The sequence below is a fragment of the Homo sapiens genome, chromosome 5, assembly GCF_000001405.40.
Source record: "Homo sapiens chromosome 5, GRCh38.p14 Primary Assembly".
Lineage (NCBI taxonomy): Eukaryota > Metazoa > Chordata > Mammalia > Primates > Hominidae > Homo > Homo sapiens.
In genome coordinates, this window is record NC_000005.10 from 62,694,249 (window position 1) to 62,766,337 (window position 72,089).

General features: G+C 41.7%; 1 annotated feature.

The window, feature by feature from the left end:
* Window positions 23,906-24,646: an enhancer, noted in NCBI's record as "NANOG-H3K27ac hESC enhancer chr5:62013981-62014721 (GRCh37/hg19 assembly coordinates)". NCBI's record gives its function as "activates a minimal SCP1, AML or CMV promoter by ChIP-STARR-seq in naive H9 embryonic stem cells {active_cell/tissue: H9 hESC(naive)}" and the evidence as "EXISTENCE:reporter gene assay evidence [ECO:0000049][PMID:30033119]".

Below are 72,089 nucleotides of genomic sequence, written 5' to 3' on the forward strand. Positions count from 1 at the left end.
AGGCCATCCATTTTCCCACCCTGTCCCCTGGTCTCCAGAAAGGTGGCCCACCAGGAGCCAACTCTTACTTCATAGCTCCTCTGTGGTCCCACCTCTTCTCTCTTCTAGTCTTCCCTGTCTAGACCTGCTGTCCACACTAACTCACTGATGCTCATGTTCCATTGTTGTGGGTTCTTGGATTACTGTGTCACCATGGATGGTTGTTGTGTTACCACCTCCCAAGCAGAATGGATACATGTTAACCCAGGACTTCTGCAGACACATGAGTGGAAAGGGTCTGCACTGTAGAAGCTGTGGAGAGGGGGTAGATTGAGGACTTCTCCAATTGTTGACCATTGCCCTTGTACTTCACCAGTACTGGCCAGTCTCCCCTGCTCCTTTTGGTCCAGACTATCACTCACACTTCCCAGGCACAGGGATCCATAATAAGTACTGCCTGTCTATACCTATGTATTGGAGAAAGCTGGAAACAATCACCTGTGGGCTCTTGTGCTTTGTCATTTCATAGTAAACCACTGGAGGCGGTTATGCTCATATGTGCTCATGAGAACTTTTTTCATTTTTTTAATTTGAGATAGAGTCTTGCTCTGTCACCCAGACTGGAGTGCAGTGGCATAATCTCTGCTTACTGTAACCTCTGCCTCCCAGGTTCAAGCAATTCTCCTGTTTCAGCCTCTCAAGTAGCTGGGACTACAGGTGCGTGCCACCACACCCAGCTAAGTTTTGAATTTTTGGTAGAGATGGGGTTTTGCCTGTTGACCAGTCTGGTCTTGAACTCCTGGCCTCAAGTGATCTACCCACCTCAGTGATCCTAGCACCTCCTGAGGGAGCATGGCCTTGCTGGTACCTTGCTTTTGTTCCAGTGAAACTGATTTTGGACTTCCAGTCTCCAGAATATCACAATAAATTTTGGTTATTTAAGTTTGAGGCCATTTGTCCAGCAGCTACAGGAAATTAGTGTCTACCCCCACCTACGGCCATCGGATTATTACTACCCTTCACAGGAAACAGGTTCAGTGGAGTCAAGTCACCTACTTCAGTCACTGCTTCAGGATTCATCTGAGGAACTCTGGAAGAAGCTTGTGAAGCAGCTGGTAGCAAGCAGAATATCCCGTCCTTACGCAGGTGTCTGTTTTTCATTTCTGCTGTTTTCCAGGCTTGCGTTAGCTCCATGGGTTCTTTGCTGCAGCTGAAGTTTGTGTACTTGGAGCTGGCACCAAATGCCTATAAAGTCATGATGATGAAGAACTTGGCCTCAAGTTGTGTAATCAGAACACACACATTCTTTCAGTTCCTTGGGTAGACTTAGTTCTTCTCCCATTCCCATAAAAGACTTATGGCAGTCCCTTAACTTTTAAGGCCACTTTTAGGTCATAAAAATTCTGCCATCTGTGATTAATATATGTAGTTCAGGCATAATGGCTGACTTTAAACCATGTGTATATATATATATAGTTTTTTTTTTTTTTCTGAGACAAAGTCTCTCTGTCACCCAGGCTACAGTGCAGTGGCACCATCTAGGCTCACTGCAACCTCTGCCTCCCAGGTTCAAGTGATTCTCCTGTCTGAGCCTCCCAAGTAGCTGGGACTACGGGCATGTACCACCACACCCGGCTTTTTGTATTTTCAGTAGAGATGGGGTTTCACCATGTTGGCCAGGCTGGTCTGGAACTCCTAGCCTCAAGTGACCACCTGCCTCGGGCTCCCAAAGTTCTGGGGTTACAGGCGTGAGCCACCGCACCCTGCCAGAAACTTATATTTCAAGCTGCTCTTTCTCCCTGCGAAGACCCACTGGAGCCTGGTGGCTTGCGTCGGGCTGCTCTTTCACCCTTTCCCAGCCTAGCAGTTTTATTATTTCTCTTCCATCTTGCCGGCCTCATTATGACACTCCAGGGCAGCAGCAGGGAGTAGGAGAAGGGAAAAGGCCAGGAAAGTTCTTCCTTGACTGATACTGTCAGGTGCTGACATTTTGTTTCCAGGTCTGGCAGGTGTTTAAAGCTGGCTCTTTCCTCATTTGCACTTCTGTAGTTTCTTCAGGCCCCCACCCCTTCGCTTCCTACCTCCTTCCACTCATGCCAATGGCTAGCTCTCTCTCACCTGCAGTTTCTCTTAGTGGGGGTCATGCTTCCACTGTGCGCAGTTACTTCCTCATGCTCAGCCCCAGGCCTCTGGTGGTACTCTGGTATCTTTCCTCTTAGGACTAGTTGCCCCTCCAGGCAGCTGTCTTGGAGGAAATCCAAGAAGGCCCCCCATCGGCTCCCTCACAAGAGTGGCCACATCTAGTTCATGAGAATGTACTCAGGCATCCTTGCATCCAGAGCCCAAAGCCATCCTTCATTCTTTGCTCCACCACTGAAGCAGATACCCAGCCAGATTGTTTTATGTGGGCGTCACAGGGTCCCCTACACTCAGAGGACACATGTCAGATTCTGAGTGGTCCTGTTGTGGCTCCTTTTCTTAGGTTTGAGGTGAGAAGCCCCTGTGGGGCCATTTGAACTCAGTATACCAGTAGGTCTCTCATAAATACTCCTAATTCCAACCTCCATCCTCTTATGTGAGAGAAGAGTAGGTGTGAAATGGAAGACGGGATCAAGGGTGGGAGTTCCAAAATGGATTTTGATCACTTCTAATATAAATCCTACACCATGATGTTCTCACATTCACTTTAGAATGTGGCACTATTAGTCCTGATGCCTCCGCTAGAACTTCTTTTTATTTATTTATTTATTTTTTTTTTTGAGATGGAGTCTCACTCTGCCATCCAGGCTGGAGTGCAGTGGCACGATCTCGGCTCACTGCAAGCTCTGCCTCCCGGGTTCACGCTATTCTCCTGCCTCAGCCTTCCAAGTAGCTGGGACTACAGGCACCCGCCACCACGCCTGGCTAATTTTTTTGTATTTTTAGTAGAGACGGAGTTTCACTGTGTTAGCCAGGATGGTCTCGATCTCCTGACCTCGTGATCTGCCTGCCTCAGCCTCCCAAAGTGCTGGGATTACAGGCGTGAGCCACCACGCCCAGCCCTCCGCTAGAACTTCTATTGCACATCTTCTCACATGTCTATTTACCAGAGAAGCCAAACACTAGGGCCATTGCTCACCTGTAAAGGTAGTCTATTGTATTCCTTTTGGAGTCTAGGAAAAATCCCATTCCTTGAAAGCTTGCCTTAGTAATGCCGTAGCCCTCTAGTAAAGGTCTGTGCCCAGACCTTGCTCTGGAAATGTGCCCTCAGCACACGGTTGAAATTCAATAAATGGAAAGTAATATTAACACATAAAATAAGGATCTCATCAAAGAAGAACAAAGAGCTGCTGTGTGCTTTGTGTACCTACCCTTGTGGGGGAGTCTACAGAGTATCCCAGTGAAGAACCCCAAGGATTCTGCTTAGAGCTAGAATGGAGCTGTTGAGTTCTGGAACTGAGAGCTTATGGCTTCTGCTTAGTAGGTAAACTTTCCTCTCTTCACTTGCATATGAGTTGGGCAGAACTGACTGCTTTGCATGTGTTTGAAAAGCACCATGAAAATGCTATTGATGGAGTCTTTGTGCTTGGCCTGGTGGGTTAACTGAAAACTGATCAGAGCACCAAAGTTAATTGAACTCAATTGTTAATAATAGTTAATAGGACAGATGGTTGGTGACAGAACAGACTTGCTGATCATTACTTTGTGCTCACTTGGCAAAATAATGTGAAAAAAAACTCATATCTCAACTGGCAAATAGTGCCTTTATGCATTCATATACAAATGCTTCCTGGGAGAAGATATAAGATACTACTGTTTTTATAAAGATGACTTTTCTCCTGATGTGGAACCAGGAAGATGACCTCCATCACCAAGTTAAGCCATTCTGACCTTAAAGGAACTGGCCCATCTGTGGAGTTAGGGCTTCAACATAATTTTGGAGGGACACAATTCTATCCATAATGAATGCCTCATCATGTTACTACTTACTGAATAGTCTATGTTCCTTTCTCTCCCACCTCGGTCATATATCCGGTTTCCATATATGTGGGGTTCTATATTACACAGTATTTCATTCTGGGTTCTACATTCTATTCCATGGATCTATTTGCTACACTTGTGCCAAGATTATGCCCTGAACTACTAAAGCTTTGCAATAAGTCATGAAAAACAAAAACAAAAAACAGAAAAGAAAAGAAACTGGCCCGTTAGTCATTTGCCTTGTCCCAGTTCACTGTTACTGTATAAAAACTACTCCCAGGCCAGGTGTGGTGGGTCACACCTGTAATCTCAGCACTTTGGGAGGCCAAGGTGGGTGGATCACCTGAGGTCAAAAGTTTGAGACCAGCCTGGCCAACATGGTGAAACCCCTGTCTCTACTGAAAATACAAAAATTAGCTGGGCATGGTGGCAGGTGCCTGTAATCCCAGCTACTCAGGAGGCTGAAGCAGGAGAGTCACTTGAACCCAGGAGGCAGACATTGCAGTGAACTGAGATCACACTATTGCACTCCAGCCTGGGTGACAAGAGTGAAACTCCATCTCAAAAACAAAAACAACCACAAAAATGACTCCCAAATTTAGTTTAAAACAAAAAGCATTTCTTATTGCTTGTGGGCCTGTACATCAACTGAGTGCTTCTTTGTCTTAGCTTGGCTGACTTACGTGACTTCAGGCAGCTGTGGATTGCATGCACACCTCTTCTGATCTTGGCTGGTCTCTCATAAGGTCTATTAGAATATCTGTTGTCTTTCCACATGGTCTTCAGCAGGCTAGCTCAGATTTGTTCACATGGTCATGAGGGGTTCCAAAAGAAAAGAGTAGGGATGTGCAAGGCTTCCTGAGGCCTAGCCTTGGAGCAGGACCACCATCACTTCTGTTGCACTCTATTAGTTAAGGTCCAGATTAAAAATGTAAGGAGGAGACTCTACTACCCCTTAAATAGAGGAGCTGTAAAATCACACTGCAAAGGGCTTGGAAACCCAGAGGGCATTATTGGACTATCAATGGAATCAACCTATCATAGTCCACAAGCAAAAATTTCCAGAAGCTGCCATCCTGTTGTACAAGGCCACAACTGCCTTGGGGAACACAGAGGCTTTCAAACCACAAATGCAGCTCTGATCAGAATCCAGCCCGAGAGTTCCCATCCTGGTTTCTCCTGTCTGCTGCAGTTCCTGCTGCCAGGTAGTCACTGTCATGAGCTGCTTGTAAGCAGGATGCCTGGCAGTCCATATTTGCTAATTTAGATGTACAATATTTGAGTAAGAGACAAGAGGATTACTTTTATGATTAAATCAGGGAGAGTAAAATTTCAGTTGGATAAATAAATAATTTGAATGAAAGCTCTGGATTGTCAGTGAGGTTAAATGTCACTCTAAGTAAATAAGATTTCAAATATAATTGATTGATGGATTCAACAAGCACTTATTGAGCATCTACTGTGCACAGGACACTATAATTAATAGGTTAGGCTCTCAACCCTATTGCACACCAGAATTTGATTCAATTGTACTTGGGTACAACTTGGACATCAGTATTTTCTAAATTTACCCCAGTGATTCTCATGTGCATCCAGGGTTTAGAATACTGGATTAAATTATTGACTCAATTTGTGGAAACCAATCTACTCAAGTACACCATGGTTAGATTGTGGCTCTGAGCTTGGTTGTTAAGTATTCATTCTGCCAATCATATTTAGGGAAATCTAACCATAGGCATGGCACCATGTACTGTACTCATACTAGTAGGCAAGGGTGAAATCATGGAAATCCTACCTGTGGGAAGATTGGAGTGTAGGTAAGGGGATGAGATGGTAAGATAACATAGGGATAATTGTGGGAAATGCTATAAAGGTTTAAAAAGGCTAGGGCAGTGCTTCTCAAACTAGAATGCACATCTGAATCATCTGATATTAGTAAGATGCAGCTTCTGATTCAGTAGGGCTGGAACTGGGATTCTGTAATTTTGAAAACCTCCCAGGTGATGGTGATGCTGCTGCTCTCTGGACCATCCATAGCTCTAGCAGTCACAGCTGTTATACTACACAGTTTCTACCTTGGTCTTCCAGGGGATTTTTTTCCTATGGAAACATTTTTCTGATTTTATAGTGCAGATTGAATGGATATATGAATTTCCCTTATGGACATTTGCTTTGAAATGTAATTTTGCCAAATGAGCCAGTCCATGCACACTTACTTGGACTTTGGAGAATTCACGCAAGAGCTGGAGCCCTTGGTTAGCCCAGTTGTCCCCCTTGGAGGGACTGTGGCAAGTGGAAAGGGCAGAGGCTTGAAGTCACAGGACTGAGCTCAAATTTCTGCTGACTCTCAATAGGTAACTTTGAGAAAATCGATTAAACCTTCTGAGTTTCAGTTTTCTGTATGTAGAATAGAATGGGGTTGTTGAGTAAGTTAAGTAGTCATCTTTTTGAAGCAGCTGGCACAGTGTCCAGCGTGGAGTAGGCTCTCGTTTAATAATTGTTGTCCTTATGACTGTGTGCCAACCACAGTGCTAGGCCAATGGAGATAAGTGAGACTCAGACTCCACTTGAGAGGTGGAAGGGAAGCCAGACAAGAAACCCATACATGACAGAGGGCCTGATGGCTCCAGGGAAGAGCCAGTCTTTAGCCCAGGGTGCCTCTGTGCTAGGAGACAAGGGGACACTCGACTCTCTTGTGTGTGACCTCATTGTTGGAGAGTCTAAAGGAGATCTTCTCTTGTTTTTCAGACTGAAAAGGAAGCTCAGTAGGCAGTCCTTTCCCCCAAAAGGCTTGATTCTGACTCACTTTTTTTTTTTTCTACAAGAGTTGAACTGAAAATCCAAATGGGTCTAGAGGCTTTACAGGGAGATGCCATTTAAAATAGGAGAGGGTTCAAAATTCCTTTGGAGCAGTGAGTCTTTCCTTAGGGTGTAAGGAGAAACTACAGAACAATTCAGCCATTCTTCCTGGAAGAAGAAAGAAGAAAAAAGAAGAGGAAGCAGTTTCTCAGCTCTGTAAGGGAATGGAGAGTAGAGTTCTACATTGTCTGAAAGTCATTTTAAGGGAAGCAGTTTTGGTCACTGTACTTCCTCATACTCCAATGTGGACTTAGTAATCAGAGCTTCAAAAATTGAACCCTGACTCTGTTGCCACACTTTACATGATAAGAAAAAAATGCCTTTAGATTTTTTGGTGTGTATGATTGGAAGAGGTTAACAAATTCGTACCTTGTCTGATAATATGAAAACTGTTGCTACAGAAATTGTCACTTTAAAACAATCAAGGAATGATGTTAGAAATGTCAGGATTTTGAGAAACTGGAGAACTCAATATAGAATATTTGCTGATAGAGGCCAGGCGTGGTGGCTCACGCCTATAATCCCAGAACTTTGGGAGGCTGAGGCTGGCAGATCATGAGGTTAGGAGATGGAGACCATCCTGGCCAACATGGTGAAACCCCGTCTCTACTAAAAATACAAAAATTAGCCGAGCATGGTGGCATGTGCCTGTAGTCTCAGCTACTTAGGAGGCTGAGGCAGGAGAATCACTTGAAGTAGGGAGGTGAGGGTTGCAGTGAGCAGAGATGGCGCCACTGCACCCCAGCCTGGGCAAAAGAGTGAGACTCTGCCTCAAAAAAAAAAAAAAAAAAAAAAGAATATTTGCCGATAGAACCTTTGCATCTTGTTCTACAGCATTTGATGCACAAGTAATGGCCGTGATGGAAACAGGACACTTGCCTCTGGAGTATCAATTGTCCTAAATAGAGGTCCATGCAGTGGGTATTGAAATGCAGACTTTACAGGTAGGGTCTGATTCCCCAGAATCCATCAGGGCTACTTCCTGGTGGCAGCATGACACTTGCATGTCTTCTGAAGGAAGGAGAAAGAGCGTTGTCCCTGTCCCTTTTCCTTTCCAGTTTCTTTCCTCTTGATTTCAATTTCCACACTTCTGCTGGATATATCTTTTTAGATAACAAATCTTGTTATGTGACATCTTGTTTTACAACCTCCACAAGCTTCCTCCCTATTGTTTATAGGATGCATTCCAAACGTCAGAAGACCTCAGGCCTTACCAAGCTTCTCCCCCAGCTGCTCAGAGCATCTCCTGTTTCTGGAAGAGCCCCCACTTGCAACTCCAGAGTGAGCTGTCTCCTCTGATTGACATTTATCGCCTTCCCCCAGCATCCTGCCTGGGAAGTGCGGATGCATCCCAGCACTCTCTCAGATGGTGCTTTTGCCACCAAGCCATCCTCAGCTCTTTGAGAATCCATGAATCTCCCTCTTTTGGCCTCCCCTAGCTCTTGCTCACACCTCTTTGGTAGCACTTTCCACGTGGTTTTAGCATTACTTTTTTGTCTCCCACTCTGGACCTTGGGCTGTGTACTGGCTTCTAATAGGACTCAGTGAGGGATTACTGAGCAGCAATGTAACTAGCGGGAGTGGACCTCATTCCACTTTTCCTGCTCCACTTTATAAAGATTTTGTATGATTTGCCAGTGGTAAACTTGGTTTTACCATATCTGTGTCATAGAGATGTTTTGATGATACGTGCCGTTATCTATGGTAGGCTATTGATTCATATTGTCTGACTTTGCTACTTTGTGGGTAAATTATCAATCAGGAAATTGGTAATCTTTTATTTTTAAAGGTTTGGAGAGGACTCAAAGAATTTATTGACATGCCCATATGATTCTTCAGGGCTAGCCTTGTGCTTTGAAAAACCAGAAAGAACTCAAGTTTTCTAAAGGAGTTTAATTTTGTCTGGGAGGATAGTATGAGATAAGTGTGGACTTGTGGGTGATGGGGTTCAGGGCACGCTACCTCAGAATATAGCCTGCTGTCACACTGAATGTTTTAAGCTGAAGGCATATGAGAAACAGCAGGTGCGGGAAGGACTCCCTGACTTCCCTGAAGCGGGTCATTGGCCCTCATGTGGGAGGCACTCTCCCTGTACCTGGAGGAAAGGAGAATCCTTATCTCTGAGGATGCAGGGCTGCTGAGAGGAATCTGAACAGATTTTGCTGTCTCCCTGTTTCCTACTCTTGCTCACGCCCTTTTGCCCTCTCATGTTTTTCCATGGCTTTCCACTCCATCAAACCTAGAATGGAAACACTCAGGTTTCATTGTTTCTTCAGCCCTTCATTTCCTTACAAAAGCTCCATGTCATGTAAAACTTATATTGAGTAAATTTGCGTGCTTTTTTTTCTTGTTAATCTTTCTTTTGTTGCAAGGACCCAGCTGAGAACCTAAGGTGGATAGAGGAAATATTTTTCCTCCCCTACATGGGTAAAGAGAAAAGCCACAGGTACACAGTAGGCATTCAATAAAGATTGGCTCCCTGATGCCGGCGTGAACACAGGAAGAAGACAGCTGATAAAAGACAGTAATTTATTTCTACTTTGGAAATGGCTCCACCCCTTCTGATGATTCCTACAAAGAAAACATGAGGTTCTACTGATTTCAAAGCTCATAGAAAAACTTCAGAAAAATTTCAGAGAATTGCTGTAGTATCTCTCAGAGTCAGCTATCATGGAGAGGTACTTCTCACTTCTTTGAAGGAGACTGTTGTCAAATTTTTATAGAATTACTTCTCTGAAGAGCTCAAAGTACTGAACTGTATGTCTAAGAGCATGATTTTATTTATTTATTTATTATTTATTTATTTTAGAGAAAGAGTCTTGCTTTGTCACCCAGGCTGAAGTGCAGTGGTGTGATCTCGGCTCACCACAACCTTCGCCTCCTGGTTTCAAGCGATTCTCACCTCAGCTAAGGACATGACTATTAACATATTTTTTATTTGTATTTCTTCTGAAAACAGGTGAAGGATCAATATTTTCTATAACTTTACTGATTAGGATCAGGAGAAAATTTCCCTAAAGGGCTTTCATTAATATCTGAGGGCTACCCCGTAAGGCCAAGGTCTCGCTGGGTCACAGTGAAAAGTTTCCAAAGTAGGTCCTAGAATGAAATGTCAAAAGCGTTGGGATTAGTAAGGCTGGAGAAAGATTAAACTCACAAGTACTGAAGGCTGTGGTTCATGAGGAAGTGGGCGAGTCTGGTAAGTCTGGAACTTAGGACACTAATGAGAAAGGAATTAATTTATTTTTGTATTCAACGTTATTAAGCTCTTTTTACATGTTAGGTTCTACACGCTAGGCAGTAGGTATACAAAAGAAAAACAAGGAAAACTACCCTGCTCCTAAAGACATTTGCAGCTCAGTTAGAGACAGACGTAGAAACAAATTGTTGGAGGCTTTGGACAGCCATAGGCTAATTTGAAAATCCCATGTGGGAAATTATTGCCTAAGGTTATTTCACATATAAGGTGCTAAGAACAAAGTGCTTATCACCTCCAAATAGAAAAACTACCCCAAAGAGGAGCTGCAGAAAGTGCTCTGAAGAGCCTACAGAAAAGCCTGGGAACCCAATAGTAGTTTGCCCCTAGGGACAAAGCATGGGTTATTCAAGTTCTTAGCCTCTTATAGAGACCTCAGCCTTGGGTCTGCCTGACATCCCAGGCCTCAGTCCCCTACCCTTGAAGGAGCATTGTGAAGTGGGCGGCAAAGTCCCAGGTCGTTTCTTGGGTCATGGTTTCAAGGGTGGAGCTTTCCTTTATTTATTTATTTTAAGGCAGTCTCATTCTGTCACCCAGGCTGGAGTGCAGTGGCACCATCAATCTTGGCTCACTGCAACCTCTGCCTCCTGGGCTCAAACGAATCTCATGCTTCAGCCCCCTGAGTTAGTTGGGATTACAGGCATGCACCACCATGCCTAGGTAATTTTTGTATTTTTAGTAGAGATGGGGTTTCACCATGTTGGCCAGGCTGGTCTTGAACTCCTGGCCTCAAGGGACCCACCCACCTCAGCCTCCCAAAGTGCTGGGATTACAGGCATGAGACAAAAGCCCGTCCGGAGCTTTCCTTTAGATGCAGAGACTGAACTGCTCTTGCTCCCCAGGGCAGGACCTCTTTCATTCCTTCTCCCTCAGGATATTCAGTTTCTCCTATTTTGCATGGCTATGTTGGGGCTAAAATAGGCCTGGAGGTACTCTTGGGCTGGGAAGGCTGTGAGTGGGTGACTTGGTCAGCTCCACCCTAGGCCTTCAGGAGAAATCTTCTCTTCTCTCTCTTCTCTTTTCTTAGGAAAGCATTCCCTGGAGTTTATCATCAGAGTGACACAATCTAGAAGGCTGAGATGAGGATAGGGGAAGAGGCCCAGGGGCTGTTAGGCCTGCTTTGGTCCAGGCCTTGGTGGGCTCCTCCTTGGCTTGCAATGCTCCAACACTGGACACTTCAGCCTAGCTCTCCAGGAGACTCTGTTGTGCTTTGGGGCAAAAGCCACAGGAGAAGCCACTTAGGATTCAAGAATACTGAGTTTCAATAAAAAACTGAACCAATATACTTAACGAATTTGAACAAAAAGGTGAGGAAGAGGGTGGGAACATGCCTTCAAACCCATTGTGATTTGAACAATTTAGGGATAGCTGCCATAGCTGCTACCTAGCAACGTCTTAAAAGAATGATCAAAAGGATGTATTTTGGAACAAATATGTCACAATTGTCTCTTGAGTCAGTTTATAACAACTCCAAATGAGAAGTCTCAGGGCTGCCACAAGGCCCATGCTCTCAGACCAGGTGTGGATCTTTTCTACTCAGAAAACACATTGACTTCCCACAGCATGCACCTCTGAACTCCCATGGCTGAGACATGCACAGCCCATTTCCTCCTTCTGGACACCCTCAGAGCTGCTTTTCCCCAGTTTCTCCCACATGCCTTACAACAGCTCTCCTGTAATTTAAATTCCACCTTTTCAGAGCTACCCTAACCAATTTAGCGCCCTCTTGAAGCAGCAAGGCAGTGGCACCCTCTTAAGAGTGAATAACAGGTTCAACTTATTTTGGTTGCAATTTCACATTAGAAACAACTGGTATTTTTTAAAAAGTAGTAATAACTGGGTCCCGTCCTGGACAAATTGCATCAGTATGTCTGGGGGTGGTGATTCTGATGCATGGTGAGGATGCAGAACTATTGGTCTCACCCATCCCTCCTACCCTGTTTGATTATAGACTCCTGGAGGTGACGGTGGTGGTGTGATAGCATCTTCTGCTTCCTTGACTGTCCCTATCAACCTTGTTCCATGGTGGTGAATGCTTGCTGCTCACAACTGACTTTGCAACTTCTTTGAAGGCATCTTTTACCCAAGTGGCCCCATCAGACCCTCTCATCTTTCAGTTTAACATCTGAGAGAGGATTAGGAGAGAGGTGGGCTCACTTCCCACTTCTTTCAGGATGAGAGGGCATTGCCAGGGTCCTGCCCTGCTATCTTTAGAGGCAGAGAGCTGTTGCAAGCCAGCTGAGGGAGAACTCAGGAAAAGAAGGACAAACTTGTGACTAGGTGCCTAGATGCTGTCAGATCCAGCTGAGGGTAAGAGATTTGAGCTGGGCCTGAAGGAGGAAGGAGCCCATGTGGCAAGCCTCTATTGACTGTGTCTCAGAGCAAACAATGCAAAGTTTCTGCTTCGGTAGGGAGCAGTCAGAATAGACAGGCCCTGGAAATCTGCCGAGGGATGATGGGCCAGCCTCATACTGTGATTTCAGGGCTGCCATTTAAGTTTATTTTTATTGTCAATGAGGTTTGTGCCTTCAAGAAAAAAGCATCATCTTCATTAGGTGCAGGGTCATGGAAAAGACACAACTTGGAAGGCATGGATTTGAGATTGACCTTGGCTGAGATTGAGTGACTAGCCCCTCAGAGGCTGTTTTCCCATCTGTGAATTGGGTTGTGGTACAAGCTCTACTGAGGAGTTACATGGGATGAAATAAATGCCTTCCCTAGAAGGTGACAGCACACACTAGAAGTCACAGCCACCAGTTATTTTTCATATAACAAGGATCCCTTGAGGAAAGCCTGGAAGAAGCCTGGACATTCCCCAGACTGGAGTGTCCTCACTTCTTGATCAGATGTTGGTATTCCAGCCAGGGCTTTAGTAGCATAAACTAGAGAATGTGGCCGTCTGAAAACTCCTCCCCTAAGGGACTCATTTCTTCAGCTGTACCTGTCCTTCCTCCAACTCCTCCTCCCCTCGACTCTGCTTAGATCTCTGAACATGAATCTGAAGAATAAAACTGGAAATTCTTTGTGGTTTCTTATGCAATCTAATTCTCACTTGAGGAAAGAGTAGTGTATAAGATGCTTTCTTCTTTGCTTGAATGTTTTAGAGTTTGACCAACTATGGTTAGACAGTCTGGAATCAGTAATAATAAGTATCACTGAAATAAATTATAGATAAAAGTAGGACCACAAATTGGAAGCACAAGATGTCCAAGACAAGCATAACAGAAAGAATGAGAGCCAGATGCATAACTTCCTCAGCCCACCATTGACAGTGGAGGCTGCATTTTCTTGACACAAGATCAGAAGGTGGTTGAGGCTTTTGGACTGAATTTAAAATTCAACATGTGAATAACTGAATACATCAAGGTTCCCTCTAATTATCTCTGGCTAAGCTTGCTTGCCAGCCCCAAGGAAACAAACATATCAGTGTTATAAATCAACCTCTGACAGGGGCATCCATGGAGAAGTGAATGTGAAAGTCAAAGTTTTCGTGGAGTAACCCATGTGCTTTTCAATGAGAACTCAGTGGTTCTTTGCCCTTTGCACATTTGAATCATGTGTGGGGCTGTTAAAAATACAGATGCTCAGGCTTCAGCCCAGACCAATTAAATCAGAATCTCTGAGGGTAGAAAACCCACCTTGGTATTTTTCTATAGCTCTCCAGGTGATTCCAAGCTACAGATAAAATAAAAATCATTTGTTTAACCTGTGGCTGGGAGCGCTAACATTTCCAGACTCTTGTCAATATCCTCCTCCTTACCAAGGAAAGGGGTGTATCTGGGCTAGAAGTCTTAATTATTAGGAGCCCATGTGTAATAACTACTGCTGGATAAGTGAATGTAATGGGGCTAGTCCATAGCAAAAGGGGAAGAGACAGGATGAGGGAGAGCTGTTGCTCTTCTGTGTTGACTGACTTGACTTTCTCCCCTTTTACTTTTGATAATAATATGGAACACAAAGGAACTGTTATACGCACTGTGCAGTAACAGACCAATACACCAAGACAGCAGAGTTTGCAGCAGAGAAAGAGTGAGTGAGGAGACAGGAGGAACTATAAAATCCATCTCTCCAAGGAGGTCTAGGCTGGAGTTTTTAAGGGAATTGTGAAGGGCAAAAGCCTGGAAAATTAAGGCCATTGATCAGTCAGGGAAAAGGGGATGAAATTATCAGGATGTGGAAAGTGCTTTCTTTGGTGAGTCAGTGCCTTGTAAGGTCCTTCAGACAAGCTGAGAGCAGAAATTGTATCAATATGCAGGACCTAAGAGAAGATCTCAAATGGAAAACTTAACATTTCACAGTGTTCAAGTTGTTATCTATAGAACATTTAAGGGGAGTTGTAATCTAGGGCCTACATGATTCTGAGGCAATAGGCAGCAAACAGCTATGAGGAAGCGGGCCAGTGAGCAAGCTGACCTCATGATAATGCTGAATGTGCTGCAAGCTTGGTTTATTTTTTCTTCTTCCCCTCCCTTTTTCCCTGATTGATTTTATCAAGTTTACAGAAATGATTTCAGAACTACATTTATGTACCAGACTTGGTTCTGGGAACTTTACATAAAATGTCTCTTTTAATCTTTACAAATGAGTCTTACTCCAATTACAACAAGAAAACCAAGACTCAGAGGAGTTAAGCAGCTTGCTCAAGGGCTAGATAAGAGGTACTGTTGGGATTTGAAACTAGGACTGTTTGATCCCAAAAGCCAAGTGTCAGAATACCTCAGTCATGCTTTGGTAGAGTTCAGCACCAAAAACATGTAAATGGCACTGGGAAGAGTTCCAGAGGCATTGCCCTGGCAGGCCTCTGCTTCCAACAGCTGTGTTGGGAAATGTGCTGGAATCAATGGCATAATTAGGGTGTGACCTTCCCAGGCCTATCTCATCTTCCCAGAGACAGTATTCAGCAACAGGATAACCCAGGGGCTGTGTGTATCTTGGCTTCATTGAAGGCTCTTGTCCAATGGACCAGAGGCATTGGCAGAAAGGAAAACTGAGACCAGGAGAAAGAAAGAAAGATTGAGGAGTAGAAGGTATCTTTCCATTGACCAGAAGGTATCTTTCCATTGACCACTGCAAACTCTGATCACCTTGATATTTAAAGAAATAGCCCTGCCTCCAGTCCAGCATTTGTTGTTTTTATTAATGTTCATGAAATCCAGGAAACACAAATCTTAGAGGAGCTTGTAGGAGAGCAAAATCTTCTTCTACTCATCTTAGTTTCATTGGCTGGGGCCCTGCAATTTAGACTGACAAAATACAGATTAACGAGAGAAATACAGGAGTTTATTAATGTGTGCCCTGTAGACACACATGAGAGCGCTCAGATTAGTAACTCAAACAGGTGGTAAGAACTAGGACCTATGTATCATCTTAACAGAAGAATAATAACTTTTTAGAGAAATCACAAGGCAAAAGAAAAGGACTTTAAGCTTTCAAAGACAGCAAATTGTGGAAAGGTAAATCTATGGGGGAAACTAACAGAAGGTAGGAACTAGTTAGTAAAGTTTGTTTGTGTAGACTCCTCTGGCACCATTTCTGGGCTGATAAGCATCTAGAGTTGTTTCTCATGATTAACTTCTGTCCTTCCTGGTAGAGAGGGGAAGGGGTCAGTTTTACCAATTTGTGTCCTGCTTTTAGGCAAATAGGAAGAGGCAGACAGCTTGCTCTTTCCCTCCCTCCCTTCCTTCCTTCCTCCCTCTCTTCCTCACTTCCCCCTCCCTTCCTCCCTCCCTTCCTCCCTTCCTTCCTTCCTCCCTTCCTTCCTCCCTTCCTTTCTCCCTTCCTCCCTTCCTCCCTCTCTCCCTCCTCCCTTCCTCCTTCCCTCCCTCTCTCCCTTCCTCCCTTCCTCCCTCTTTCTTTTCTTTCTTTCTGACAGAGTCATGAAAGAAAGAGCCCAGGCTGGAGTGCAGTGGTATGATGATAGCTCACTGTAGTCTCGACCTGCTGGGCTCAAGCGATCCTCCCACCTCAGCCTCCCGAGTAGCTGGTACTGTAGGCACATGCCACTATGCCTGGCTAATTTTTGTATTTTTTTGTAGAGACAGGGTTTTGCCATGTTGCTTAGGCTGGTCTTGAACTCCCGGGCTTGTGATCCACCAATCTTGGCCTCCCAAAGTGCCGGAATTACAGGTATGGGAGAGATATTCTTACATCTACTTTTTCTCATTTGCTTCAGCTCAAAATCTTATGCTAAACTGGCAAATTTGAGGGTTGCTTATTTTGCTTCCCTCTAAACTTAAGCTGGAGCAAACCTCTCCTGGATGCACATCTCTGGAAGCCCCAGGTTCTGAATGGCAGCTGGATCTCAGGTGAGGACACTCTACCTGTTCTGGTATCTGTGGTTTGACATGGGTAGAGGTGGGGAGATTCCTAGTGAAACCAGTTATAACTTGTGGACCATGACAGTGGCCTATCAGATCTGAGTACAAATCTGCCCTACTTGGAATGCCTATGATGTCTTTGAAAATATCCATCTAGACTATTTCCAATCTCTCTCTCTTTTTTTTTCTTTTTTTTTTTTGAGATGGAGTTTTGCTCTTGTTGCCCATGCTAGAGTGCAATGGTGCAATCTCAGTTCACTGACTCACTGCAACCTCTGCCTTCCAGGTTCAAGCGATTCTCCTGCCTCAGCCTCCAAGTAGCTGAGATTACAGGTGCACGCCACCATGCCCGGCTAATTTTTTGTATTTTTAGTAGAAATGGGGTTTCACCATGTTGGCCAGGCTGGTCTCAAACTCCTGACCTCAGGTGATCCGCCCACCTTGGCCTCCCAAAGTGCTGGGATTACAGGTGTGTGCCACCGTGCCTGGCCGACTATTTCCAATCTCTTAAAAGACATGCTTTGTGGTTACAACCTGGGGACAAAAACAAGTTGTGCCTGTGTATAACCACCATCTTACTCATAGAACCTTAGATGGAGTTCCACCCATGGATTGTACTAGTAGTATTCTAGCCTCAAAGTTATTATTCTAGACACCTGTGACAATAATATAAAGCAAGTTCTGAAATTTTTGATATTTGGTTTCTAGCTCCTATATCTTTTCTAACACCAAAGTATTTTTGGAAAGTGCTCTCCAGACTTGATCTGTATCTAACCAACCATATGGAAAAAAGGGGAACATGTACTGCCAGAATATATATGTCTCTATCTGAAACAACTTCAGCACTTTGACACATATTACTAGCCAAGAGATCAGAGAGATGGCAGGTAATTACTATACCACAGGGCGATGTTTTCTTGTTTCTGAAGAAGCTGTATTGACTTGTGATTTGTGGGGGTAACAATAAGGAATCTCATAGACATATCTGACATATTTTTAAGATGAAAATATTCCAGGCCAGGATGAAATTTATTTAAAAATCAGTTGCTCTTATTTCTGAATCAAGGAATTAGAGTGGAGCCTCTGAGAAACAGGAGTGAAGGAGCAAAGATAGTTGCTGTCTTTCTCTTTGCCCCTTCAATATCAAAATGGCAACAGGAGTCAGAGTGTCCACAGGGAAGTGGGAAGAGCACTGGGCTGGTGGTCAGGAGACCTGGCTTAGCTGTTGAATGGGCACTGATGGGTGATTTCATCTCTCCTTGCCTCACTTTGCTCATTGGCTAATGGGAAGTTATAATGACTGCCCCATCTCACAGGGGTGTTCTGAGAATCCAGTGAGGTGTAAAATTTGGAAAGCATAAAGTGCTATACAAATATAAGATTATTAAACTCAGCTGCCTCCTCCCTATTTGCTATGCGTATGTTAATTAGTTTAATTATGCTTCCAGCTGAAAAATGATTGGCTGAAGTGTGGGGGAATCAGGTTACAATGTCAGATTGAGAAAGTCAAAATGGGTTGGTCTGGCTGACCAGATAGAAGTCTCTTTCTTTCTTATGCCCCTTTTGGTTGAAGAGAATGACCTTCCAGAAAGAGGCAGTGTGTACTTTATCCCAGGCCATGTAAATGCTGCTACAACAACAAATGGACTGAGTCCCTCTGCAGGAGAACATAGCCCCTTAGGAGATACATTTTCTTGATGAAAATCAATTCATAATAGAAAGTATTTACCACGTGTAGGTACTTAGCAGAGATGAAAGATCAGAAGTCATGGACTTTTGTTCGTTTGTCTTTTGAGACAGGGTCTCACTCTGTTGCCCAGGCTGAGTGCAGGAGTGTGATCATGGCTCACTGCGGCCTTGACCTCCTGGGCTCAAGTGATCCTCCCACCTCAGCCTCCTGAGTAGCTGGGACTACAGGTGAATGCCCCCACGCTGGCTAATTTTTTGTTTTTTGTAGAGATAGGGTTTCACTATGTTGCCCAGGTTGGTCTCAAACTCCTAGACTCAAGCCGTTGGCCCACCTCAGCCTCCTAAAGTGCTGGGATTACAGGCATGAGCTGCTGCACCTGGCCAGAAGTCATGGTTCTTATCCACAAGATGCTTATGCTTCAGCATAGAGAAGGACATAGTGCAGGCATAGAAAGACATGATGTTGGCTGGGCATGGTGGTTCACGCCTGTAGTCCCAGCACTTTGGGAGGCTGAGGCAGGCAGATCATCTGAGGTCGGGAGTTCAAGACCAGCCTGACCAACATGAAGAAACCCCGTCTCTACTAAAAATACAAAATTAGCCAGATGTGGTGGCACATGCCTGTAGTCCCAGCTACTCGGGAGGCTGAGGCAGAAGAATCACTTGTACCCGGGAGGAGGAGGGTGCGGTGAGCCGAGATCGCGCCATTAGCACTCCAGCCTGGGCAACAAGAGGGAAACTCCATCTGAAAAAGAAAAGAAAAGAAAAGAAAGACATTGTGTTAGGGTGGTTTCTAATACAAATGGGAGTTATTCTTACTCCTCACTTAGGGACAGGGTCTAGGGATAGGCAGGCTCCAAGATAAGCCAATATCACAGTTCTCTAAACTGCATCAGCACTTCCTTACATATTAAAGCCATCTGTTGGTAGTCGAAACTCTCTACTTAGAGAGTAGTTCTCATGCTTTTGGGTCTCAGTCCCCTTTACACTATTAAATCTTATTGAAGATCCTAAAGACGTTTTATTTGATTTATACATATTTATATTAGTTATCAAAATGGACACTTAAAATATTTAAGAATAACTATAATAAACCCATTACTTTTGAGCATACATAACAGATGCTTTATGACAAATAACTACATTATCCAAAACAAAAATTTAGTGAGAAGAGTGACATTGTTTCACTTTTTTTTTTTTTTTTTTTTTTTTTTGAGACGGAGTCTTGCTTTGTCGCCCAGGCTGGAGTGCAGTGGCGCAATCTCGGCTCACTGCAAGCTCCGCCTCCCTGGAAGCTCCGCCTCCCGGGTTCACGCCATTCATCTGCCTCAACCTCCCGAGTAGCTGGGACTACAGGCACCCACCACCACGCCCGGCTAATTTTTTTGTATTTTTAGTAGAGACGGGGTTTCACCATGTTAGCTAGGATGGTCTCCATCTCCTGACCTCGTGATCCACCCGCCTCAGCCTCCCAGGCATGAGCCACCATGCCCGGCCTGTTTGACATTTTAACAAATCTCTGTAATGTCTGGCTTACAGGAAAACAACTAGATTTTCGTATTTGTTTTTGCATTCAATCTGTCACAATCTGTTCTGTGGGAAGAAAATCTGGACTTAACCAGATATTCAGTTGGAAAAGGGAGAAGTATTTCATTAGTCTTTTCAGATAATTGAGAATATTCTTCTTTGATACTAAACTGCAGCTCAACAAGAGGTAATCTCTTAAAGGTTAGTTGCAGTGCAGAATCTGAGAACATACCAATGACTCTTTTGTCCTCTGTACATTAAAATCCGTTTGGTCTATCTTGCCCTTTAAATGGGCAAAATCCAGTATGTGGATTTTGTAGTATTGTGCATTGGCCATTTGGAAAATATTGGATTGCTGAGTTATGCAGCTGTTCCAAATATTGACACATTTTGTTACATGATATCAAAAAATTACCATTGTTAATATTACCCATCTCCTCAGAAAAGTCTGTAAGTATGTAGAAGCTGTCACAGTCATAGTGGTGGATATAAGTTTTCCAAAATTCTAATTTTTGCTTAACAGCTCAAATTTTTATTGTTGCCAGTAAATACTGCCAGTTTTCCTTGAAGTGACAGGCTTGCTCGTTTTGGTATTGAGAAAATGTCCACCAACCAGTTTGTCTGTCAGTCATGCTTTCAAGAATAAAGATGGTGCTCCATGAAGAAAGCAGCTGGTTCAGCTCGCAACTCAGTTACACAAATGCTTTTCCTTGAGACAACCTCAAGATAGCAGAAATGCTTTCTGTGCACTTTTTGTTTTGACACAAAGCTTATTAAAATAATGTGTGAGGGCTGAGATTTAATGAAATTGCTGTTTTTTACTGACTCAACAAGGAGATTTTTATTGAAACTGGCCTTTTCTTCTTACTGTGAGTGCATGGTGGGGAACAAGATGACCATCAGTACATCTCAGTGCCACTGCCTTGGTTTGTTGTTAACATGGCAGCAGTTTTACCCACCAGTGCTTCTGCAAATGTCGAAAACAGTGAAAAAGGCAAATGATGTGTTAGTATTATTATGACAACAATTTCAACCTCATGGACCACCCAAAAGGGTCTCAGGGACCTGCAAGGGTCTGTGGGCCACACTTTGAGGACTCCTGACTTAGAGGATATGACCTCCCTTAGGTGATTTGCCGCAGTCTTGTAGTCATTTTTCTCTCTCAGGTCTTTCGATGCTGAACACGGGAGAGACTGAGGTCTCAGGATGGCTGGAAAAGTTGGGATCCTTCACCACAAGGCACCAGATGCTGAACAATCTGTAAGAGAAGTTAGAATGGGCCTTGCAAACGTATGTCTCTAGGTTAAAGGTGAAGGTTACTGGGGCTACCTGATTTCTCTATCTCTTTTGGAATGTTCAGCGGTTATCACTATGTTCTGCATGTGGGAAAGGGATTATTTTATCTTTCCTTCTCCCTTTCCTTTGTATATGCCTGGTTCAGAATAATCAGTTTTTGATCCTTGAGTGAAGAGTTTTTATCTGAGAACTGTGACATAAAGAAACTCTCCAGATATCTCCTTGTCTTCCCTTAAGTTACCTGCAGTCCCCAGTGGGGTGGGGTGTTTCAAGGGGAATCCTGGTATAATAACTATCAGTGTGCAATCAGTCTATTTAATTTCTTAAAGACTAGTGCCAGAGTTCAGAGGAAGGAGCCTCCCTGGCAGCCAGGGCCCTCCCTGGAGGTGGTGTTCTGGAGCTGAGCATGAAAGAGGACTGGGTGAAGGGACAGCTTGGCTGGGAGAATGGCTGGGCTTATGCTTGGCTGGCAATGAGTTGTTAACTGCCATATTGTCTTCAGGCAGCTGAGGTCATAAAAAGGAAGAGAAAGGCTTTTGCCAAGTAGGAGACACGTAGGTCGCTTGCCTTCTTTGAAGAGTTTGTATACCAGCTGTCACATTTACTAGCTCTGTAACCTTGGGTAACTTTCTCCAACATTTTATGCCACAGTTTTCTTGTCTATACGATGGGAATTATGTTTACCTTATAGAGTTGTAAGGATTAAATTAGCACATATAACAAGAATGTTTAGGAGCAGTGCTGGCATGGAGTAAGTAGTCAATAAAATATAAACATCATTATTATTGTTATTTTTATTATTATATCACTTTATTGAATCCTTTCATAAACCAAAGTAACAGAGATGATTACCTCTATTAAGGCATAATTTTCAGAAAGATAAAATCATGAGTCTTATGCAAATATAAAGTGAATACACATCAAAGATTTTATTTACCTCATTAATGAAAGAACCATGAAGATGTTAATGATACATCAGAGAGCATTTGAAAGGGGAGGGAGCTTGTAGGCAATGTTGAGATGAGATTGCTGGGTAAGACACAAAACTGAGTAATGTTCAATGAAGCCCTAAACCATCATCTTTATGGTTATATCTGTCACCAAATAAAAATTATTTGCATTTCTACTGGACAAAAACATGCGATTTAAACTCTGCGCCTACAGAGTTGAAAGATATCCCAGACAATAGAAAAACAAACTCAGTACCATAATGAAAGAACTCCTGGTAATCCCTTCTGCTTATTTTGAAATTTTGGATAAATTTTCTGATAATGCCAAACTATGTATGGGGAAACTGAGTCTCAAAAAGGTGAAATAACTTGTGCAAACTTATACGGCTAGAAATGCCAGAGCCAGAATTCCAACGCCCATATATCCATGTTTTTTCACTAAATTAGTTACCTCCACTCAAGTAAAACTCACTCTTTAAGGAGATCACTAGAAAGTGGAGACCTGAAATTTCAAGTCTTCTCTGAGGGAGGTGGGAGGGCACAGGGAAGAGTTCAAACAAAACAAAATAGCAAAACTTCAGGATTCCCAGGACACAACAGTGTTGTCAATCTGCCCACCGTTAGCAAAATCGTGTTTTCTCTTCCCTCTCCTGCTTTTTAAAATTTACCATGAGATGAAATAAATTTTAGGGCAGTGCGATAGCCAAGTATGTGTGATATCACTTATAGGTTCAATTGTTATTCCTGGATTGGCAGAAAGTAAGTTTGTTACTAATTTAATAACTCAATATAAACTTCTGCTTACACTCAGTACAATTACTTTCAAATGGTAGTGAAATATTTTATTGTATTTAGATAAAAGATTTTCTAATATTTATGAGTGCCCCTTTCCTGGGTTATTCTTAGCAAGAATAAAATTAAACTTTTTAACATAAGTTTGAAGTAGAGGCAGTTGGTTGCTTTGAATTCTTTTTTAACTTTGTCAGAATTTGTCAAAACATGATCTAAAGCAAAAATGCATGGAGTAGGTGAACCGGAGTATGTTTATTTATAAACAGAAACTTGAGCCAAATGCAGCAGTAAATGAAAAACTGCAACAAATCACATTAATTTGTTTTTAAAAATAAAGCAAAACAAGTAGGATTTTTAAAACTCCCCAAAGTAACGAACCAGTTTAAACCAGATCTGAGTAATATTGGGATGAAAAACTTTTCATCTTAGTAATTGGTGCCAGAAAATATCTTAAAAAGAGCATTGTCTTAATTTAGGGAAACCTTTGTAATCCACTTAGGGGAGAAAGATGAGGCCCCGGTAGTGTGTACTGGAGGAATGTGATCCTCACATGACCTTGAAGGGAAGGAAAAATAACTCTCTCTCTACCCTTCTGAGTTCTTAGCTGGGACAGACCCCTGCAGCAAAAGACAGATTAACAAGAGAAAGACAAACAGAAGTGCATTAACATGTATATTTCATATACACATGGGAGATACCTGAGGAATGAGTAATTCTCAAGGATGTGGCTTAGACCTCTGGCTTATATGGCACCTTCAACAAAAAACAGTATGTTTTTAGAGAAGTGTTAAGACAAAGGAAAAAGACTTTGAGTCTCTAGGGGCAGCAAATTGTGGGAAGGCGCATATGTGGGAGTTAGCCAAGTTTGTTATGCAGATTCCTCTGGTGCTGTGCACAGGCTGAAAAGGGTCTAATGTTGAATCAGTGGTCAACTTTTCTCCTTCCTGGTAGTGAGGGAGGAGGACACCTTTCCTTTGTAAATTTGTGTCCTCCTTGTAGGCAAATGGAAGAGGGCAGAGAGCTTTTCTTATATCTACTTCTTCCCAATTGCCTTCAGGTCAAAATAATCCTTATGCCAAAGAGGCATATTTTGGGATGGCATATTCTTGTCTCCTACAGTAGATGTCTGTGTGATGGAGTGGGTGAGGCTGGACCGTGTCAGAGGAGGTTGGAGCCTGTGGGACAGGGTGGAGCAAGAGGCCTTGCTAGTGGAAGAGGGGGCAAGCCCTTTCATTTTATTAAAAAAAATTTTTTTTATTTCATTAGCTTTAGGGGTACAAGTGGTTTTTGGTTACATGGATGAATCATACAGTGGTGAAGTCTGGGATTTTTGTGTATTGTCACCTGCGTAGTGTACCTTTTACTTCAATAGGTAGTTTTTCGTCTCTTACTCCTCTCCCACCCTCCCAGCAAGCCCTCTGAGAACAGGGATCTTTCATAGCCATTCTAAAATTGTTTATTGTTTACTTTGCCACATTGCAAACCCTTCTGATTCCTTATGCTGCTAATGACTTGGGAGAGTATTGTTTTTTATTTTGTTTTGGTTGGTGGTGGCAAAGTTGCTGGAGAAATTCAAGGGAAAATGATTAACTCCACGAGTCATTCCAAGAGAACAACTTGAGAGGGAGGACCATGAGAGGCAGAGAGTCTCCAAGGAACATACCTTTAGAGCTGGTAGTGACCTTGGCAGTGCTGACCCCTGGAGGGTAGGATGTGTGGGACAAGGACCTCAACTTAAAGTTTTTAAATAACAAACAACAGGATAATGTTCCTTGGCATGTGACTTATGCAATGAATAAAACAAAGACAGGACATTTAAAGATTCTCTGGACCAGACTCCATTTCCCCGATTTCCATCACCTGCTGGCCCATCAAGGACTGGGTTGATGAAGCTTTTGCTAAGAGGCTTCAACCCTGATCTGAGTTGTCTGTAATTAGGTGTTCCTTGAATTTGATTTCCTAGAATATGGTAGCTCTGGACTAATGACTACAAATCTGTTATGGCTTAGTGCTTCTCTTTCTGTTATTAAGTAATGATGGAACAGCTGTGCACATATAGAGACTGTTCTAGATGCAGGAGAAGATGCCTCCTGCCCTGTGAGCCGGCAAAAAGGAGGCCACAGCCATAAGGCTCGGACTGATGGGCCACTCAATAGTCCACAACCACTGGAAGGAACATCAGGAGAAAATCTGTAGTGCGGAGGGGGTTAAATTCACTGAAGATCTGTTTTCCCTCAAGGAACCTTAAGGTTCTGGTTGAGAAGTCAGCTTTCTTTCTGGTCAGATAGCACTCTTTTCTAATTCTCAATATAAATTGCTCTTTTCCCCTTCTTGTAGCTTGTGGTTGAAAACCTGTAATTAATTTACAGAAGCATGTTTCCTGCAATTATAAGAGCAATTGCTCAGTGGAGGTGGGCAAAAAACGTGGCTGTGCTGTGCTTGGAAGTGAGGTATATTTTGCGAGTAAGTTATTAATCAAGTGCGGAAGTGAATAATTTCCTCGTAATATCCACTATCCCAGCTTCTCTGAGTGTCTTCATCTTCAAGATCCTAAGGCATTCTCAGCAATTGCCCCTGTGCCCAGAGAAATGGAAGGAGAAAAGCAGACCCCACCACCACTCCACTCGCTCTGGCTTTGCAATTCCTTGGATCATTGAGCTGCTTTGTGCCGGAGTTGTTTCAGCTGGAGAATCACCCTGACATTCCTGAACTGAAGCTGAGCCTGGTACTCCCCAAACTTGTGCCTCAGGGGTTTAGTGAACACCCCACTGACCTCCAAATTTCCCTTTACTTAGCTTCTGATTCTTTCCAGCCTCGGGGGCCTGGCGTGCCTTCAGGCAGCAGAAACACTGCTCTTTGCCTGTCTGTGCAGCAGCAGAGGGGCTGAAGGGCTGCATTTTCCTCTCTGCCCTCCCTCTGAAGCGGGCCTAGCTGAATTTTAACATTTTCACCCGCTTCTTTCTTTGGGTCTGGCCTTTTTTTTACTGTACGTCAGGCCAAAACTGTCTATTGTCTCTTTAGGATCTATCTAAAGGTTTTTTTCTAACATACATCATTTGATTTGGTCCCGTGGGGTCCCTGATGTGAAAGATATGTCAACAGTCCATTCGTTCTGGGGGCATTGAAAGTGTCCATTTCTCTGACAAATTGTGCTTGCTTTTCCCTCTGAGCAGCCGCTTCCTGGAAGAAAGCACCTTCTGCCAGAGCCACATTCACTCAGGCCCAGCTGATGCATGGCTGTCCTCAGGCTGGCCTCTAGAGGCACACCTCGGCACCAGGGCTGAGCCCCAGTGGCTAAACCCACACGTGTTCCCTCATGCACGGCACAGGCTGAATCTGTCACCTGGAAATGCTCCAGCAGCACTTGAGGTTTTCTATACTATGTGCGTGTGTTAGTTTCCTCTTACTGACATAACAAATGACCACAGACTTGCTGGTTTCAAACAATAGAAATTTATTGTTCTGCGGTTCATTAGCTCAAAAGTCCAAAGTCAATTTTACTCGGCTAAGGTCAAGGTATTGGCAGGGCTAGTTCCTCCCTTTCTGGGTTCTGGAGGTTGCCTTGATAGTTCTTGGTTCATGACCCCTTCTTTACATTGTTCCAATCTCTTGCTTCTGTTGCACCTGCTCCTACTTCAATGTCAAATCTCCCTCTGACAGTCTATTGGGGTGACATCTGGGGCCCACAGAATAATCCAGGATATTCTCCCTACCGCAATATCCTTAATAACACCTGCACATTCCCTTTGAGGATGTGGACATCTTTGGGGGCTGTTATTCAGCCTAGTGTATCATGTTTGAAAGTAAGGACAGTGACACTTCTCTTTTGAGCTTGCCCAGTCTGGCTGTTAAGAACCTCACTTTCTTTCAAAAGAATTCCTCTCTTCAGCTTCCTCCCCACATCTTTGTTAATTTGTTCTTGCTTCACACTGCTCTATTGTGACTACAAAATCCTAGTTCCGTGAGTCTGTGGACAAACTTTATCCCCTAGATGGGTTAGGCTGGGCAATGGCCATTTACATTTTTCTATAACATAACTGTTGCTACAGTTTGAACTCAAGAAAAAAAAAATCCGTTTGTTTTCTGACTAGTGTTCAGTTCTCCCAACATTTCTCACTGGAGATTTGCTTGTGCTTGCCCTGGCTTCATAGGCTTCAGTTCCAACTGGGGAAAAGCCTGTTAGGTGTGGAGAATGGTACAAGAAAACTGCTCATCCAGTAATGCTGACATTGGTGACAGCATTTGTGGTAGTGCCAGTTTGCATCACACTGCAATTTTCTCCAGTAGGGCTTAGTTGCTTGGGTGTAGATAACAAGAAGGTAGATAGCAGCACTGATCAGGGTTGAGGTTTTGCCAAGCGGGTGGGGTAGAAGGACAAAGAAAAAGGACAACTGATTTGCTAGGGAGAGTATTGTTTTACCCTGGCTGGGTGGAAACATTTATTTAATAAATTTATATAATGACTGCATGATAATAAAAGCTTTGTATTTGATTTCTCACAGAAGCTACCTGATAGGGTTGCTATCCTCATTTTAGACAGGGGGAAAGTGAGACGCACAGAGGTTAAATAACTTGCTCCAAGCCACATAGCTAGTAAGTGGCAGAGCTTAGATGCAACCCCAGGGAGTTTGGTTACAAGAAATTTCTTCCTTACTCTTCCACTGTGCTGTAAGTGCAAGAATTAGGTCAATGGACTGGAAGGAAAGAGAAGTCTCCAGGGACAAGCGTCTGTAAAGTCTAGGACATTTTAGGGAGCATGGACATGGAGTGGGCTGAAGATTTGATATGAGGCTTGGAGTATTTTGGGATTATGACAAATTCTAGAAGGCAGTTGTGGATGTGGGTAGCTGAAATGAAAGGAATTAAAGGTCATTGAAATTCAGGGGTCTGGAAAGTCTGAGGCCAGGTGTTGGCTGTGACACAGAGCACTGAGGTCATCTATAATAGAAGAGTGGAAGGACTTAGGGTAGAGAGGAAGAGAGGAAACCAGATGCCAGAGTCTGGCAAATGAAGGGGAAGAACTAGGAGGTCAGTAGGCAATGATGAGCAGGAGAAGATGGCGCTTCAAAGAAGGTGGGCATGTTATAAGCGTAATTGGAAATATCATTGATGAACAAGAACAATGCAATACCTCCATTTGATTCTGAAGTTACCTGGGCCATAGGAGAAGGAGCAGCCTCTCAGGGGGATGCTGTAAGTAGAACTGAATTTTAAATTTTAATTAATTTAAATTTTAAAATGGATACTGATTTGGTTATTGGAAAACGTTTAAGCATATTTGGAACAACTTGTGTATTGGAATTTACTTTTCGATTGTAAAGTTTATGAAACCTAGATACCACCCAAGGACTTCTAATGAAAATATAAGCATTCAAATTGAGATGTCCCAGCAGTGTAAAATATACACCGGATTCCAAAGAGGTAGTAGAAGAAAAGAAGGTAAAATATTTCATTCATAATTTTCTTGTCTTGATTACATATTGATGTTTGGGTATATTGAGTTAGAGAAGACGTTATTAAAGTTACTCCCACCCATTTCTTTTTACTTTTTAAATGTGGCTACTAGAAAATTTAAACTTACAGATGGGGCTTACGTCGTATTTCTATTGGGCAGTGCTATTGAGACCAAGGAAGACAGTGATGGGCACTGTACTGGAACTGGCCGCCTTGAGGTCTGAAGTGGAACTTCGTGTCATCATGAGGAAGAGAGAGCCCATGCACGCTGCAGCAGTGTCTATGATGGCAGTGTTTCAGGTGTCATGAAGTCTAGACATAGCGGCAGATGCGTGATGGAGTAGCTGGAATCAGGAGAAGTTATGGACATTTTGTTTACGGGAGTCATTCATATATGCTAATTGCCCATCTTCTAAGTAGAGAAGTATTTGAGAAAACTACTGGAAACAAAACTAAAGGAGTGACTTAGATAATTGGGGAGAGGAAGGATCCAACTCATGAAGGAAGAGGAAGGAGAGAGTAGCAGAGTGAGTGAGGGTTTTAGGTGTGCTCAGGTGTGTCAAAGTCCCTTGTACCAATCTTGGAAGATGCCAAAGTTTGAAAAGACAGACAATACTGTCAAAGATTAGAGAAAGTCATTAGTAGGCTAGACAGTCACACAAAGGGTAAGAACATAGGTTATTAAAGATGAGAGCTACAGGCATCCTTTCAGCTCTGGAAAAAGTATTACTCTTAAAAATGAGAATAGAAATTCTTGGCTTCCGCTAAGTGAAACAATTCTTATCATGGATAGCCTCTAGAGGTAGCATAGACCTCACCTTTTCTAACAGTATTTCCCTCTGGATAGATAGCAGTGTTAGTAAGAACTTTGAAGGTCAGCTTGTGTATATGAATCTCAAGATAAATTGCTCTGATGAATACTTGGGTATATATGTATGCATCTCACTCTCACCTATCTTCCATCGCCTGCCATCTTCCACTTCATGGCATAACATGATTGACATAATGAAGGCTTGTCAGTTTATTGCCCTCCCTGTGCAGCCAAATGCCTAATACGAGGCCACCAAAAGACGGTGGCTATCATGGAGGCTCAAAAGTGGCTAATTTTATATTGTCATTCGCAAGGAATGATGCAAGGATGCCCTGAGGTGAACTGTGTTAGCTTTGGGACTTTTCTGGCCTTAAGTTCCCTGTTCTGCTCCCCAATCAAACTTTATCTTTCTCTGGAGGAATGCTTTTAGGTAATGAAACAAAATAATTTGCTTTATGTGGCCGTGCTATTTGTCAACATCTTCTAGTAGCATTAAACACAATGCTCTATCATTCCTGCTTTCAAAAAGAGGACTTCTAGGACTCACCTCAATCAGGTGCTCAAAAGAGAGGGTTTCCATCTTGTTGGTGGTTGGAGTCAGGTGAAGATGTTTCTGGTCAGGCCATCTCTTAGCCATGCCTATCAACTCAGAATGACATGAGAACTCCCTCCCAGCTGCTCCTGCAGATCCAAATGCCCCCTAAGATAGCCCTGATTAGGAACAAGAGAAGCAGAAGGAGCAAAGGCCATGAGATCGGAGTCCCAAACCTTTTCCATTTATAAGCATCTCTGTGGACTGCATCAGCTGTCTGGCTGCCCCATTCTTTGGCACCTCATTATGTGGAATCAGAAGACACAGAACCCCAGTGGATAATTGCTTTGAGATAACATCTGTTGGCAATGACTTTGGTTCAGGCAGAGCTTAGCTTCTACATTATTAGTCTTTCTTCTTAGTACATTTTTAGGCTACAAACAAATTTCCCTTGACAGTCAAACAAAATTGAGGAACAGAGACTTTCTAAAGCCCTATTGATTAGCATATATTGCTTTTTAAAAATTTTCAGCCCTTTAGTGTATATTAAAGTGATTCATCCTAGTGAAGGTTGAGAGGGAACCAAGCTTTCTATGTTTACTCTATGTCCTGGGAACTTGTCTGTAATAGATCTGCACAGGGAAAAGGAACAGGACCAAGCACAGTGCTGGCAAACTGGCAGGCTTGAGATGCAGCCACCACTTAAAGTTGACTGCCATGTAAGTGCTCTTTCCAACCCAGTGACAACACACATGGAAGAGGGTTGAGAAAGATTTGTTCTGGCTCATCTGCTGACTCCCAAGGAGATTCACTAGATAGTTCCAAAGGAATTTATCCTGTTCTAAAAATTCTCCTGAAACGAAACCTCAAGACTTCCTTGATTAATCCATATTCAGCCTGTCAGGGAATTCTCTATGTGCTACTTTGCCTGAATTGTGTATGTGCTATTTTCTGTCTGTTTCCTCCAGCTTCGGCTTCAGTGATGTAAGTTTCCTGAGGGTAGCACTTGGTAAAGGAAAATGAGTTTTAAATGACTTATGTTTTCAAAAAGCCAAGGATGAGATTTTTTCTGTGATGTGGGAGGCAACTTCATTCTCCCCCATCATCTACATATTCTGTATCTTTTACATTTATGTTGAGGTAAAGCCTATGTTAAAAGTCTTGAACTGAAGATGTATTGCTCTGATACATATGGGGATATGTATGTGCCATGGATATGTATGTATGCATCTCTCTGTCACCTGTCTCCCATCTCCCACCATCTTCTACCTTCATGTCTTCTTCTCCCAAGAGCCTTTGCTAAATTTTATACAAAGTAATAGAAGAGTGAGCTAACTGCATCAGTATCTTGGCATTGTTGGGTTAGAACTACCATAAAGCTTGATACAGAATATTTAACTCCAAAGATATCTTACCAATAGCCCTATAATCACTCTTTAAATAAACATGAGCAGTGTAATTTTTTAAAGTATTGCTTAGAAAGATAAGTGATTTTATCTTTCAGATTTGAAACTTTGATGGAACTGTATTCTATTTTAAGAAACTTGAAACTATCCTCTTCAGCTGAAGTTTATGGTCTCGCCTGACACAGAGGATGTATTAAAACCCCAAAGCCCTCTGGGTATGTCCTGACTTTATGGCCTTGTGAGGTGGCATGTTTGGCAGATAATAATGTCCTACACTAGGGGCTTGGTTGAGAGAATAAAAGATAAATAGAATTTAGAGATTTCCACAGTCAAGGACTATTTAGTGGAGAGGATAAAACAAAAATAAATGAAGTCATATGGGGATAGTTTCGAAGTGGTTCAAAAATTGTCACTAGAACTTTGTATTCTTCCCTTTCAATATTTTGTCTCCAAAATAGCCATTCTACTGCATTAGTCTTTTATGTGACAAGTTGTCCGTGTTCTTTATAATTTGTTTCTACTAGAACATATCTGTCTTCTGTCTCATTCCATTATGGCCGGTTCTCTGCCATGGAGTTGATGAATTGAGTGGAACAAAGGCATTCTTCACGGATAATGTCTCTCATGCATATCATCTCATACATAACATGTTTTCATTTAAATAATTGCCTTCAGGGACATAATCTGAAGAAGTTAATAATGGTGAGAAAATGAGGGCACTATGCCTGTGCAAGGGTTTTACCTGTATGAGAACCTGCTCCAGAACTCTCCAGATGAACTGAAAAGACAGCTTCCTCCTCTACCAAAGCTCAACATAAACCCTAGTTATAAACAGCCCTTGCAAACTGACAGGCCACAATATTGGAGAAAACCAGGGCTTTACCTGAACTGTGGAGGACCCATATTTGGGAAGAAGAGAAAAAAGGCACGATGACAACGAAAAGTGTCTAGAAGTGCCTGATTCAAAGCCACTAGCCACATTTTCATCATTGCATAGTTTTATTGAAAGTGCCCCTCTAGAAAGTGAGGAGGGCCTTGGTGAAAGGAAGTGATCCTTTGTAAGAAGCTGGTTCTGTGTGTGCCAAGATCGCCCTCATTTGCTAGTAGACATAATGATTGTGGTCCTTAATGTGAGTGGTAAAAAGGTACATACATCATTATGATAGATCTTTATTCTAGGGAACTAGTTCTCATGAAGGGAGACTGTGGCTTATGCAGATTTAGTAATAATAATGGATAATAATAATGGATAGCTTTTATTACACATCTAAGGACTTAACATACCTTCTGTCTAATGCAATGACTCTTCAAAGTAAGTATATTAATTGTAGTCTACATTTTATAGACAAGGAAACTGAGTTTGATGGACTATAAGGTGTCTTGCTTATTCATGAACAGGGCAGAGGCTGCTCAGTGAGTCATTGGAAACAACTGCCCAGCCAGGGCCCTCTTTTGTGCACTTGGTTGTATCAAAGTTGGTTCAAATCAAGACATTTGGATGAGCTAACCTGGTCTCTTTAACGATTGTCTTTTAACATCATTTCCCAAATTGTGGTCCAGGAATATAGTGTTAGATGAGAAAGGATTCTAAGATCAAACGGTTTGCCAAATGTTAGGTTAAGAAAAATTAAACAAGCTTATTTATTGTGGAACTTCTCAGAGCCTTCAATATATTATTACTCATAGTGAATCTCCAAGAAGGAATATGTTAGGTAGATATTTCAAGGCTTACTTGACCACAGAAGCCTTTTGCAGCAGTTTCTTGAGTATAAGTGTTCTATAGGATACTCTCTGAGAAGTGAGACTCCATGCAAATGGCCACTCAGAGTGTAGAACTCTAACTGGAGGAAGTGCTTTTCTGTTGCTGGCAATCTCAGAATTTCTTGGTATACATTATGTGCTCAATAATTATTTTAGAATAAATCTTCACTGAATGAAATAATGTAGAGTTTAGGCCTCTTCCGTGCTAGACTGAGGAATCAGGACTGGTTTCTCATCTTATGAGAGGGTACTGGGCCCCATTTGTGGTGGGGGAGGTGCTCTGTGTGTGTGTGTATGTATGTGTATGTGTATGTGTATGTGTATGTGTATGTGTATGTGTATGTGTGAGTGCATGTATGCACATGCATTCTCTTAGCTTATTGATAAATGGAAATTCTTTTTTTAACCTTGATATTTATTACTAATAATCATATCAATAACATATTTCCATATCTCAAAATCATTAATTTTATTTAAGGAATAATACTTAGAAGAATTCATGGCCAGATACAATATTGAATTTGATGTTTGTAACAGGAGCTGAGTCAGCAATCCTCCCACAGTCAAGTTGGTCAGTCCTCTGCCTAAGGGCCTGTGAAATAAGTGGGCACCAGGACATTCCTCTTTGTCAAAAATGGAGGCACGATGAAGCAGAATGTCCCACGGAATAATATTTAGTGGGAGAGAAGACCTCTGTTGTTATGTCTCCTGCAAATTCTCTGTGTCGCTGTGGCCTTCCACCAACACCCATCACAGAGGCCTCTGTTGTGACGGTCTGTTCAAGCCAGTTTTCTGGGCAGGGAGGCCTCTCTGTCACTAAGCAGGCAGCCCTGACACAGTGGGGCCCTGCTGGGCTCTTGGCACCATTTGAGGTAGCTTTCCTCTTCCCCACTGGCTTGTTGGAGCAGAGAGGCAGTAAAACAACCCAAACCACACACAGCAGAGTGTGGCCAGTGTCTCTGTCTTATATAAGCTGATGGTCTCTCACACTGGTCCTTAGGCTGGGAAGATAGCAGGTGGGACCCAAGCTTTCATGCTCAAGGCATCCCCTAGAAAAGTCTGGTTCCTTCCATCAAATCTAGCCTCATCACACGGCTCATTTCTATTCATGGAAGGTGCTGTTCTCTTCTACAAAATCCCATTGAGTGTAATGAGCCCAGTGGGCTGGCCATGTAATTCTTTCTCCAGCTGAGCACAGTGATGATCGAGTTCTCTGTGGGTAGTAATGTTTCCTCATTCTACTCTGGAACCAGTCAACAGGAACTGAAGATGCTGTAGTGTATCATTCAGTGGATATGAGCTGAACAAATAGACCTCTGGCAGGGAACTCCATTGATTCATCTTTATCAGGAGTCAAAATGCAATCAGGTAAATTGGCCAATGGAAATTTGTGTATGTGTGCACCAAAAACATGTACATGCATGTTCGCAGTAGCATTATTTGTTACAGCCCCAAACTCAAAATATCTCAAATCTGTCTTAACAGTCTGATGGATAAGTTGTGGTATATTTACCCAATGGAATATTACACAGCAGAGACTAAGCAAACTGAAACCACAGCAACAACATGGATCGTCTCACAGACATAATGTGGAGCACAAGTAGCTGGACACGAAAGGAGTGAAATACTCTAGGATTTCATTTATATTTAACCTCAAAAACAGGCAAAGCTAATCTCTGGTGTTCAAAGCCACTTCTGGAGGATGACTGAGAAGACGACACAGGGAACTGTTCTGGGATGTTGGTGTTATTTCATTTCTTGATCTGATGGTGGTTTCATGAGTAAGTTTACTCAAAACAAACTCATTAGGCTAGGTGCAATGGCTCACGCCAGTAATCCCAGCAATTTGGGAGGCTGAGACAGGACGATGACTTGAGACCAGGGGTTTGAGACCAGCCTGGCCAACATAATGAGACCTTGTGTTTACAAAAAGTAAAAAAAAAAAAAAAAAAAAAAAAAATAGCTGGACGTGGTGGTGCGTACCTATAGTCCCAGCTACATGGGAGGCTAAGGTGGGAGGATTAGTGAGCCTGGGAGGTTGACGCCGCAGTGAGCTGAGATCGTGTCACTATGCTCTAGCCCAGGTGACAGAGTGAGACCCTGTCTCTAAAATAATAAATAAATAATAAAATTTATTGAACTGTAGACTTGTGTACTTTTATGTATGTGTGTTATACTCCAATAAAAAGTTTAACTAAATAATGTAAAAAATATAATGAAGGCTCATAAGTGGTCTGTTTCTGTCTTTTAGAGGATTTGTTTCTGAAATACAGGAAGAGAAGGTTGGCAGAGTATGATGAGGCCAGTTCCTTCTTCCAAACTCTTCCACTGGGAGGAGTGAATGAGAGTATGGGGTGTATCATTCTGGGGAGATCCCTCTATATGAGGATTAGGGGCATACATTTTTCCCAACGGTGTAGATTCCAACTTTATCTGATTCTGAAACACTTACTTTAACCAAAGGAATGGTTCAAAAGTCACATTTCAGACCAGTGTAGTGTGTATTTTAAGATCTTGGCTTTTGGGGGAATTCTTAGGTCTTCCAGATAGGTCCCTACTGCTTGGAGACATGCGGTCAGGGATCATAGAGATTCAAGAGTTTGTTGTTAATGGTTTGTTGCTGCACATCCATCAACAGATGAATTGTATGTTGATTTCATGGGAAATGGGAAAACCTAAGTAATTTTTGGTTAATGAGGATTTAAGCTGGGTAGTTGGCTTCTACTCTTTGTATACTGATGAATACTTTCATTAAACTGATCCTTTTATGGAAAGGATATATTAGGTAATGGAAAATTTCCACAAATGAGTATTTTTTATTTTTGCTAGAAACACTAATGAGAGAATAAAAAAAACTCTGAGTTTCTTTCATTACAGTGCCATCAAAGAGACAGGAATAGCTTAAAATAACCAGAACTTACATTTAAAATCACAAATTCAGCACTCAGCCTTGTCAAAACCCTCAAATGCACAGGCTCGACTGTCTAAGGCAACTCAGCATTAGCTTTATCAAGAGTGGATTCCTAGGACATGCCTAATTTGCGAGAAATCTTTGAGTTCAGAGAACTTGCTTAGTTGAAGTTTCATTATGCATGAAGTTGTTCATGTCTGGTTCCAGTGTTGAAATTCTGCAATTTGCCAGCTGTGGATTGAGAAAAAAATGCCTGAGAATTTTAAATGGGAAGACCAAGGCTAGGTCACCTTTTAAGGACTTTTTAAACTTTGGAGTATCAAGCAAAGAGACTGTAGACATGTATTAATTATGAAGGGATGACATAAGTACTTAAATAGTTATTATTAGTATGGTTCTAGCAAAATTAGATGCAAATTTTGTTTTTAGATCTATACCTCCTATAATGTCTCTCTACTTTTTTTTACTTCTCTAGATCCCACCCCCAACACAGCATTGCTCTAGGCTTGCCCTGTCTTGAACATGTGTGTTCTTTGTTCATTTGCTTGTTCTTCAATTCATTCACACACCCATTTATGCATATACCAAATATTAATATATAGATTTAGCACATACTATATTAATGGAATAGAATCAGTCTTAAGCAAAATATATGGTTTATTTTGGGCCTTCTAGAGATGATGTCTACCCTTTTGTACTTTCATTTGTTAGTGATTATAAAAAGAATTCTATATTAGTTGATTGAAAAGAATACATTGCAGGCTGATGGGGCACCTCTCAGTCAACATCTGGTGCTTTGGATTTGATTGTGCCAAGAGATTTTTCTTTTCCTCTTCTTTTGTTGTCTGATATATTGTGCAAAAAAAGAACTTTTCTGCCATCAATTAAGCCATCAGCTATGTACTTGCCAAAATGGCCTACTCGGGACAACTCAATTGACTACTTAGAACCATTCCTCTTTATTGAGGGAGCTGCGTGGTGACCTAGTCTTTGTAGCTGCGTGTAGGTCTCTGTGACTTTGCCTTCATCTCTCATCCATGGATAAGGCATCAGCAGAAGATGAGTCAGAAAGAGAGTCACATATGATGACAGGAAAGCAAGGTTGGATAACAGGAGGCCCCAACAACCCACAGCCATGGAGTGGTCTACTCCAAGTGGACTTTAAGCCAGTGGTCCCCAGCCTTTTTCACACCAAGGACCAGTTTTGTGGAAGACAGTTTTTCCACAGACCTGGGGTGGGGTATGGTTTTGGGATGAAACTGTTCCATCTCAAATCATCAGGCATTAGTTAGATTCTCATAAGGAGCTTGCACCCTAGATCCCTCCCATGTACAGTTCACAATAAGGTTCGTGCTCCTATGAGAATCTAATGCCATTGCTGATCTGACAGGAGGCAGAGCTCAGGCAGTAATGCTCACTGACACACCACTCACTTCCTGCTTTGTGGCCTGGTTCCTAACGGGCCATGGGTGTGGCCCGGGCACTGGGGATCCCTGCCTTAAGCTCTCCACTACCTTCAGGTTTCAGAATGTCTAACATCACTCTGGTGACTGTGCCTCCAGTCACTCTAGCAGTTCCAGTAGGTAAGTATTCAGGGGCCCAGTGACTTCCAGATGCTGCTTCTGATCAGAACATTTCAGAAAAAAGGATAAAATGACCTGAAGGGGACCATCCTAGCTTTCTGGACCCCATCTTATCCAGCTGCAAATGGAACAGCTTTTCTTTTTGATTAGCTCTAGAAAATGAAGGAGAATATCTTCCCTTTTGAAATTTCCTTCTTTTTTCCATTCCAAAATTTAAAAAACATTTCACAAAGATTGAATATATTCAAGGTGTATGGCATGATGATTTGACACATGTGTACATTGTGTAATGATTTGTGCCATCAAATTAATACATCCATTGCCACCCATCCTATAGAACCATTCTATACCCAGAACTTGTCATCTTATAACTTAACATTTTTTTCTGTTTTGAATTATCTGGTATCTTACCTATGATAGGATTACTGAAGAAGGGACAATGGGAGGTTAAGTAATTCATTCCTTTCTCATGTCCTCAAATCATGATGTAATTAATCCATGCAGGAGGTACAGCTACCAAATGCAAGTGATTTCTTTCTTTTTTGCTTTTTCTTAAAATTGAGATGGAGTCTCACTCTGTTGCCCAGACTGGAATGCAGTGACATGATCTCGGCTCACTGCAACCTCCACCTCCCAGGTTCAAGTGGTTCTCCTGCCTCAGTCTTCTGAATAGCTGGGATTACAGGTGCCCGCCACCATGGCTGGCTAATTTTTGTATTTTTTTTTAGGAGAGATGGGGTTTCACCATGTTGGCCAAGCTGGTCTTGAACTCCTGAACTCAAGTGTTTCGCCTGCCTCGGCCTCCCAAAGTGCTGGGATTATAGGTGTGAGCCACTGCATCTGGCCACAAGTGATTTCTTGAATATCTCAACTCAGTGGGATTCAAATATGAAGTGGTTGGTTTTTCTCCTATGACTTCCTTCAAACATGCTCCTTTAGGTTACCTTTTTGTTTGTTTGTTTGTTTTTAGGCAGAGTCTTGCTCTGCTGCCCAGGCTGGAGTGTAGTGGCACAATCTCAGCTGACTGCAACCTCTGCCTCCCGGGTTCAAGCGATTCTTGTGCTTCAGCCTTCCAAGTAGCTGAGACTAGAGGCATGCACAACCATGCCTGGCTAATTTTTGTATTGTTAGTAGAGACGGGGTTTCACCATGTTGGCCAGGCTGGTCTCGAACTTCTGCCCTCAGGTGATCCACCTTGGCCTCCCAGAGTGCTGGGATCTGCCCGACAGGGTTGACTTTCTTTCTGTATCATTTCAGAACTTCTTAGATCCTTTAAGTCTTCAATTATTTTCAGATATGGAAAAGTCTAGTTTTGCCTGGTTTATGTTGAAACTTCAATCTCACTTCCAGTTTAGTGCTGACCTCATTGCTGACCCCACAGCAAGCAAGGCCCCAGCTTGAGGGATTTGTATAGAAGGGGAGTGGCCACAGTCTGTTCTTTCTTCCTCCCTTTTCTGCTTTTAGCTCCTTCTGTGTTGAAGCAGATGAGAGAGAACTTGGAAAAGAGCCAAAATCTTCTGACTTTATTGCTGTATTGTGGTCAATGACTGCCTGTCCATGGCTGCTGTGTGGCTGGCATTCAAGTGTTAGCAATGTATCTCTGTCGGGTACATGAGTGGTTCCTTTGTTGGACACAGTCAGAGTCATCTTCAGTGCAGAGTTCCTTGACTTGGCCCAAGAAAAGAGAGAAGTCAGAGCACTTATCATAGCCAGCATTGTGTAACTCCAAAGATCCTAAGACTTCTGTTCTTGTGGACCAGTGGGCCTCCACATTGGCTGAGTGACTAGAATCATCTAGGGAGCCTTTAAAAGAAAACCAGTGGCTGGATTCAACCACATAAATTCTGACTTGATTAGTTGGGCTCAGGCATGAGTATTTTTGAAAAGCTCTCCAGCTTCTAATGTTTTTCTACGTCAGGTTTGAGAACTACTGACGTAGTTTGGTGAGATGGAAGGTGATGGTAGCAGCATTTGTTAGTGATTGCTACAGGGTTATGGCTGGTCGTTCCTTGGTGGCTCTCTTTAGAAAATGGGATACACAAAGCACCTATTGCTTTCTACCATGTGGCCTTTTCTGAAATGCACAATCAATGGGAAAATTTCATTCGACATTCTATTTTGCTGCAATTTTTGTGACTCTCCCTGGCCCTCTTGCCTATCTTGGCATCTCTTCCTATAAAGAGAAGGTTCACAGAAAAAGCTACAGTTGCTTTTTACCAACACAGGCCAAGAGGCTCAGACAGTTGGATAAATTCTGTAAAATTTTACTTCATTCTAGCAATTTCTGGAGCACTCTGGAGGGATCATGAACACATAGCACACTTCTTTTCCAACTAAGATTAACAAGAGTTTTCTTCAAGGAACCAGACACATCCAAGTGACATTTTATTTCCTCTCATTCCTATCTCCCCTTTCTCCAACACATTTTACTAGCAACTCCAGTATAAAAATAGTATCTTTGTTACTGAGATTTTTGTCTGCTCCTGCTACTTAGGCTACCATGGAGTTATTATCCTTCAGTCTCTTGACACAACCAAAATTGTTTCCATACTAACAGATTTTAATGTCAGAAACTGAGATGATGGCTTCAGGTGAAGAATAAATAACAAGAGCCAATGAACTTGAGGACCAGGCATACCACCCCAAATACAATGAAAGCCACTCAGAAAAAAACATGATTCAATACTAAAGCAGATTCATCCTGAAATAGAGATTCAAAAATTTCCCACAAATCATCAATGACTCTTTAAGTACAGTTCCTGTTGGCAGTAAATTTATACCATTTTTGGTATGAATGCCACCAAAAAGGAAACAGATTGCTTGACAAATTTTATATGGTTCAAGCTGGGAATATTTTGGCCATTTAAAGGAATTCACTTGTAAGTTCTTGCTGATAATTAGTGGCCTTGGGGATGTGACATTATACCCTAGTCATAGGTAATATGGAGTCCAATAAGTGCTTTTAGGTATACTTTGGTAAGAATGTGAAAATTCTCTTCCTCTCCATCTTTCCTTCTTCTGAAGGAGGTCAGGATATGCCACCTCAAAGTATGCTACTTTGACATATTAGTTATTTTGAGCTGGAGACACTTGAGAAACAGCAGTTGCAAGAAGAGCTCTCTGCCCTCCTCCCGCTTTTTGCCCAAAATAAGGGCAAAAATTCACGCCATCTCTTGTAGCAGGATGAGAAGAGCAACCCTTAGTACTGGAGACAGAGAGCTGGCATTGAGAAGAGTCTGCATAAACAGACCTTATGAAAATAACCGTTGTCTTCCATGAATTTCCCATATATATTTGCTGGTCACTTTCTCTTAATTTATTGGCCCTAGAAACTCCAACCTCTTTTCTTCATCTAGTCTGTACAATTTATTACCCTTTGTTAAAATGGTATATGAGCCTTCATGTTGAATTGCTTCTTTGGGTTTTCAATTTTCTCTGAAGCCCCTGTGCATGTTACATTAAAATTATGAATAAAATGTTTATGCCTTTTTTTCCTGTTAATCTGACCTTTGTCAGTTTAATTTGCAGGCCCCAGTCACTAAACATAAGAGAGTGGAGGAAAAGTTTGTCTCCTTACATCTCCCAAGGCACAATTTGGAGTCTTAAAATTCTAACTCGAAAGAGTTAGATCTGTGTCTTTTGCTAATAAACAAAAATGGGTAACATTAAATTTTTGTGGAAAAACACCTGATAAAGGCTCAAGGGATCTTAGTTCTTTTTTCCCCCCTGTCATTAACTAGTTCTGTGATTTAGAGAAAGTAACTTAACCTCTTTGGGCTCCAATTTTTTTGTTTGTAAATTAAGGAGGTGAGTCAAGCAATCTCTACTTATGTCCTTCACAGCTTTATTGTTCTATTTCTGACTTGTGACTTGTTCATTCATCACTTGATATACAAGGAGAATCAACTCTTCTCAACTATTGGCCCCTAAGAGAGTCTCATTAACAAATAAGGAGTGCATCGAGCAGATAAATTTTAATTTGGGATTACCTATGATTTAGTAGGAGAGATGGCTAATTATTAATCAAAATATGTACTTCCTTTTCATGAGTGTTGAATTTATCAGTAATCTTACACTTAAGTGAGGCCACAAGACTAGAATCTGCCACTAGAATATGAGAAAACCTAATGGATGCCACTGTTGAGTCAAGGTGGATAAGAAGCAGCTTGCCTTCTCTGTGTTGTCTTACCCCTTTTGTTTGCTGGACGTCAATGCCCAGAACAACCTTGGAAGCATAAGTTGAAAATGGTTCAGCTTCTGTCAGCCTGGGTGGAGCAGGGAACTATGCCCACTAGGAAAATCTATATTTTTTTCTACTGTGTTGACCCCTAATATTAAGGGGTTTACTTCTACCATAGCTAGTGTTATCTGACCAAAATTGTTTGAGATCTTATTTCCTCTGATTTTTCATCCTTCCTTCAAAGAAAGAAGCCTTATTTCAAAGGTGGAACACCCACAAGTAGATTTGACTCAATTCTCGAACAGCATTTGTTTTTTGTTTTTTTTTGTTTTTTTTTTAGGTGGAGTCTCACTTTGTTGCCTAGGCTGGAGTGCAGTGGCATGATCTCGGCTCACTGCAACCTCCACCCCCTGGGTTCAAGTGATTCTTCTGCCTCAGCCTTCAGAGTAGCTGGGATTACAGGTGTACACAACCACACCAGGCTAGTATTTTCTATTTTCAGTAGAGACAGGGTTTCACCATGTTGCCCAGGCTGGTCTTGAACTCCTGGCCTCAGGTGATCCAACTGCCTTGGCCTCCCAAAGCGCTGGGATTACAGGCGTGAGCCACTGCGCCTGGCCAAGCATTTGTTGATTAGTAATTTTATGTTTGAAGGTTGGAGAGCGGTGGTCTGTTTTCTGGAGGCGTGTAGTTAGGTTCCCTGAGAATGGTGTAGAAATGAGTGGTAGTTCGGGAAGTTGAGGAGATCTAATTCTACCAGCATTCAGCCCCTGGAGGAGGCAGAACCTGGATGGCTACATGGGCAAACATGAATACTAGAAACTGGAAGTCTTTGCAAGGATCACATAAACCTGGGGACTTTTCTGGACTGTGTAAGCCCTAGCATTTCATCTTTGATTATGATCACTTCTTGTAAGTTATCTCTGACATCTGAATGACCTTGTTCTTCTTGTCAACCTTGGCTAGTTGGAACATGAATTGAACTGAATTTGATTTAGAAAATAAAGAAATATAACATTTCTTGCATTTCTTGTTGTGGAACAATTGGTACAAGTTATAAATGAACTGGTTGATAATTCCTGTAGATGCTGTAAAGGTATATGAATAATGCATAGAATTCAGTTGTGGAAAGCTGTTCTTCACTCTGCTGGGTAGCTTAAGTGTCTCACAGGCTACACAAACACTGCCACCTTTGCTTTGTGAATGAGCTCAGGATATGTTAAATTCCATATATGCTTCTATCACTTTACCTCCAAATTTCCACCCCATTTAGTATGTGCTGTGGATTGCAAACACATTTTAACATCAGTTCAAGAAAAGGAGAGTTAGTAAAATAAATTGGCTGAGGCTACATCAAAACAAAGATTGAACAATGTTCACTAAATCAGACAGAAATAACTTTTAAGATTATTTTATCCTATTACCATCTTAGCTTGCCTAATTAGGCATCAGCTGTATCTAGAAAGTATCATGTGCAAAAAAAGTTAAAAAATGTGTGTCTGAGGTGTTAAATAGGGGATTAGATATTCTGAGATTCAAATATCTTTTTCTTTTAAGCAGACAATATCCGTGAGAAAGACAAGGTATTGTATTGGAAGAGAGGAGGGAAGGTATCAGGGCTAATTAGTAGAAATAGTGGTTAAGTCAGCAGTTTTAGGATTTATACAGAGTAAAAATAAGCAAGGAGAGAAAGCAGATGCGGTGGTTCACATTCTTTTAACCAGAATAGTGAAGTAAACAAGAACAGAGTTTGTCCACATGGATTAGAGGGCATAGCCGGATGTGTCTTAGTTCTGCTGACTTAGAAATGATTCTCCTACTTTGTAGTAATGGATTTTATAATTGAGGGGGAAAAAACTACATTAAAAGACAGTCAAAAGTAAGGCCAGGCATGGAGGCTAACTCCTGTAATCCCAGCACTTTGGGAGGCCAAGACAGATGATCACCTGAGCTCAGGAGTTTGAGATCAGCCTGGGCAACATGGTGTAATGCCATCTTTACCAAAAATACAAAAAATTAGCTGGGCATGGTGTTGCACGCCTATGTTCCCAGCTAGTTGGGAAGCTGTGATGGGAGGACTACTGGAGCCTGGGAGTCTGAGGTTGCAGTGAACTGCGATTGTGCCACTGCTCTCCAGCCTGGGTGAAAGAGTGAAACTGTCCCCCCAACCAGCCCCCTCCCCAAAAAAAGGACAGTCAAAAGTACTTAGAAATGGTGTTGCATATAGTCTAGCTAGGTCCATCTTGGGAAAAGATCTAGAGAGAAGGGTTGGCTGGGTTTGTGGCCAAGATGAAGAAGGAAGTCATGAAGGGAAAGGATTTGGAGTTGTGTATTAAAGGGTTAACTTTTGCTCAACACACTTAGAAGGGCTGCTGAGAATTGTGACCTGCTGTGTCTTCCTCTGATTCTTGTGGCATCAGAGCAGGTAATAAATCATGTAGCTGTATATCCTCATTCACTCTTCTGCCTTGGCCTGGAAGGAACAATGGCTGCAAAAGAGACAGAAGCTCCCTCTTTTCATTGTCTGTGGAAGTTCCCTATGTTCCTAGCAATCACCCTGGAGGCAGGGCATGTTAAAACAGGCAATGCACAACTTGTATTGATTTCCAATGTGGTATGATGCCACCTTCTCACTAAGACAAGGACTTAATCTTTATATCCTAATAGCACCTTGTACAGTACCAGGCATATACTGTGCATTCAATAACTTGAAGTGAATAAATATAGAACTGAGTGAACAAATGAAATATCTGGGAGAAAAATGGGATCTGGCCAGGTGTAGTGGCTCACGCCTGTAATCTCAACTCTTTGGGAGGCTGAGGCGGGAGGATCACTTGAGGCCAGGAGTTTGAGCACAGCCTGGGTAACATATTGAGACTCTGTCTATATAAAAATTTAAAAATGAGTCAGTCATGATGGTGCATACCTGTAGTCCCAGCTACTCAGGAGGCTGAGGTGAGAGGATTGCTTGTGCCCAGGAGTTTGAGGCTGCAGTGAGCTATAATCATACCACTGTACTCCAGCCTGGGTGACAGAGAGAGAGAGAGAGAGAGAGAGAGAGAGAGAGAGAGAGACTCTGTCTTTCTAAAAATAGATAAATAAATGAAAAGAAAAATGGGATCTGTTTTTTATCTACTTCTAGTGGTAGCGGCACACATACCTCTCTATGTCTAGATGTAAATTTAACATTGAAAAATGCATATTTTTTTGAGACAGGTTCTTGCTCTGTTACCAAGGCTGAGGTGCACTGGCATGATCATGGCTCACTGCAACCTCCAATTCCTGGACTCATGCAATCCTCCCACCTGAGCCTTCCAAGTAGCTGGGATTCAGGTGTGCTCCATCATGCCTGGCTAAATTTTTTTTTTTTTTAAATAGAGTCTTGCTGTTGCTCTGTTGCCCAGGCTGGAGTGCAATGGCGTGATCTCAGCTCAGTGCAACCTCTGTCTCCTGGCTCCAAGCAATTCTCCTGCCTCAGCCTCCTGAGTAGCTGGGATTACAGGTGTGCACCACCACACCTGGCTAATTTTTGTGTTGTTAGTAGAGACGGGGTTTCATCATATTGGTCAGGCTGGTCTCGAACTCCTGACCTCATGATCCACCCACCTCAGCCTCCCAAAGTGCTGGGATTACAGCCGTGAGCCACCGTGCCCAGCAAATTTTTTAACCTATTATTTGTAGAGATAGGGTCTCAAGTGTCCAGGCTGGTCTTGAATTCCTGGTCTCAAGTGGTCCTCCTGTCTCAGCCTTCTAAAGTGCTGGGATTACAGGCATGAACCACCACCACACCTGGCCCCAAAAATAAATTTTTAAGGTAAAATTATAAAATCAGCTTTGTTTTCTCACAATAACCTCTACATAAGCATTCTGTGAAGCTAATTTTTTTGTCCATTGAATAAAATTTTTAGATTGATTCCATAGCCTATTTGCTCACTCATTAATAAAGTCTGGCCTCATGAGCATTCAAAAAAGCCTGTTCAGTTCAGTATCACTGTTCCAGTGTTATAATCAAAATTCCTCTTTGCAGTCTAGCAATGGGGAAGGTGGGAATGGCTAATTATACTACATTTCTCCATCTGCTCTCCGTGACTTCCTCTCCCAGCCCACTAGCTACGCTTTCAGCTGGTGTTGGAAGCTGGGGATGGGAAGCTGGGGATGGGATGAAGGTAAGGGGGCAGGAAATGTCTTATTGGTAATTCTGCGAACTGTTACTGATACTTGCTGGGTTCAGAGGGTGTTCAAAGCTGACTGTCTTTCAGAGCAATATTTTTGGGCTCTTTGGAGACTTGCCCCATGTGGGAGTTCTCCCACAGTTCTGTTGAGGTGAGTGAATGTACCTGCTCTGACTGGTTGCTTAGGGTTTGCTTAGGATTTCTTTCCCTGGGAATCTAACTGTTTATCTTCAACCTCTTTCTACGGAGGGCTTCACACCTTCCAGGATGACCTTTTGATCAAGATCTAAGATAACCTCATACTAGCCCCCTCCCTCCCCTTGTCCCTCCCCATATCTGATCCACATAAAATATGCATCTTTCATCCATGATCAGTGGGAGTTTAGTTACTTTCCAACTATAGTACTCCTGTTATTAACTTCCTGGTAAGCAACTTCATCCACAGCCACTTCTCAGATGTGTCAGGCCTAACTAAGTCCACTGTGTCCCAAGCTCCAAGGGATCCCTATGACCCTCGCTGAGGGTTTCCGTGAAGACCCTGTCTCTAGGCTTGAACTGAAGACCAAGCATCCTACCCATCTCTTATGGAGGATGTAGGAGGTAGAGCTTGTACAGCTGTTCCAGAGAAATCTTCCTTCTGATCTCCTGCCTTATTTTAACCTGTAGCCTCAGTGCCAGTATGTTCAAGGGGCACAAACCCTTCTTTTGCTAGTCCTGCATGGTGGTGTACGTCACTCATTTTGAGATGTGAGAGTGGTTGGCTCCTATCATGGGGCCTCAAATGAAAGTGAGCCTGAAGTAGTTCCATATGTTCACTCTGATATGTAGATATGAAAAAAAATTCTTCATAGTTGGCTTTTTAAAGTTAACAAAAATGGGTCAAAGATGAAATGCACAAATAAATTTTGAATATTTCAATCTCTAGAGTTAAGAGACAGATGATTATTTTTAAAAAGTATTTCTACATAGAGTCAAAGATAATAATTTAGCCAGAAATCAGTTCTTCTGTCTTCTTGGCTTGGGGTGGAAGTGCTCTTTGTGCTTATGGAAGATTCAGTCAGTCTCTCTTTTTTTGTTTGTTTGTTTTGAGATGGGATCTGTTTTTTATCTACTTCTAGTGGTAGTGGTACACATACCTCTCTATGTCTAGATGTAAATTTAACTGTCCCCTTAGTTCTGCTGACTAAGTTTTGAGCCTGTCGCCCAGGCTGGAGTGCAGTGCCGCGATCTCAGCTCACTGCAAGCTCCGCCTCCCGGGTTCACGCCATTCTCCCGCCTCAGCCTCCTGAGTAGCTGGGACTACAGGCGCCCGCCACCACGCCCAGCTAATTTTTTGTACTTTTAGTAGAGACAGGGTTTCACCGTGTTAGCCAGGATGGTCTCGATCTCCTGACCTTGTGATCCACCCGCCTCGGCCTCCCAAAGTGCTGGGATAACAGGCGTGAGCCACCGCACCCGGCCTCAGTCAGTCTCTTTTACTTCTGTTTTACTCTGTGTTTTCTTTTCTTCTGGATCTATTTCAGTGACATTTATATTATTTATTTTTAATAAGTAATTTTTGGTATCTAAACACATTTGAGGATCAAGTCTCTGATTCATTCCTACTTTAAGTACCTAATGATTTTCTGCCCCGATTTCACTGACAAAATTTTGTTTTTAGTCTTTGAGAGAGGCTGACATGAATTCATAGCTCAATACTTCTTTGCGTTCAGGACCCACATTCTGTAGTGTTATTGGAGAATTCTGAACTTAAGTAGGAAGCTATTCTATCTTGACATACCTTTTGTAGTTGGGGGAAAATCTTTTAATATTCTTAAGGGAAAGAAACTTTAAAACTTCCCATTCTAAACAAACAAGTGTGTAATTTATGGTTTTGGGTTAATTTGATTACATACTTGTACATGAGAGGAATAGCTTTTTTGATGGATATTTAATTGGATTAATTTAAAGAGTATTTACTGAATATCTAGCATATGCCAGGCAGGGCTGTGGGCACAACAATGAACAGACCACAGTCCCTTTTCTATTCTGGTATATTTATTTATGTGCCTTTACAATTTTAGTTGTAAATAAGACACTTTACACTTCAAGTTTAACATTCTTGGGGGCATGTATTTGAAAGGAATATGAAAATAATATACATATTTTCCCTAAGTGAGGAAGTTGAAACAGGGGGATAGAGACTGAGATTTAAGAGTTCCATCCATATCCACCCCTGGCTTGCGAGGTCACCTTGCATAGACAGGCTTTATTTTCTCAAAGCCTCTTTTCCCTTGACAGCTCAGTACTATGGAGATCATAATTGTTTGCACAGTGTTTTGAAATCTTTAGAAGCAAGCTGCTGTATGTGTGAAATGTTATTCAAAAGACAAAATATTTGAGACGGGTGTTGGTTTTACTTTTCCTAAGGCAAGTACCTGTTATTTTTCTCAGTGAGCACAACCAGACAATACAGACTGTCAAATATTTATCATACAAATTTCTTGTGCTGTGATTTGGATCCTGAGAGAGGATTTTTGATTATTTATAATTGCTTACTTTTAGCAGGTGACCTGATTTTTTTCTTTTTCTTTTATAATTGTCTGATAAGTACTGCTTAAAAAGGAAACTTTAGAGTCAGAGAAATGCTATGTTCATTGAATTTGAAATTCTACAATGATGATGAACAGCTTTTGACCTTTGTCCTGTGCTTTCTCATCAAGATCTTTGAGCCATTCTTGTTGTTACATATTCACCAGACATAAAGGTGCCCGGCCCATGTCAAACAGTGTAGTTTGAATCTGCCGAGTTGCATGGCTGTGTCTTCCCAGGGAACTGATGTCATCTTCTCTGCTTACCAAAACTGCACATCCTCTTTTTTTCCTCCCCATGCTATCTTGGAAGCAGATTGGATTAACCTGACAGGATTTATTCTTAATGAAGTCTTTTTGGTTATTATCTAGTATCTTTTTTTCTTCAAAGAGCTGAAAATGTGATTTTTCGATGAGTGAAACCCAGATCTCTTGATAAAAGAGAAGATTCTCCTAACCAAATCTTGCCTTTTACTAGTCCTGGATGGTCCTCTCTTTGATGTTGATGTTGTATGTCTCACAGTAGAGGGAGTGTGGTCACTATGGGAACCATGAAGCACGTGTCCTTAAGAGTTTTCAGTTGTCTAATTTCTAGTACCATGTCTTTTGCAAAATAACCACAAAATAATTGCACCAATTTCAATAATTGCACCATTTAAGATGGGCTCAGCATGCTTCATGAGATGAACAACAAAACATAACACACACACATACAGGCAAGATAAGTGTGTGTGTAGTGTGTAATGAACATTTTAGCAATTACCTTGCAAAATCTGTCTCTTATGGATTGACTGCAGAATGTATTTTGTAACTTTATATGTTATACTCTTGGATTAATTATACCTCTGTACCAATGATCTTGGCAGCCAAACACTTCCTTTGCCATTGTTAAAAATGGGATCATAAGCTTATTATCTGTACTATTATGAACAAGTTAAGTTGTCTAGGCTAAGCAACTGAAAGTTGGTTAATCTTAAACAGATTCTCAAGTTGGAAGTATCTTTGGGCCATAGGCTACAAATTACTAATAAAGGAGAGGCCAGTCAGTTAAAGTAAATGAGTATAATCAATGTCATGAGTGTAGGGTAAAATAACTCATGTAAATGGTGCAAATCACCAGGCCTTCTCAAGCAAGGATCTTTTTCTCATTTTGGGTAGAGATGTGGGTTCACAGAAATATTTTTGGCAAGATAAAACAATAGTGAAAATGTGACATAACACATCAACTGTGACCTAAGAAATTCCAGTTTTGCAAATAAAAGGAGGATGTGTCAGGAACATATTTTTGTCTCTTTCCTGGCAAGTGCAACCTGGGCAACATGGCTTGGGTGGGTGCTGGCCTGAGTTTGTAAGCCTGGGTTTCTGGTTACCTGGTCTGGTAGTGCTGGGAGTTACCAAGCAGAGGGTCATTTCTGGTGTTTGTGGGTTCTTTCCTGCCAGGGCTCCTCTTTCTTTCCCATGTCTCTTCCATCTGCCATTCCTTCTCTCTCATATTTATACAGTGGCAGCAGGGAGGGAGGATTGGCATTCTGAGTGCTTTGAGATTCCCTTGTCCTACTTCAGTTGGCCGGGTTTTCATGCTCTAAGTTCTAAGGAGAGTTATCCAGTAGCTTTTATCTTTATCATGTATGTCATCTGCTCCAGACAATCATATCAACAAATGGCTGTTCTGTGTCAGAAGGATTTGAACCACATTCTTTGGAGGAAGAGAGTGATTAGCCTGCCTCCTCTTGCCCACTGCATTGGAAAATCCAGGAAGCACTGTCTGCTCACAGCCCTTTTCAGAAAAATGGCCCCCAGTAGTTATTTCTATAGAAACTGGCTTTGTTTTGTGCTGAATGACCTTGCCTTCTAATCTCAGCTGACAGGCTGGGAGGGCATATTCAAGGCCCCTGGGATCTATTACCATCCAAATATTGATGCTTCTCAAAACTGTATTTCTGGGTAGACTGTGCTGATGAGCTCCAACTCTAGATTGCCAACTCTTTCTCTGTATCTGTGTCTGCATATATCGGCTGCCTGCTAGACTTCTTCACATGGGTGTCTTACAAGCATCTTAAGTTCATTATATTCAAACTTGAACTCACCATCTTCTTCATCAAACCTGCTCTTTCTTCTTGATTCTCAATCTGTATAAATGGCACAACCAATCACCAGTAACCTGTGGCCAAATACCAGAGTAACTGACCACATTTTTCTCCCTCACCTCTATACTCAATGAATTGCCAAGTGTTACTGATACTACCTCCTAAAAATCTTCCACAATTACCTGCTTTCTCCTTCTATGCAGTTCCACCCAACTCGGCATCTCTATCCACCTACCGACCATCATTTGGATTTCCTACTAGGCAGCCTTGCTTTCACTCTTACTCTTCTCTAGTCTTCCTCTTCTCTCATCATCCTCACAACAACTTGTGAGAATGATCTTTATTAAATCTAAGTGTGGCTGGGCATGGTGGCTCACGCCTGTAATCCCAGCACTTTGGGAGGCTGAGGCGGGTGGATCACCTGAGGTCAGGAGTTCAAGACCAGCCTGGGCAACATGGTAAAACCCTGTCTTTGCTAAAAATACAAAAATTAGCTGGGTGTGGTGGTGGGCACTTGTAATCCCAGCTACTTGTGAGGCTGAGGAAGGAGAATCGCTTGAACCCAGAAGGCAGAGGTTGTAGTGAGCTGAGATCATGCCATTGCACTCCAGCCTGGGTGACAGAGTGAGACATCGTCTCAAAAAAAAAAAAAAAAAAAGTAAATGTGATTATGTCACTTTTCTGCCTAAAACTTGGTAGTGGCTTCCATTTCTGCTTACTGATTCCTGCTTTTGGCTACAGTCTTAGCTCTCCCCACACCCTAATTATACTGCATGCTCCAGTCCCCCCAAATTTACTTCATGTACCTTTTTGCCATGAAGGTCAGGTATCTTATTGTCCCTGGAGCTTTGTGTATTCTATTCTTCCTGAATTAGGATCATTCCTCCTCCCCAAACATACACACCTACGTGCATGTGCATATACATGTACATTTGGCCAACACCTTCATTGTAGATGTTACTACCTCTGGGAGATATTTTTGACCTACGGGTCTGGGTTGGGTATCTTCTAATGTGCTTTAGAGAATCATGCCCTTCTCAGACTGTTGTTATATTTATTATCTTATACTTTCCATATTTGCCCACCTCCCCAGCCCTACCCTTTAAGCTCGGTGAGGGCAGGGATCTTGTTTATCCTATTCAGTATTCTGGTTCTATTTTAAGTACACAAACCAATGACTAATCCATAGTATGTGCTCAATTAATATTTGTTTAAATTATTGATTAAAAGCCCACAATATATAGGTTGGATTTACAGGAAATCAAGGCACATATAGTGACTTGAAACATGTATGGGTGTTCTGTATCTGAACTGATTAAACCCATTTTTTTAAAAATGCAAATTTATAAAGAAATAAAGCAGTTGGAAGCTTATAGACTCTAGTTTCTGATGGGATGATAAAATTCTCTGGGCTCCCAGAGCTGCTGCTGGACCTGAAAAATGAAAAGTTTTGGTTCCAGTTCTTGGTGAGGCCTCTCCTTTCTCTTAATATTGGACATTTGGCCTCAGAGTGACTCTTTGGCAGTTGAGATGTTTTCTTGTGTCTCCTCATCTTCACATATGCTTATACTATGCCTACAAAATAGTTATTTATTTTTACATAAAGAACCTGCATAAAGAGACCTGTGGTGAGACCCTGCACCCAAAGCATAGTCTCCCTGTGATGAGACCCTGCACCCAACACAATCTCCCCACAATGAGACCCTGCACCAAACACACAGTCTCCCCGTGGTGAGACCCAGCAACCAACACACAGTCTATTTATTATCTTATACTTCCTATTTATTTTTACTATTTAGTAAGCCTATTTTCTTCCAAAGTTTAAGTTCAGTTTATAGGGCTTTAAGAAAAGCACAGCTTAACTTTTAGTGATTTCACATCAGAAAAAATGGGGAGGAAAAAGGGCCCATTTATTTTTACTGTCGCCAAAAAGTCTAAGTAAACACACATCTACACTTGTTTTCTTTTACTGTCATTTAAATATATCCATTTTTACATAGTCTGACACCATAAAGGACTAATTATCGATGGCTAAAATCTCGATGTCTTCATATCTCTATCTCCAGGTATCTGCTATCAGTGCTCAACAATGGACTAGATTTCTTAAATTATTTCAAACAGTGTTATTTTAAAAATATATTATTCTAGGACTAGCCTTCTCCCCACCCTACCTTTTTGGTTTGTTCAATGCTTTGACAAATCTTTATTCTTTGCTTGGCTCTGTTGTATCTTCAGCTGGTCCTTGACTTTACTCTGGATGAGATTAATTTTCCTCACCACCACCTTTATGTGCTTCAGATAAAGTCCCTCCCCCCATTCATTCAGTTTGGAGATCAACACTCCTCTCCTCAGTAGCTTTCTCTTCCTCTAATCTGCCTCTTTTTGAGTCAGGAATGTTCTTAGGAGTCGTGTGTGTGCATCAACACATGCTGGTGTTGTGACTGATGGAAAAATGCCAACAGATACCATTTAATTGCAAAGTATATAAAAATTCACCTGCCTTACCATGACTGCACAAAATAGACACACAGGATGTTCCCAGACTGATAAATGCTCTCCCTGATCTCTCAAGCTTTCTAACCTGCTAATGACTCCACCTGCCCAGAGTGAAGACGCTGCCAGCTACAAGAAGCTTCCCTACCACTTTGCAGGAATGCTTATATTCTCTGGGCCCTCTTAGCTGTTCTAGACACCCAGACTCTATGCCTGCCTGCTTACCAGGTGCAGGTATCCAGTGTAAACAATCTCAGACTCTTCCTGGATGTTAACTACAACGGTAAATTCTCCAGGTTACCTGTTCTACAGCAGAAACAGAGCTTCAGACCAGCCTGTGATCTATTTCTGCAAGCCAGTTTGATTTTTCTCTTTTATGTTCTACCTACAAAGTCAATAAAAAAGCAAAATATTTCACCAGAGGAAATATCATAGGCTGGCAGGAGTTAGCCCCCGAGAAAGCTCAAGGCATTATTCTCTGGAACTTTTATTCTCTGGATGCCCTTTCTGCAGAATATCTTTATTGTTTTCAACTAGATCTATAGCATCCACTGCTGGTAACAGAAGTAATCCCTAGAGACTTCTAGAAATAAAAAAACAGATATTGTTGGCAAAGACAACCATGAGACAGAATGAAATTGCAACCATCATATTTTGCACACCATAATGCAGCGTGATTAAAAGAAAAGCTAACGTATGTAAAATGCCTAGCCTGGTGCCTGCCTGCCACACAGTAGTTCCTCTAGCCACAATTGTTATTATTATTATTATTAATCCACCTCATTGCAATCAGTTACAATGGGAAATCACAGTGGCAGAGGCACATGACAACTGTTTCTGTTCTTGCAGAAGGCTATCTCAGGCTCAGCATGGTTGAATATGTGCTTTCTATACTCATGTTGCAACTGTAGTAGGTGATATGTAAGTAGCTACAACACTCTTTCATCACTTTGCTAGAATGAAAACCCAGTAGTGGTTCATATGGAGCCATTTTAGACTAAGAGTGCTGGTGATTAACGTTCAGGCTTATTTTCTAGAAAGAGAAATTGATATTCTGTCACCTTAAGACCTACGGCGTGCACTAAGTCTTGTGATTTTTTTTTTCCTCTTTGGCTGCCTAAAATATTTTCCCCCTTTCTAACAGTATGATGTTAGGCTAATTACCTCATCTGCACTGGAAGCAGCAGTGGAAGTATAATTGGGTGCACTGCCCTGCACTAGCCTAGAGGTGGGATTTGACCCAAGTTAGACCAACTGAATGTTCCCTCCCTGGAATATAAATCTTGGGTAGAGGGACAAAGAGATGGAATGTGATAGGAATCCATGCATCCCATTGGCAGACAGGTCTTGGTTAAAGATCATTCCTGACTCCTACCTCTTTATATCTGGATCCAACAGCTGTGTTCTGCCTGTTTCTAAGTCTGATTCTCCAATCTTTCCATTGGTTCTGTGGCTACCTTCTAATAAAGGCACCTCGTTTATGTTGGGCAGCCAGTTTCCATTGCCTAGAGTAAAGAAGTCTAGTTGTTATAAAAGCCTGCCCAATAGTGACAGGCCTGACACATGGGCTGCACACTTCTTTCTTCCTGGACTTAGTAAGAGCAGGAGAGTCAAGAGAAAATCACTTGCTTTCTCAAAGACCCCAGCCCCCAGAAGTGAGAAAGGTAAAGTGAAATTTCTCATCTCGTAGCTAAGGCTAATCTCCCTTACTGGATTACAAGCCCTTTTAATTATTAATTTGGCTCTTCCACTGAGGGAGAATAGCTTGCACATAGTAGGTGCTCTGTAAGTGCTAACTGCATTAACTGAGTTAACCCTCCAGGCCTCAAGAAATTCTTCCACCTCAGCTCCTGAGCAGCTGGCATCATAGACACCTACCACCATGACCAGTTAATTTTTAAAGTTTTTGTAGAGACAGAGTGTTGCTGTGTTGCCCAGGCTGGTCTTGAACTGGGCATAAGCGATCCTCCCACCTCAGCCTCCCAAAGGGTTGGGATTGAAGGCTTGAGCCATTGTACCCGGCCTTGGGTTCCAGTTCTGACTCTGGCATTATTAACAATGGGAACTTCGCTTAACCTTGGCCTCACTTTCTTCTTCCTAAGATTAGAATTTTAATATCTGCCTTGCCTACTTGTAAAAGTTGTTAGGGGGTAAACCTGCACTCTTCTTTTTCAGCACTTGTTACCCTCATAATCAAATCATAAACTTTATATTTAGCTGTTTTTATAATTAGCATGATGTGTGGGAAGGGACTGTGCCACACACTAAAGCAGGGAGTAAGCAGCTGGAAAAGGAAGACATGGGGTCTACCTTTGGCTCTGCCCAAGGCCCTCTCACTGTTGCCAAGCCCTTTTCTCCTTGGTCTTCAGTTTCCTGATTTATAAAGAGAGGAGTTTGGACTATATGATTTTGAGGTTGCTTCCACTTCGAACTTTCTATAATTCTATGGATGGAGAATTAGAATTATTTGGTGTGGGGCAGCTGACCTCATTTAGCAAGTCCAATCAGCTGCTTCTCTTCAACATCTTAGTCTAAGCCTCCATCATCTCTTGGTAATAGTCTCCTATCTCATAGATTGCACATTTGCTTCCTCTGATGTGCACTGAAGCCAGAGTTACATTTTTTTTTAAGAAAAACCAAATGCTTTTGCTCAGTATAAAGTTTGCCCTTGACACATCCACACCATCCCTAGCTCTCTGCAATGCTGCCACGCTGGCTTTCTGTGTCTCAGAAGTGTAATTTCCTTTTCCTGTGTTCAGGGCCTTGTGCATAGTTTCCAGTTCTCTGTCCATTTAATTCCTACTCATCTTTCAAGGCTTACCTTGAAGACCACCATCTCAGAAGAGCCTTTCATGATTTCCTAGATTAGGTCAGACTCCTGTTAGGTGTGCTTATAGCCCCCTGCCTACTTCTTTTTCAGCACTCGTTAACCTTGTCATCAAATAATAAGCTTTATAATTAGCTGTTCAAGGAAGACCTAATGCAATGGACTGAATATCTGGTTCCTCCAAAATTTATATGTTAAAATTCTAACCTCCAGTGTGAGAATATTAGGAGGTGGGGCCTTTGGGAGGTAATTAGGTTATGAGGGTAGAGCCCCCATGAATGGGTTAGTGCATTTATAAAAAGAAACCCAGATAGTTCTCTCATCTTCTCTACACCATGTGAGGACACAGCCAGAAGACAGCAGTCTGCAATCCAGAAGGGGGTTCTTGCAAGATCATGACCCAGCTGGCACCCTGATCCCAGACTTCCCAGCCTCCAGAACTGTGAGAAATAAATTTTTATTGTTTATAGGCCACCCATCTATGGTACTTTGTTATAGCAAACTGAATGGACTAAGATGTCTGCTATGGTTTGAATGCTTGTCCTTTCCTAAACTCATATTGAAATTTAATTGCCATTGTAACAGTGTTAAGAGGTGGGACCTTTAAGAGGTGATTAAGTTATGAGGGCTCCACCCTTGTGAGTGGGGTTGGTGCCATTATAAAAGGGCAAGTTCGGCGTGGTGGCTCACGTCTGTAATCCCAGCACTTTTGGAGGCCGAGGCAGGCAGACCACCTGAGGTCAGGAGTTCAAGACCAGCCTGGCCAACATGGTGAAACCCTGTCTCTACCAGAAATACAAAAATTAGCTGGGTGTGGTGGCACATGCCTGTAGTCCCAGCTACTTGGGAGGCTGAGGCAGGAAAATCGCTTGAACCTGGGAGGTGGAGGTTGCAGTGAGCTGAGATCACACCACTGCGCTCCAGACTAGGTGACAGAGTAAGACTCCGTCTCAAAAATAAATAAATAAATAAAAATAACAGGGCAAGTTCAGCCCCTTCTTTCTTTTTCTTGCCCTCTCGCCTACTGCCACGTGGTGATACAACAAGAAGGCTCTCATAAGATGTTGGTATGTTAATATTGAAATTTTCAGCCTCCAGAGCTGTGAACCAATAAATTTCTGTGCATTATAAATGACACAGTTTCAGGTATTCTGTTATAGCAACATGAAATGGACTAAGATAACATCCCACTAGGTGGTAAACTCCATAAAGACGGAGTGTATACCTGTTTGTTCACTGTTGTGTACTATCCCCTAGCAGAGTATTGGCACATTAATAATTATTGGTCAAATAAGAGACTTTCCCAGTTACTTGGTTATTCTGGGAGAAGTGAGATGCATGGAACTGAAATCCAAAGAATCAAAGGTGTTACATCAGGAGTTAGTTGAAATCTACAATGTAATGAATGAGTGACTATTTCTAGTGATACTTTCTCAAGTCCCACCTGTACCCCAATCCTCTCATTTTTATGTGGGAATTAATAAATTTGGGCTGCCTTAATTTTAGTCTACCATGTCAAATGGGGTGTGTCTTAGTTATCTATTTTTATATAGCCAATCCAACACTTAGTAGCTTAAAATTACAGCCATTTGTTAGCTTGTAGTTCAGTGAATTGTCAACTTGGGCAGGATTCGTGTGGGTTGGCTCATCTCTGCTCCACTTGGAGTTGGCTGGGCTCACTCATGCTTTTACGGTTAGTTGACACGTTGGCTGGCACTTCATTCACATGTCGAGTATCTCAGCTGGGAGGACTGGAATAGATGGGGTGGCAGGGCCACTCTTTCCCAGTGACCTCCCTCTCCAGGAAGGCTCTCATCCTTAAGGTGGCTAGCTGGGCTTGTTCACAAGATGTCAGTGTCCTAGAGGGTGGGAACAGAAGCTGCAGGTGCTCTTGAAGCTGATGCTTGCAATTCACACAAGTCATTTCTGCCTCATTCTATTGGTCAAAGCATACCACAAGGCCAACTCAGATGCAAGCAGTTGGAAAATAGACTCCATGCAAAGAATATGTGGTTATATTTAATCTATCACAGGAGAGCATCCTAGAAGACACTGGGGAAAAAGCAGAAGTTAATATTCATGCATATGATAAACCTCACATTTTGAAGTAAGGAGTAGAAAATTTTAATAGAAAATCATTGCTTACTTCTACCATTAAATAAATGGTGAACAAATGTTTAAGGAATACTAATGTAAAGCGATATCATATTGTTATCCTGCTGGGGTCCCCATATGTCTTGATTGGGCTTGGTATAAAGGGCTAGTATAAATTGTTGGAAGTGGATACATCCTCTTGTCCAAGGGAGTATCCAAGGGAGGAGCTTTTTATGTCAGATGATTTAAAATCCCATAAACAGAGCTCAAAAGCAATACAGAAAAGGTCAAGGTTTTTCTTGGCAGGGGGTGGATTTTAAGGATCTTTGAGGCAGATTAAGAGTTTATTTATATTTTCTTTAAATCAACAGGTTTAGCATCACCCAGTTACTCAATTATCATTGTTTAGCTCCATTAACAGTTGTTTTCCCAATTGGAATAGTATGTCTGATTTAGGACCTGTCAACTTTCTTAAGGAACAGATATTTCCCGGAGCCTTTCCAAGCATGTACTCTTACCAAGTACTATTTGCCAATTAATGTTGTTTAAGCCAGTCTTTCTTTTCTAATAAATGTTCTGGCATGTACAATACTATTGTTGTAGGAAGACTTTACACTGAGATTAATCTTTGTGACAATATGCTTAGTTGCACATTTAACTTTTTAAAACGGAATTCAGGGGGCAGTTCCAAGATGGCCGAATAGGAACAGCTCCAGTCTGCAGCTCCCAGCATGAGCGTTGCAGAAGATGGGTGATTTCTGCATTTCCAACTGAGGTACCAGGTTCATCTCACAGGGGCTTGTCAGACAGTGGGTGCAGCCCATGGAGTAGGGTGGGGCATCACCTCACCTGGGAAGCACAAGGGGTCAGGGAATTCCCTTTCCTAGAAAAGGGAAGCCGTGACAGAGGGTACCTGGAAAATCGGGACACTCTCACCCTAATACTGCCCTTTTCCAATGGCCTTAGTAAACGGCACACCAGGAGATTATATCCCACGCCTGGTTCAGAGGGTCCCACGCCCACGGAGCCTCGCTCATTGCTAGCACAGCTGTCTGAGATCGAAACTGTGAGGCGGCAGCGAGGCTGGGGGAGGGGCGTCCACCATTGCTGAAGCTTGAGTAGGTAAACAAAGTGGCCAGGAAGCTCGAACTGGGTGGAGCCCACTTCAGCTCAAGGAGGCCTGCCTGCCTCTGTAGACTCCACCTCTGGGGGCAGGGCATAGCTGAACGAAAGGCAGCAGAAACTTCTGCAGACTTAAACGTCCCTGTCTGACAGCTTTGAAGAGAGTAGTGGTTCTCCCAGCATGGAGCTTGAGATCTGAGAACAGACAGACTGCTTCCTCAAGTGAGTACCTGACCCCTGAGTAGCCTAACTGGGAGGCATCTCCCAGTAGGGGGCGACTGACACCTCATAGGGCCGGGTACTCCTCTGAGATGAAGCTTCCAGAGGAAGTATCAGGCAGCAGCATCTGCCGTTCTGCAGACTCTGCTGGTGATACCCAGGCAAACAGGGTCTGGAGTGGACCCCCAGCAAACTCCAACAGACCTGCAGCTGAGGGTCCTGACTGTTAGAAGGAAAACTAACAAAGAGAAAGGACATCCACACCAAAACCCCATCTGTACGTCACCATTATCAAAGACCAAAGGTAGATAAAACCACAAAGATGGGGAGAAACCAGAGCAGAAAAGCTGAAAATTCTAAAAATCAGAGTGTCTCTTCTCCTCCAAAGGAGTGCAGCTCCTCAACAGCAATGGAACAAAGCTGGATGGAGAATGACTTTGATGAGTTGAGAGAAGAAGGCTTCAGACGATCAGTAATAACAAACTTCTCTGAGCTAAAGGAGGAAGTTCGAACCCATCGCAAAAAGCTAAAAACCTTGAAAAAAGATTAGACGAATGGCTAACTCGAATAACCAGTGTAGAGAAGTCCTTAAATGACCTGATGGAGCTGAAAACCATGGCACGAGAACTACGTGACACATGCACAACCTGCAGTAGCTGATTTGATCAAGTGGAAGAAAGGGTATCCGTGATTGAAGATCAAATAAATGAAACGAAGCGAGAAGTTTAGAGACAAAAGAATAAAAAGAAACGAACAAAGCCTCCAAGAAATATGGGACTATGTGAAAAGACCAAATCTATGTCTGATTGATGTACCTGAAAGTGACGGGGAGAATAGAGCCAAGTTGGAAAACACTCTTCGGGATATTATCCAGGAGAACTTCCCCAACCTAGCAAGGCAGGCCAACATTCAAATTCAGGAAATAGAGAGAATGCCACAAAGATACTCCTCGAGAAGAGCAACTCCAAGACACATAGTTGTCAGATTCACCAAAGTTGAAATGAAGGAAAAAATGTTAAGGGCAGCCAGAGAGAAAGGTTGGGTTACCCACAAAGGGAAACCCATCAGACTAATAGCTGATCTCTCTGCAGAAACTCTACAAGCCAGAAGAGAGTAGGGGCCAATATTCAACATTCTTAAAGGAAAGAATTTTCAACCCAGAATTTCATATCCAGCCAAACTAAGCTTCATAAGTGAAGGAGAAATAAAATACTTTACAGACAAAGCAAATGCTGAGAGATTTTGTCACCACCAGGCCTGCCTTACAAGTGCTCCTGAAGGAAGCACTGAACATGGAAAGGAACAACCAGTACCAGTCACTGCAAAAACATGTCAAATTATAAAGACCACTGATGCTAGGAAGAAACTGCATCAACTAATGAGCAAAATAACCAGCTAACATTATAATGCAGGATCAAATTCACACATAACAATATTAACCTTAAATGTAAATGGGCTAAATATTCCAATTAAAAGACACAGATTGGCATATTGGATAAAGAGTCAAGACCCATCAGTGTGCTGTATTCAGGAGACCCATCTCACATGCAGAGACACACACAGGCTCAAAATAAAGGGATGGAGGAAGATCTACCAGGCAAATGGAAAACAAAAAAGGTAGGGGTTGTAATCCTAGTCTCTGATAAAACAGACTTTAAACCAACAAAGATCAGAAGAGACAAAGAAGGCCATTATGTAATGGTAAAGGGATCAATTCAACAAGAAGAGCTAACTATCTTAAATATATATGCACCCAATACAGGAACACCCAGATTCATAAAGCAAGTCCTTAGAGACCTACACAGAGACTTAGACTTTCACACAATAATAATGGGGGACTTTAACACCCCACTGTCAACATTAGACAGATCAATGGGACAGAAAGTAAAAAAGGATATCCAGGAATTGAACTCAGCTCTGCACCAAGTGGACCTAATAGACATCTACAGAACTCTCCACCCCAAATCAACAGATTATACATTCTTCTCAGCACCACATCACACCTATTCCAAAATTGACCACATAGTTGGAAGTAAAGCACTCCTCAGCAAATGTAAAACAACAGAAATTATAACAAACTATCTCTCAGACCACAGTGCAATCAAACTAGAACTCAGGATTAAGAAACTCACTCAAAACTCCTCAACTACATGGAAACTGAACAACCTGCTCCTTAATGACTACTAGGTACATAACAAAATGAAGGCAGAAATAAAGATGTTCTTTGAAACCAACGAGAACAAAGACACAACATACCAGAATCTCTGGGACACATTCAAAGCAGTGTGTAGAGGGAAATTTATAGCACTAAATGCCCACAAGAGAAAGCAGGAAAGATCTAAAATTGACACCCTAACAACACAATTAAAAGAACTAGAGAAGCAAGAGCAAACACATTCAAAAGCTAGCAGGAGGCAAGAAATAACTAAGATCAGAGCAGAACTGAAGGACATAGCGACACAAAACCCCTTCAAAAAATCAATGAATCCTGGAGGTGGTTTTTTGAAAAGATCAACAAAATTGATAGACCACTAGCAAGACTAATAAAGAAGAAAAGAGAAAAGAATCAAATAGACTCAATAAAAAATGATAAAGGGGATATCACTACCGATCCCACAGAAATACAAACTACCATCAGAGAATACTATAAACACCTCTATGCAAATAAACTAGAAAATCTAGAAGAAATGGATAAATTCCTTTACACATACAGCCTCCCAAGACTAAACCAGGAAGAAGTTAAATACCTGAATAGACCAATAACAGCTTCTGAAATTGAAGCAATAATTAACAGCTTACCAACCAAAAAAAGTCCTGGACCAGATGCATTCACAGCCCAATTCTACCAGAGGTACAAAGAGAAGCTGGTACCATTCCTTCTGAAACTATTCCAATCAATAGAAAAAGAGGGAATCCTCCCTAATTCATTTTATGAGGCCAGCATCATCCTGATACCAAAGCCTGGCAGAGACACAACAAAAAAAGATAATTTAGACCAATATCCCTGATGAACATAAATGCAAAAATCCTCAATGAAATACTGGCAAACTGAATCCAGCAGCACATCAAAAAGCTTATCCACCACGATCAAGTTGGCTTCATCCCTGGGATGCAAGGCTGGTTCAACATATGCAAATCAATAAACGGAATCCATCATATAAACAGAAGCAAAGACAAAAACCACATGATTATCTCAATAGATGCAGAAAAGGCCTTTTACAAAATTCAACAGCCATTCATGCTAAAAACTCTCAATAAACTAGGTATTGATGGTACGAATTTCAAAATAGTAAGAGCTATCTATGACAGACCCACAGCTAATATCATACTGAATGGGCAAAATCTGGAAGCATTCCCTTTGAAAACTGGCACAAGACAGGGATGCCCTCTCTCACCACTCCTATTCAACATAGTGTTGGAAGTTCTGGCCAGGGCAATTGGGCAGGAGAAATAAATAAAGGGTATTCAATTAGGAAAAGAGGAAGTCAAATTGTCCCTGTTTGCAGATGACATGATTGTATATTTAGAAAACCCCATCATCTCAGCCCCAAATCTCCTTAAGCTGATAAGCAACTTCAGCAAAATCTCAGGATACAAAATCAATGTACAAAAATCACAAGCATTCCTATACACCAATAACAGACAGAGAGCCAAATCATGAATGAACTCCCATTCACAATTGCTTCAAAGAGAGTAAAACACCTAGGAATCCAACTTACAAGGGATGTGAAGGACCTCTTCAAGGAGAACTACAAACCACTGCTCAAGGAAATAAGAGAGGACACAAACAAATGGAAGACCATTCTATGCTCATGGGTAGGAAGAATCAATATCATGAAAATGGCCATACTGCCCAAGGTAATTTATAGATTCAATGCCATCCCCATCAAGCTACCAATGACTTTCTTCACAGAATTGGAAAAACCTACTTTAAAGTTCATATGGAACCAAAAAAGAGCCCACATTGCCAAGACAATCCTAAGCAAAAAGAACAAAGCTGGAGGCATCAGGCTACCTCAGTTCCAACTATACTACAAGGCTACAGTAACCAAAACAGCATGGTACTGGTGCCAGAACAGAGATATAGACCAGTGGAACAGAATAGAGCCCTCAGAATTAATACCACACATCTACAACCATCTGATCTTTGACAAACCTGACAAAAACAAGCAATGGGGAAAGGATTCCCTATTTAATAAATGGTGCTGGGAAAACTGGCTAGCCATATGTAGAAAGCTGAAACTGGATCCCTTCCTTACACCTTATACAAAAATTAATTCAAGATAGATTAAAGACTTAAATGTTAGACCTAAAACCATAAAAACCCTAGAAGAAAACCTAGGCATTACCATTCAGGACATAGGCATGGGCAAGGACTTCATGACTAAAACACCAAAAGGAATGGCAACAAAAGCCAAAACTGACAAATGGGATCTAATTAAACTAAAGAGCTTCTGCACAGCAAAAGAAACTACCATCAGAGTGAACAGGCAACCTACAGAATGGGAGAAAATTTTTACAATCTATCCATCTGACAAAGGGCTAATATGCAGTATCTACAAAGAACTTAAAGAAATTTACGAGAAAAAAATGAAACAACCCCATCAAAAAGTGGGCAAAGGATCTGAACAGACACTTCTCAAAAGAAGACATTTATGCAGCCAACAGACACATGAAAAAATGCTCATCATCACTGGCCATCAGAGAAATGCAAATCAAAACCACAATGAGATACCGTCTCACACCAGTTAGAATGGTGATCATTAAAAAGTCAGGAATCAACAGGTGCTGGAGAGGATGTGGAGAAATGGGAACATTTTTACACTGTTGGTGGGACTGTAAACTAGTTCAACCATTGTGGAAGTCAGTGTGGCGATTCCTCAAGGATCTAGAACTAGAAATACCATTTGGCCCAGCGACCCCATTACTGCGCATATACCCAAAGGACTATAAATCATGCTGCTATAAAGACACATGTACATGTATGTTTATTGCGGCACTATTCACAATAGCAAAGACTTGGAACCAACCCAAATGTCCAACAATGACCGACTGGATTAAGAAAATGTGGCACATATACACCATGGAATACTATGCAGCCATAAAAAATGATGAGTTCATGTCCTTTGTAGGGACATGGATGAAGCTGGAAACCCTCATTCTGAGCAAACTCTTCCAAGGACAGAAAACCAAACACCGCATGTTCTCACTCATAGGTGGGAACACTTGGACACAAGGTGGGGAACATCACACACCGGGGCCTGTCATGGTGGGGCGAGATGGGGAGGGATAGCATTAGGAGATATACCTAATGTAAATGACGAGTTAGTGGGCGCAGCACACCAAGATGACACATGTATACATATGTAACAAACCTGCACATTGTGCACATGTACCATAGAACTTAAAGTATAATAATAATAAAGAGAATTCATTGTCAGATGTCAGAGTTTATACAAAGATATGCGACTTTTAAGCTCCTTTTGTCTCCTGGAAGTTCATGTTTTCTATGTAATTATTTTTCTATTTTAATTAACTGTAGAAATTATGGTATTAATGGCTACCATGCATTGAGTGCCAGGTACTTTGCTGAGCATTTTACTCACCTGATTGAATTGAACCCTCTCAAATCATTTATCCCAGGCTTGTCCAACCCGCCGCCCATGGGCCACATGCAGCCCAGGATGGCTTTGAATGTGGCCCAACACAAATTAGTATGTCTTAAAACATTGAGATTTTTTTTCAATTTTTTTCTTTTGTTCATTAGCTATTGTTAGTAATAGTGTATTTTATGTGTGATCGAAGACAATTCTTCTTCCAATGTGGCCCTGGGAAGCCAAAAGATTGGACATCCCTGATTTACCCTATTAGGTATGGATTATTCTCATATTTTAGATGAGGAAACTGAGGCTTAGAGGAGTTAACTTTCCCTAAGTCATCTAGCTAGCACAATATGTTTTCTATTGCCTTTATTTCCATGAGTAAAATTTGAAGACAAAGTTTAGTTATTTTTCAAAGACATATTTTGTTCCTTTGATATAGAAATGAATTAGCACATGTTCATTTGTGTGACCTTAATGCCTATAAACTAGTGGTCCACGGCTGGACATCTGGATATTCACAGAATACAGTTGATTCTTGAACAACGACAGTTTAAACTGTGGGTCCACTTACACTCAGATGTTTTCAATACAGTTGGCCCTCTAGGTTGGAGCGTTTTTCATCCACAAACAAATGCAGATCAAAATGGAGTATTCTAAGGATACAAAGCCCATATGGAGGGCTGACTTTTCGTATCCACGGGTTCTCAGGACCACCTGCAGGACTTGGGTATGCGTGAATTATGGTATCTGCAGGTCGTCCTAGAAACAACCCCCGAAGATACTGAGGGACAACTGTATACTAAAGAGGTCCTCAATCCCCGAGCCATGGACTGGTACTAGTCTGTGGCATTAGGAACTAGGCTGGACAGCAGGAGGTGAGTGGCAGGAGAGTGAGCATTACCGTCTGAACTCTGCCTCCTGTCAGATCAGAGGTGGCATTCGATTCTTACAGGAGTGTGAACCCTATTGTGAATTGCGTGTGCAAGGGATCTAGTTTGTGCTCTGCTTATGAGAATCTAACTAATGCCTGATGATCTGAGGTGGACCAATTTCATCCCCAAACCATCCCCTACACCCTGCTATCCATGGAAGACAATTCTTCCATGAAACCGATCTTGGTCCCTGGTGCCAAAAAGGTTGGGGACTGCTGGTAGACTAAATTATGATGAATTTGAATTTAAGTTGAAAACAAAGTTATAGATCAAGGGCTGGCAAGCTTTCTCTGTAAAGGGCCAGAGAGTAAATATTTTCAGTTTTGTAGACAATATGATTTGTCACAACTACTCAACCTTGTCCTGTTGTACAAAACAAAAAAAAGTCATAATAGTATGTAAATAAATGGATATGTGTTTGTCTCACTAAAATTTTATTTATAAGACCAGATGGTGGGGTAAATTTGGCCTATAGGTTATAGTTTATCAACCTGTCCTAAAGGCCATTTTGTGTCCCTTTAGTCACCATTAATGTTATTCCACTAAACAAAGATATTGGAGTAAGTTTTTCATAAGATACAGTGGTTTAGCATAAAAAGGTCTGGAATACAGGAAAACCTGCTCCCATTCACATAAACTGACTTGGAATCAATCGCTTGTTGGCTTTAATCGTCTGCATAATGGCTTTCTTAGTCTAATTTTTTAGCAGCTAATTGAGTTAGAGTATCTATTGTAGAAGTCAAATGGACATGGCCCTGCCACTTTCATGACTGAGTGTACTTACCTGTCCCACAGTCTGGATTAAAAGAAAACCCCACCTTGTACCCTGAGACAAACCAAAAATAACAAGTTTGTTCTCTCTAGTTTAATTTCCAAAGTGAAAGAAACCTTGAGTATTTCCTGTAAGTTACTGACTCCTTAACAAAACAACTGTATCTCTGACTTTTGCAAAACTGATGTCTGAAGATACATTATGTCATATGTGAGAAAACTGTGTTTTCACATGTCAAACTGTGGGAAAACTGCTGTTTTTTTCCCACCATGAACTCAGATTAAGTATAAACTCAGTAACTTTGGCAATTTAAAAAGTAAATATACTCATTGTGTTTTAATTTGATGAGTAAGTTCTCCTGAAGTTTGACTCCTTTGCAAATTCTTTGCAAGCAAACTGCTGCTTTTATTTTTGGTATGCTTCGCCTCTGATTCTTCCTTTCACATATGTTAAGGTTTGGAGGACTGTTTGCTTATAGCCCAATGTGAACAGGATGAAAAATTTCCTACCAGAAACATAAATGTTGAGTAATTTAGGATTTTGAAGTTTGAGCAAGCTTGAGCAGGCTGGTCATGGCCTACTTTGACTAACAAGGGATACAGCTGTTGGACACTACAGCAAAAGAAATCTTTCCTTTGCCTGACTTTCTTCCATGGTGATAGAAGAGGAAAGATTTTGGGAAAATCAGAAAAAAAAACCTGGAAAAATTATTGGCGTATTAAAATATATAAAATCTTTGTGAAATCTTTATTGCCTTTCATTCAACTTTCATTCAACTTATGCTTCATTCACATGGTGCAGTAGACACAACAAGGGCAGTACAATAATTTGACATTCTACTTGCCTAATGGCTTCCATATTCATTGATCATAGGTTTCCAAAAGAGTTATGAATATGGAGTAAGGGGTCCTGCCTTTTACATTCCCAATATTCCATTACTGCATTTCTCTTCTGTGCTAAGATTGAGACCCAAGCCAAAATGACCCAGAAAAAGAATCCACATATTGGATTTGCTAATGAAAATCCCCCAAATCATAGTTTTCATCATAATGAGATTATAAGAGCTACTTCCATGACAATAGAGAAGGATATTTGGTTATATAGGGCAGATTGAATGCGTGTATTTATCCTCACTGCTTTCCAAAATGTCATGAGAATGACAATAAAGAAATGAATATACTTTTATAAGGACAGACGATAAGGAAAGAGAAGGCAGTAAATGAGCACCGTCAAAATTTTAGAACTGCATTGTCTAATGTACCCGCTAATTACATGTGGCTGTTTACATTTACATTAATTAAAACTAAATACAATTAAAATTTAGTTATTCAGTTTCATTAGCCACGTTTCAAGGGCTCCATAGATACATGTGGCTGGTGGCTACCTTATTGGATGGCACAGACATGGAACATTTCCATCATGGCAGAGAGTTCTATTGGACAGAGCTGTTTTAAAGATAGGAAGGTGTTGGAGGAACAGGAACTGGGTGAAGTTTCAGGTTGTTCTGTTCTCCTAAGTAACTCCTTGGATGTAGTGGGTTGAATGTTGGCTTCCAAAAGATATGGTCATGTACTAATCCCTGGAACCTATCAATGTAATTTGGTTGGAAAAAGGGTCTTTGCAGATGCACTTAAGTTAAGGTTCTCGTGATAGGATCATGCTGGACTATTGGGTGAACTCCAAATTCAGTGACAAGAGACCTTAGAGGAGAGGAGGAGGCCCTGTGAACATGGAGGTAGAGAGTGGAGTTATTTAGCGATGAGCCAAGGAATGCTTACAGCCACCAGAAGCTGGAAGAGGCAAGGAAGGATTCTCCCCTAGAGCCTTCAAAGAGAGTATGGCCTTGCCAACACCTGAATTTTTTACCTCTGGACTCTAGAACTGTGAGAGAATACATTTCTGATGTTTTAATTTGTTATGGCAGCCATAGAAAACTAATAAAGAGGGAAAGTCAAGAAGACTAAATGCTAAATAAATACGGAGGTTGAACTAGGAAGGCTTAGACTGGGAGAAACTAGACATCATGAGGGTGGGAGTAGGGTGCCCTCCTGTGAGAGTCTGAGAGCAAGACTTTCATCCAAAAGGGGCATTTATTAACAAAACGCTTTGGTATGTTACAGACTGTAAGAGTATTTCTCAGAGAAGAAGGGTCTTAGATGGGGCAGACACCCCAAACCGTGGCTACTATTCCCCCCCACAACTCAGTACCAAGGTCATGGTATTTGTCTTGTCCCTGAAGGCAGAGGGATAATTTGTGTTATCTCAGCCATGAACTGAGAAACTAACTGGCCTCAGTTCTCTGAGCACTTAGTCCCCTGAGTGTTTACTTCCTCTTTGAGAGTTTTAGAGCAAATTTATACCATACCCCATCCCTTCTTTGCCTTCTGCTTCAGTTTCACCTGTTTACCCAGTCTCTTCATTCCTGATAGATTTCTTCCCTCACTCTGTGGTTGAGGTCCACTGCTGAAATACATAGAACAAAAAGAAAACCAGACCCATCTCAAGAAGCATCCTTTAGTTTGTAGGGGACACCAAATGTAGCCTGCTGACATTTCTCCCTTCTGCAGGAATCTTGGATTTTTGGACTCTTGATTCTTCTAGAGAGGATCTTTTGGGCAGGATCCAGATTTTATGAGGCTTGAGGCTTTGTAATTTTAGGAGTACTATTTAAGAAAAGGAATTCACATTTATAAATACAAAATTAAGCATAAGTGTCAATATTTACTTAAAGCATAAAAAGAAATCACAACAAAGTACCAACTTAAAAAATCTGATAAATACCCTAGACATATAAAATAGAAAAATAGCAAAGATTTAAAAATTTAATTGCCTGTTGATATTATAGTTTTAATAACTCTACATCTTGAGATTGTTCTGGGGTGTTAAAATTTCATGTACTGCATTATTGAGTATATTCCTTAATATACTCAATATAAGAAAAATTTCTTTTGACTAGTAGTCAATGAGGACCCAATCTTTGTTTATACAGTTGACTCTTGAACAACTCAGGGGTTAGGGGCACTGACCCCCTGCACAGTCAAAAATCTGTGTATAATTTTTGACTCCCCCAAAACTTAACTACTAATAGCCCACTGTTGAAGCTATACAAATATCATAGATAGTCAATTTAACAGAGATATTGCAGGTTATATGTATTATATGCTGTATTCTTACAATAAGTTAAAGAAAATGTTATTAAAATCGCAGGGAAGAGAAAACATATTTACTGTTCATTAAGTGGGAGTGGATCATCCTAAAGGTCTTCATCCTTGTTGTCTTCATGTTCAATAGGCTGAAGAGGAGGAAGAAGAGGATGGGTTGGTCTTGATGTCTCACGGGTGGCAGAGGCAGAAGAAAATCCATCTGTAAGTGGACCTGTGCTGTTCAAACCCATGTTGTTCAAGGGTCACTGTAATTTTATAGGTCTTATGATTGGATAAATGTTCCTCAAATGAACTTTCAGCTTCTTGCAGTTCTTATTCCTCCTCCTCTCGCATACTCCCAACACTGGGTGCTGTAGGACCACTTATATTGTGATACAGCCTCTTGTCCTATATCTTCATGAGCCAGTGCTGGGGGAGTCGCATAGTGGCAGTAGGAATATTCTTCCTAGAAGCTATTCTTACTAGACAAGCTAGCAATAACTTAGCTGTATGTGGAAGTGGCTGTGAACCACATAAGTACATCTCATTAAATTTAAATGTATTTCCAACTCAACTTTCTCTCTTAGCTGGATCCCAAAATAACTGCAGCCACTTTAACACTCTCCTACTGCAATTGGTTGATTAAGACTGCTATTTCTTTCCACTACAACATCTGCTTGAAGAAGATGTTGAAGTAGAAGGAAACAGGGGTCCTAATCAACCAAATGCAGTTAAAATATTTTACTTTTGCATTTTTTACAAAAACATATAATCATGGTGACATTGTGAGGGCACTTTCAAGGGTCTTGGAAGGGGCCCATGCAAGTGAGGGGCCTGGAAATTCAGATTCATTAGCTTCACCACAGATCTACTTCTGTTTAACCAGTTCTTGAGTCTCTGCAGGGTCAGTAATTACAGATCAAATTAATTCATTCAGTTCTCTCAAGTGCTAGCGTTAGTCTTAGATTCTAAGAGCACTGACCTGAGAGACACATTTTCTCATTAGAATCTATTCTTCTAATTGGCAAAAATTATGTTCATACTTTATATTAGAATCTTTAAAGTAGATGAGTGACACAGTTATGATTCTAAAGAAACTTAAAGAGTGAATAACAAAGTGGCTTTAATAAAGAACTCCCCAGATCTTGTACTAGCACTTAGCTCTTTCTCCCCAATCATCTTTGGCTTCCATTCTGACATATACTACTTATGCAACATGCATACTCCCATCATTCTTGACCATATAGTTCTGCTTTTGTCTCAAAGGATGGGGCCTAACTGCGTGGTTGATTTTCACCCAAGCACCATCAATCAAAAAGGACCCTGCCATGCTTTTCTGACATATAATGTACACAGAGAAGTCCATTACTGAACAGAAAATACCTGCGAAGTTTGCTTTCTTAACTCCTCAGAAGTGATCATTTTGTTGAGCCAAGTGAGCTTTTTGGTACCACCCAGGTTCGGGATTTCATGATTCTGTGAGTCAATGGTGCTATACAGGCTGACAGTTTCAATCTTACCTGGCCAGTTGTTCAGAGTTACGGAAAACCTCACCCTCTTTATGGGGTCTCCTGGCTCAGAATTTCTGCCATATCTGGCATGGGGTGCACAAATAGAAGAATATCTTCTACTTAAAGACAGAAGATGTTGTCTGGGTCTCTGTGACTACCTGGGGGAGGGTAAGAAAGCCAACAGACTCTCCATGTGTTCCAAAAGGTAATTGAACTCAGGCGCCAAGAGAGGCAGAGGAAAAGCCAGTCTGGTAAGTTTCTGAGAATGAAAGTCCGCTAGACCATTCCCTAAGTGTGTGATTTCAGAAAAGTCACTTAACCTCCCGAGGTTCAGTTTCTCTGCTGTATGTGATAGGTGTTGTGAGGATTCAATAAATACATAAAAGGGAGGTGGTAGGAAGGTACTAGTTCAAGTTCATGTTGATTTTTTTTTTTTTAATGTTCACAATATTGGCAGGAGCAAGATAGAGAAGCTGAGAGAAAAGTTTGTGCATTGGGGGGACTGGGAAGGGAAGGGAGTGACCAAATTTAAAGTTCTATGTACATATATCTATACACATGTTTATGTATATGTATATGTGTATGTAAATATGTAGTTTTCAATAGGCCCCAAATAGCAATGTCAAGAAGAAAAATCATGCAATTTCTGGCTACTTGTAGTCTTTATTCTATGACTTGAAGACTATTGACGGCGTCTGGCTGTAAAAGTACCTCTCACTTTCTGGTGCCACCAGGAGGGCTGGGTTCTTTGGACTCAGCATAGGTTTGGGCTCCTGAACATCAACTGTGCTCTGAAGGTGTTTTTTGCACCGCATGAACTTGGAGCATCCAGAAGCTGCCGGTTTCTCAGTGCTTACGGGATTTTATTTCAGCTCTAATTTCCCCAAACCAGCACAGGTCCTAGAGGAACCTGTATGTCTTTAGCTATTTTAGTTTTTTTTCCCCACCTTGAAATTATTTCTAATAATTATATTTAATAATCTACTACCTAATATACATCAGCTGCCTGAAATAAGTAAAACAATATTTCTTGAGAATTTTGAGACTTGACACTTACCACTGAGTTTTGAATTAACACATAGCCTTTTATTTCATAGAAGGCCTTGTCAAAATTTGCTCTCATATATTATTTGAATAGAGCTGCCTAAAAGCTTTTTTTTCTTTCTTTAGTACTTTGCTAGAGAGTTGAAGGACTTCATTTTAACGTTGCAATCACTTGTTTTTAAACTTAAAATTTGAATAAATTTTTCATATTAGATTCTTCTAATTTCTGGCTATGAT